The following is a 72,089-nucleotide window of genomic DNA, read 5'->3' on the forward strand; positions in this document are numbered from 1 at the left end:
GGGTAGCCTCCAACCTCATGGTATGAACATTGACTTCTCTAACTTCCATTAATGCCCCCCCCTTACCATACCCAGCAGGCCCCTAGTTCTAGCTGTTTGGCATAGGCATGACAGAGAGACAGAAAGGTGTTAACATGGGGGACCCCAGATGCTGGGGTGAGCCTTCTCAAGGACATAAACACAAATACCACCATCAACCAATACATTCTCCTTTAGTCCGAGAGAGTCCTGATACTCAGTTCCTTCAGTAACACGTTTGCAGTCTGTTCGATGTAGTTCGAAGTTTAGTGTGATGTTCCTGCCCTTCTCTCCTATCTAGGCCGGCCATGGTTTGCTTGTGTTGTTTTTCCTGCTCTCGCTTCCGGTGCCCATCCACCCATTCACGCTCCGTTTTTAGCGTCTCCCAACCTTTGGCGTTCCTTCTGCAGTACATACCTCTATCCCAATCTCACATGCAGTTTTCCTCCAACTTGCTAATAATATACTGTTCCTCTTTACATCTGCCTTTTCCTTCCATTCCCATTTCAACAATTTCCACTTCTTTCCACAGTTCTTTTTCCATATCGAATTTACTGCTTGTTCTCATGAGGTAATATCCCAGGTTCCCCCCTCCCCCCAGTGACCACATTTTGTTCCCCAATTTCTTATTCAGCTCTGCACTCAACATTCACAAATCTCTTTCCTTGTTTGGAAAACTCTCACACATACTGTGTAGGGCTGCTCCTGGCCCACTCATATCAATCGACTGCAGAGGATCCATGTTCTCTAAGTAATTTACCCAGCACGTCTGCCTCCTGCCCACTTAGTAAAATTTACCCGGTACCGCCTCCTGCCCACTCAGTAAAATTTACCCGGTACCGCCTCCTGTCCACTTAGTAAAATTTACCCGGTACCGCCTCCTGTCCACTCAGTAAAATTTACCCGGTACCGCCTCCTGTCCACTCAGTAAAATTTACCCGGTACCGCCTCCTGTCCACTCAGTAAAATTTACCCGGTACCGCCTCCTGTCCACTCAGTAAAATTTACCCGGTACCGCCTCCTGTCCACTCAGTAAAATTTACCCGGTACCGCCTCCTGCCCACTCAGTAAAATTTACCCGGTACCGCCTCCTGTCCACTCAGTAAAATTTACCCGGTACCGCCTCCTGTCCACTCAGTAAAATTTACCCGGTACCGCCTCCTGTCCACTCAGTAAAATTTACCCGGTACCGCCTCCTGTCCACTCAGTAAAATTTACCCGGTACCGCCTCCTGTCCACTCAGTAAAATTTACCCGGTACCGCCTCCTGTCCACTCAGTAAAATTTACCCGGTACCGCCTCCTGTCCACTCAGTAAAATTTACCCGGTACCGCCTCCTGTCCACTCAGTAAAATTTACCCGGTACCGCCTCCTGTCCACTCAGTAAAATTTACCCGGTACCGCCTCCTGTCCACTCAGTAAAATTTACCCGGTACCGCCTCCTGCCCACTCAGTAAAATTTACCCGGTACCGCCTCCTGCCCACTCAGTAAAATTTACCCGGTACCGCCTCCTGTCCACTCAGTAAAATTTACCCGGTACCGCCTCCTGTCCACTCAGTAAAATTTACCCGGTACCGCCTCCTGTCCACTCAGTAAAATTTACCCGGTACCGCCTCCTGTCCACTCAGTAAAATTTACCCGGTACCGCCTCCTGTCCACTCAGTAAAATTTACCCGGTACCGCCTCCTGTCCACTCAGTAAAATTTACCCGGTACCGCCTCCTGTCCACTCAGTAAAATTTACCCGGTACCGCCTCCTGCCCACTCAGTAAAATTTACCCGGTACCGCCTCCTGCCCACTCAGTAAAATTTACCCGGTACCGCCTCCTGCCCACTCAGTAAAATTTACCCGGTACCGCCTCCTGTCCACTCAGTAAAATTTACCCGGTACCGCCTCCTGTCCACTCAGTAAAATTTACCCGGTACCGCCTCCTGTCCACTCAGTAAAATTTACCCGGTACCGCCTCCTGTCCACTCAGTAAAATTTACCCGTACCGCCTCCTGTCCACTCAGTAAAATTTACCCGGTACCGCCTCCTGTCCACTCAGTAAAATTTACCCGGTACCGCCTCCTGTCCACTCAGTAAAATTTACCCGGTACCGCCTCCTGTCCACTCAGTAAAATTTACCCGGTACCGCCTCCTGTCCACTCAGTAAAATTTACCCGGTACCGCCTCCTGTCCACTCAGTAAAATTTACCCGGTACCGCCTCCTGCCCACTCAGTTAAATTTACCCGGTACCGCCTCCTGTCCACTCAGTAAAATTTACCCGGTACCGCCTCCTGCCCACTCAGTAAAATTTACCCGGTACCGCCTCCTGCCCACTCAGTTAAATTTACCCGGTACCGCCTCCTGTCCACTCAGTAAAATTTACCCGGTACCGCCTCCTGTCCACTCAGTAAAATTTACCCGGTACCGCCTCCTGTCCACTCAGTAAAATTTACCCGGTACCGCCTCCTGTCCACTCAGTAAAATTTACCCGGTACCGCCTCCTGCCCACTCAGTAAAATTTACCCGGTACCGCCTCCTGTCCACTCAGTAAAATTTACCCGGTACCGCCTCCTGCCCACTCAGTAAAATTTACCCGTACCGCCTCCTGTCCACTCAGTAAAATTTACCCGGTACCGCCTCCTGCCCACTCAGTTAAATTTACCCGGTACCGCCTCCTGTCCACTCAGTAAAATTTACCCGGTACCGCCTCCTGTCCACTCAGTAAAATTTACCCGGTACCGCCTCCTGTCCACTCAGTAAAATTTACCCGGTACCGCCTCCTGTCCACTCAGTAAAATTTACCCGGTACCGCCTCCTGCCCACTCAGTAAAATTTACCCGGTACCGCCTCCTGTCCACTCAGTAAAATTTACCCGGTACCGCCTCCTGTCCACTCAGTAAAATTTACCCGGTACCGCCTCCTGCCCACTTAGTAAAATTTACCCGGTACCGCCTCCTGTCCACTCAGTAAAATTTACCCGGTACCGCCTCCTGTCCACTCAGTAAAATTTTGCCTTCCTTATACGAGTCTCCTGACAGATTTTTTCCCAATCCCGTCAAGGTATGAGATCAGCCTTGGGCGGGGGACGGTACCTCCAAAGGAACTAACGGAGAGCGACAAAAGGTAAAATACCTATTGGACGCCCGGTTGGTCTCTGCAGTCCCCAGAGTGGTCCAGCCACTTACTCAGCCTGTCTGCTTGGCACTCCCTATATTGGGATCCTGTTCGTGACACCAAATGTTAAAGTTGAATCTGAATAAAACTTCGGACACCAGCTTCTTATTGTCTCCACAGTTTATTGCATATTCTCCTGCAGGATGTTTGAGACCCAGTTGTCAAAGGGAAGGCATGTAAGCACTGCCACCATCTGAAAAGTGGACTGACTTAGTTGTGTTACAGCCATATACTTACACATAGTAAGCCGCATACATTACTCTCGCAAGACGTTATTTGAACTGGTACGCCCACCAAGTCTGTTGGTGCAAAACTTAATTACTTAGATAAGAGAGTTTGCTAAATAAAGTTTTTAAACGAGAACTGAGTGTCCTCATAATCTAATCTAAAAAAATCTAATCTAATCTAATCTAGCTACAGACGGATGTACTGTCCAGTACTTACCAGTTATTCCCTTTGCAAGGCCCTGACTTAATTACAGACAGATGTTCATTCCTGTCCTTATCAGTGAGTCCTCCTCCCTTTACTCAAACGAGGGTACAATGTATAATGTTATCAACTAATGAGAGTACAATGTATAATGTCATCAGCACTCAGTGTGTCTCTCTGCAAGCTGCAGGGAACTAGTAATGAGCCTGTCTTAGCTAACCGCTGAAGACAGAGTTTACTTCAGTTAAAAAAATTCCTATTCAGTCCCAATTATTCTTTCAGCCAGAGGTTACATAGGTTCAAAATGATTTTTTTTATATATCCTCGATTCCTCAGGAGGATTCATGGGAAATATTTATGTACAATATAGAAACTGGTGTTATCTGTGTGTATTGTGGTGATGCAAAAGTTTCTGCAGAATTTACAAGTGGGAAGAAGTGGAGTGATATTTGGAAATCTGGCTTTTTAAAGCATAATTTAGCAAGCAAACCACATGGACAATGTGCAAAATCTCTGGTAAGAAATTCCTTCATCACCAGTAACAGGCCTGCTAACATAGGTTGTGTGAGAGTGCAGGTGAACTTGATCGAACCCAGAGGATATCAAAGTTCTTATCGACAGAGAATTGCGAGCTGTTAAAATGAATACCTCTCTATATAAAATTCACTGTGCACGTGTTGTCACTGGGTAAAAAAATGCACAGTACAAGATTTATGTGCACACTGGTCATTACAAATTAGAGAGGACATTGGTGGGAAGGTGGGGAGACCTTCAGTGTCCCTGATGCCCTCACCTACAAGATGTGCATCCAGCTGCAGCTTGTAACCCTGCACTTTAAGGAGTTGGAAATTGAAGTGGATGAATTCCGGATCATCTGGCAGTCAGAGGGGGTTATAGATATGACATGAAGAGAGGTGAGTTACACCCAACGTGCAGGACACATGATACTGGGTGAGAGTCAGGAAGGGGAATGAGTTTAAATAGCCATCGCAGAGTACTTTTGTTGCTATCCCACACAACAACAGTTGGACCACTTTAGAAGCTGTTGGGGGGATTACCTGGCAGAGGAAAGTCAGAGGCATGATAGGGGATTCGTTAGTTAGGGGAACAGAACAAGAGGGGACTAATATCCCAGTGGTAAGGCTTGCTTGTGCTCGCGTGGGGAGAGGGGGTGATGTGGTTAAAATAAGTTGTAGGAGGAATGGGAGCCAGAATGACAGAACAGATAGTGGAGAGTGTGAATTGAATTGAATTGAATTGACTTTATTCCATACATCCTTCATAGACATGAGGTGCAGAAATCTTAATGTTACGTCTCCCTTTAAATGTGCAATGTGTAATTTATAATAACTTATAATAAATAGTTTGTACATAGGACAGTCAATTGTATCAGCATGAATTAATCACTCTGATGGCCTGGTGGAAGATGTCCCGGAGCCTGTTGCTCCTTTTGCTGTGGTACCGTTTCCTGGATGGTAGCAGCAGGAACAGTTTTTGGTTGTGGTGAATTGTGTCCCCAATATCCTTTGGGGCCTTTTTACATACCTGTCTCTGTAAATGTCCTGAATAGTGGAAAGTTCACATCTACAGATGTGCTGGGCTGTCTGCACCACTCTCTGCAGGTTCCTCCGATTAAGGGAAATACAGTTCCCATACCAGGCAGTGATGCAGCCAGTCAGGATGCTCTCAATTGTGCCCCTGCAGGAAGTTCAGGATTTGGGGCCCCATCCCAAACTTCTTCAACCGTCTGAGGGGAAAGAGGTGCTTTTTTCACAACACAGCCGGTATGTACAGACAATGTGAGATCCTCGGTGATGTTTATGCCAAGGAACTTAAAGCTGTTCACCCTCTCAACCCCAGATCCCTTGATGTCAATAGGGGTTAGCCTGTCTCCATTTCTCCTGTTGTCCACAATCAGCTCCTTTGTTCTTGTGACAATGAGGGAGAGTTTGTTTTCTTGACACCAGTCAGATGTTGTTCAGACCTCAGATAGAGTCAGCAATCAAACGGTTGAGCATGGTGCGATGAATGTGTTGAGATTCTGAATTGGAGAAAGGTCGATTTTGATGGTATCAAAGGATCTGACAAGTGTGGTTTGGGACAGGATGTTTTTTGGCAAAAGAGTACTTGGTATTTGGGAGGACTTCAGAAGTGAAAGTTTGAGGGTGTAGAGTTTGTATGGGCCTGCCAAATTAAAAATTGAAAGGTAACTGGCGCAGGGAACCTTGGTTTTCAAGAGATATTGATGCCCTGGATATTTTGTTCCTCTAAATGCCTCAGACTGTTAGTCAATGCTGAAAAACATTTAAGCTGTCTAATGCAACTACCTGCACCGGGACCATCGCCCTCCATACCCCTACCATCTAGGCTCCCATCCAAACGTATCTTAAATGGTGAAACCGAGCTTATATTCACCACTTGTGCTGGCATCTCATTCCACACTCTCTTGACCATTTCAGTAAAGAGCTTTTCCAAACGTTCCCCTTAAATTTTCACCTTCCCCACTTACCAATGAACTTGGTTGTCATCTCACCCAACCTCAGTGGAAAGAGCTGCTTGCATTAACCCTATCTATACCCTCATAATTTTGTATACTGCGAACAAATCTTCAATGTATAATTTCCTTGTTTATGTTTAGAGCCTTTTTTAGGTGTATAAGATGATGAGGGGCATTGATTGTGTGGATAGCCAGAGGTTTTATTCCCAGGGCTGAAATTGCTAATACGAGGGGCATAGTTTTAAGGTGCTTGGAAATAGATACCGAGGGATGTCAGGGGTAAGTTTTTTTTACACAGAGAGTGATGGGTGCGTGGACTGCACTGCCGGCTAATTTGCATTTGATTGTTTCAGTTACTGTGGGGCCAGGCACCCATGCAGCCAGCAGGAACATGGAATAATACCAATGGAGAGAGTCAAGGTGAGCCAGGACACAGATTGGAGATGGCAGAAATGCCCCATTCTTATACAGACAGGAAGAGCATCAGAGAATTTGATGGTCATTCCAGATACCAGCTCTGTGCCCACTCAGAAGATGATTTCTCTCTCCAACTTAGGTTGAACTTCACTGTAACAGTGTGATGTCAGATCACACCTTGGCAACTCAAGTGATCTCATCTGAAATGTTGTCCAACACCCACTGATGGATTTTGTAAATCTTTTTACAGGTTAAAAGTGACAAGGAATTTGTCTACGGTAATCCAGAACACAACACACAAGTTTTGCTGTCTCTGTCCAAACATTTAAGAAGTGGACCAAGGGATTCACTCGATCATCTGACCTACTGACTTGCCCATAATTTTACAGAAGGGAGAGGCTATTCATCTGTTCAGACATTCGGAATGGATTCACTCAGTCATCTCAACTGAAGGTACATCAGCAAGTTCACACAGGGCAAGGCCATTAATCTGTTCTGTTGGTGAGAAGGGATTCAGTCGGTCTTCCCACCTGTGGACACACCAGTCAGTTCACACTGGGCAGAGGTTGGTTATCTGCTGAATTTGTGGTGAAGGATTCACTCGGTCATCTGGCCTCATGGCTCACCAGCGAGATCACACTGCAGAGAGGCCATTCACCTGCTCATACTGTGGGAAGGGATTCACTCAGTCATTTAATCTGCAGGTACATCAGAGAGTTCACACTGGAGAGAAGCCATTCACCTGCTCGGACTGTGGGAAGGGATTCTCTTGCTCATCCCAACTGAAGGTGCATCAGTCGGTTCACACTGGGGAGAGGCCGTTCACCTGCTCAGACTGTGGGAAGGGATTCACTTTGTCATCTCGATTACTGAGACACCAGTCAGTTCACACCGGAGAGTGGCCATTCACCTGCTCAGTCTGTGGGAAGGGATTCACTTTCTCACCTCACCTACTGAGACACCAGTCAGTTCACACCGGAGAGTGGCCATTCACCTGCTCAGATTGTGGGAAGGGATTCACTGAATCATCTCAACATAAGGTACATCAGCGAGTTCACACAGGGGAGAGGCCATTTACCTGCTCAGTCTGTGGGAAGGGATTCATTAGGTCATCTAATCTGAAGGTACATCAGCGAGTTCACACTGGAGAGAGGCCATTCACCTACTCAGACTGTGGAAAGGAATTCACTTTGTCATCACAACTGAAGGTACATGAGCGAGTTCACACAGGGGACAGGCCATTCACCTGCTCAGTCTGTGGGAAGGGATTCATTAGGTCATCCAATCTGGAGGTACATCAGCGAGTTCACACTGGGGAGAGGCCATTCACTTGCTCAGACTGCGGGAAGGGATTCACACGGTTCGCTATCTTACAAGCACACTGGTCAGTTCACACTGGGGAGAGGCCGTTCACCTGCTCAGACTGTGGGAAGGGATTCACTCGGTCATCTCAACTGAAGGTACATCAGCGAGTTCACACTAGGTAGAGGCCAATCTCCTGTTTAGACTCTGGGAAGAGATGCTCTCAGCCAAACCAACCAAATGTGCATCATTGTTCACACTGAGGGGAGGCTGTACACCTGCTGTGAATGTGGGAAAGGATTCATTCAGTTATCTAACCTTCAGCTGGCAGCTTAATATAGGGGGAAATAGCCGCCCAGCTCGGCCAAGCTTAAGAAATCTTGTTTGGGTGGATGCTGCATGATGTGTCCCCTGTTACAAATCAGTACTCCGAAATAACAAATGCTACACAATATGTGATTAAACGATTCAGCTTTATAATTCTTTCTTTGACTACAGGGTTAATGAAGTAAACAAAAAAAAAAGGGCCCACTCTCTCCATTCGTGTCTTCTCATCTCTCCCCGGCAAAATACCATGAAAATCTCTCTTCCAGACTCACAAGAAAGAACAACATTTCTGTCATTGGATAGTGCCGCATTCCAAAACCCTGTTATCTCTAGTCGTAACCTAAACATTGCTGCTACAGAAAAACCATTACCTCAGATGTGAAACATTACAGAGAGGCCATTACATTAGCAGTGAAACCTTCCAGGGTGTTACACTTGTGACACACTACTGGGTTCACACCGGGGAGAAAGTTCCAATAAGCTGCATGCTGGATATTTGTCCATCACCGTTGCTGAAAACAATTTTGAGAGTGACTGTCGGTGCTGAACTCTGCAATTATTGCTGCTGCTCACCACACCCAGTTCTGCACCCTGGTCACTGGGCATGGGAGGAATTTCTTCTGCTGCATGTTCACCTTTAATAGGACTGGAGTTTAATATTCTGGATCTGAGACAAATAAATCAGTTCTATTTTGAACTCTGTCTCCAGTACTTAGTGAATTTATAACACACCTAGTGTACAGTAGAGAGTCAACTCAGGCCGGCTGGACCCTGCCAGTGATTCTGTTCCATGACAGTCCTTTTAAATCCTCTCCTGTTGTTCATCTCTTGCTCCCCCTGTGCTGATGGGTTCCAAAACAGTCACCACTCTGTGGGTGAAGAGGTTTCCCTTGAATTCTCTGCAAATTGAAGAAGTCGAGCTGACTGCAGTTCTGTCTGAGATGTTCTTCGCCTCTGAAATCTCTGGGCTGAGGAAGAATGACATTGGGAGCTAACCTCCTTATTCAGGGCTCATTTCCACATTATGGGTTATTTTCCCTGCTTCTAAAGGATTGCTTGCAAACACAACTCCTGACCTCCAAAGACTGAAATCAGAACGGGAAACCATCAGTTGGATGTTTAATGAAGCAGGGGCAGAAACCAGAGGCGGGTCTGCACAGGGCAGAGTTTGGGGCTTTGGATCAATGTCAGGGTAATAATGTATGATGAGGAGAAGGGAATCAGCAGCCAGGCGTGGCAACGAATGACAGAGTAGCAACATTTAGAAGCTAATTGGCAAAGAAAATAATTTGTCTAATGACACAAACAATGCCTGTTGTGAGGTGCTGCACTGGTCGAGGAACATGTATGTGTTGGGATGATTTTATCTATTGAGGGAGTTGTTCCAGTAATAATATATCTGGATGGTTATTTTAGATTATCCTATCTGTAATAATGTATTGCTTATCATGTAAATTGTGAGATACTGTCCCTATCTGGATCAGGCCTGAATTTATAGTGCCTTAATGAAGTTACGGTGGTCATTCATGAGTTTGTATGTTAAAGCAAGATTTTGGTGAAATATATTTGCCACTTGATTGTACCTGCATAAGTAATCAGATTGAGTTAAACTGCTGCAGGATCCTGGAATGTGTTGGATAGTGTCTGGTTTCTCTTGGCATTTTCTGTATTTATTGCCTTGTTTGTTTGTATTTCATGTATTTTCGATTTTTTTTCATATTGTTGACCACCTTGTCCTATATTTCTGCAAGGAACCCCTCTGTTTCTGGGAAGAGGTCTCCAACTCTCAGTCAGGTGCTCGATGCTACCTTGTCACCATCTCGTCTGCTCAGGTCATTGGGATGTCTCCCATGGAGGGTCGTACTCGTTCCACTGGTTAATGTTTTCTTCCATAGTGATGATTCATTTCTGAGTTAGCCTCTCATTGAAGTTTTCTGGTCTGTATTTCTTACCACGATTACATATACACACATGGAGCAATGAATACTGTTCATTTTTGATGAAAATATATACTTAGAAGTTTTATCTGACTTGTGTGATTTTTTTTTCATGTGTGTTATTCCCCTTCCTCCTCCTGTCCGAGGTAGTGTTAATCTAACTGAGTCTGAGTGTAAATAGTCTTTTCTAAAGCTGTCATTTCAGTTCTGTATCTTTGTTAATTTTACTGATTGAAATGGGACAAAGATACTTTTATATAAAAAAAAAGTCAATGTCGGTATTGATAAAAGTGTTTATTGCCTTTGTTGTATTTGTTAACTATTGAGCTCTGTTTGGCAGGTTTTTTTAAGCCTTGAACTAAATTTTGACAAAGGTTCTCCCTATTTCGCACTACTTTCTATTTTCTTTGCTTGTTGATATTCCAGATACGTGGGTGTCAAGAGTCCCGATGAAGGGTCTTGGCTGGAAATGTTGATTCCCATCCATAGATGCTGCCTGACATGCTGCGATCCTTCAGCACTTTGTGTGTAGTTCTCTGGATTTCTAGCATCTGCAGGTCCACTTGTTTCCCAGATACTTACATGCTTCTTGAAAGAACAAGCTGGTGGTGGGATGTGTGGCTGTGTTTGTAAAATAGTAAATAGAATCAGTAGAAAGAGTTGGCATAGGGTTGGAATGTGTGGAATCTGTGGGTAGAATTAAGGAACAGCACATGTAAAAAAAAAAAATCCCTGATGGGAATTGTACAGAGACCTCCAAACAGTAGTAAGTATGTGATCCACAAGTTACAATGGGAGATAGAAAATGTGTGCCGAAAGGGCAATGTTACAATAGTCATGGGGGATTGTCATGCAGGTGATTAGAAAAATTAGGATGGTGTTGGTCTCAAGAGGAGGAATTCCTAGAATGCCTACAAGATGCTTTTTTAGAGCAGTTCATGGTTGAGACCACTTGGGGATCAGTTATTCTGGACTGGGTGTTGTAATGAACCGGAATTAATTAGGTCACTTAAGTTCAAAGAAACCTTAGGGGCAAGTGATCTTAATACGATCAAATTCACCCTGACATCAGAGAAGGAGAAGCTAAAGTCAGATGTGAAATAAAGAGAATTAGAGAGGCATGAAAGAAAAATTGGTCAAAATTGATTTGAAAAGAACATGGGCAAGGATGAAAACAGAGCAGCAATGGCAGTAATTTCTGGCAGCAATTCGGAAGGCACAAGATATATACAGTGGCGTGCAAAAGTTTGGGCACCCCTGGTCAAAATTTCTGTTACTGTGAATAGCTAAGTGAGTAAAAGATGACCTGATTTCCAAAAGGCATGAAGTTAAATATGACACATTTCTTTAATATCTTATGCAAGATTACTTTTTTATTTCCATCTTTTACAGTTTGAAAATAACAAAAAAGGAAAAGGGCCCGAAGCAAATGTTTGGGCACCCTGCATGGTCAGTACTTAGTAACACACCCTTTAGCAAATATCACAGCTTGTAAACGCTTTCTGTAGCCAGCTAAGAGTCTTTCAATTCTTGTTTGTGTAAATTTCTGGGTTCAGCCATTGGCAGCAAAGCAGTGACTGTGGAAATTACAAATCAGAATATTATTAGAGTCACAGAGCCCAGCTGCACTGAAACAGGCCCTTTGGCCCTTCTAGTCAATGCCGACACTGAACTTATCTCTAATGTGGGGGTGAGAGGGAGGACGGGGCAGAGAGGGAGGCAATAAGGGGAGGGGGTGGTCGAGTGCGGAGAGGGAAACAGAGCAGAGAGTTTATACTTAATATCTTTCAGAAAAGGTACTTGTTTGAATTTACTTGCTGCAAACCTACTATCCATACCCTGTAGTTCTCAACCAAATTATTGATTTAGATGACAAGTAGCAATGTTCAAAGTTCAAAACGAATTTTATTATCAGAGTACATATGTCACCACATACAACCCTGAGGTCATTTATCCAACAGGAACACTTAGCAAATCTATAGAATAGTAACAGGATCAGTGAAAGATCAAGTAGAGCATAGAATTCAACAAACTGTGTAAATGCAAATAAAATTAAATATCAATGAATAATGATAGCAATGGGGTGTAACCCTGGGGAACATCACTAGGCACGGGCCTTGAGTCCAATAAACAGCCTCCCACCATCACTCTCTGCTTCCTACCATCAAGACAACTTTGCATCCAGTTAGCCAGCTCTCCCTGGATCCCATGTGATCTAACTTTCCACAGCAACTTACCATGCTGAACCTTGTCAAAGGCCTCACTGATGCCCATGTAGGCCACGATCCTGGGACAGAGGTGTCACTGATCAGAGGGCACAGATTTAAACAGAGGACGAAGAGGTTTAGAGGGATCTGAGGAAGTGATGTTTCACTCAGAGGGTAGCTGAAATCTGGAACACACTGCCCGAGGTGGTGGTGGAGACAGGTCCCTTCACAACATTACAAAGTGTCCTCTTTCCTCCATCTCCAGGGAAGCTGCATTTCCACACAAACTCCTCACTTGAGACGACTGTCTGTACCCGTGACACAGGAAATCGCATCACTGTCACTCTCCTGATACCATCCGGGAAGCGGTACCGCAACATAAAAGCCAGGACCAACAGGCTCCGGGACAGCTTCTTCCACCAGGCCGACAGACTGATGAACTCACACTGACTTGAGTGTACTCTATATTACATTGTCTGTTTTATTTATTATAAACTATTATAAATTACTATGATTGCACGTTGCACATTTAGATGGAGACGTAATGTAAAGATTTTTACTCCTGATAGATGTAAGAAATAAAGTCAATTTAATTCAATTCCTGATTCCGTGTCTGACCTGCTCGCCTCCGGGTATCCTCCCTCAACGAGCTCCTTCCTCAGTCACCATCTGTGAGATTATAAAAAACAATTAAAACGATCTATCAGACAGCTCCTGTACCCCTCCACCCCTGAACAGGTTCCCCTGTTAAAACTCTCTGCTCAGCCCCTTCCCTATTCCCTTTCAGACTCCCGATGTGCCAGCAGATCCGAATTCACCGTGTGGACATTTCTACCCCACAGGAGGCTGTACAAACCCGTGTCCTTCTCTGATGCACAGCTCAGTGACCCCAATCCCTGTCTGCACTCGCAGCCCATGACGGTGACAGCTGTCCTAGACTCTGTAACTCACAATCTTGTAACACAGAATCTTGTTCACAGCAAGTTTAGACAGTCATTAATATGAAGAGAGAATTGTTGTTTCCTGAAAGGACAGGCGAGCGAAGCTGTCTGATCCAATTCACCAGATGGTCCGGTGTTTACAAGTTAATGTGTCCCGGGACCCACTCATAACCCCGACCCACACAGACAGACAGAGAGACAGACAGACTGTCCCTTCGCCCCAAACCCCCTGCAGAACCACAAGGAATTGATCCACGGTCTGGGCTCGGTCGCAAAGTGAAAACCGGGGCTGAGGAGAGCCCGGAGACAAACACCCCGCTGCCCACTCCACCAACAACACGGCACAGCCGGACACATCTCACAACACCGGATCCGGTCCCGATGAAACCCGAATTTAATTTTGTTGTTCCAGATCGGACCCAACAAAAGGTGTTTTAAAACTGAAGCGCTCCCCCTCACGTGACGTCACACAGCAGCCCCTCCCACGCGCCTGACGTCACCCATGGTCTCCCCGTATCTGCATCTGCTGTCACGAGCACGGTGCCTTACGTCACACACGCGCTGCTGCGCTCGAGCTTTTACGGTTTAACGGCTGAGCTACTGAGCACGAGCCACGCCCCGCCTCCCCGAACAGTCAACAGAGGAATTGAATTGATTACAGAGCTGCGCTATTCCCATTGGTGCGAAGCGATGTCAATCACTGGTTACACCCAATAGTGGAAGCGGACCAGCCGAGAGGGCGTTACCTCGTCTCTGCTGCAAATCCCAAAGTAAATGTCCGCTTTCTGATTTATTTCCATTTCCCTCCGAGGGAAGTTGGGGCGTTTGTGAAGCGTCTCCTGCGGCCGGAGTCTGATGTATCGCTGAGAGGTAGGAGGAGACCGCTCGGCCCGTCGGTTTGATGCCGGTTCCCCGGGGAGGGAGAGGATGAAGACGGTGAGAGAGGGGGCGGACAGGATGTTTGTCCCGGTGGGGACAGGAGGGGCTCATCTGTGGAAATGTCTGAGCCCACGGTGGTGGCGATTCACCACATTGGGGGGCAAACACCGGCAGACTGTTGCCCTGCGAGCGGGGCCAATGGTCCGGGCAAAGTGACAATTATTTGTGTTTTGTTGAGATTGTACCGGGAATATGGTGTAAAATCCCGCTCCCCACACTAACACGGGTTATACAGACCAAAGAACAAACTGCCGGAGGAACTCAGTGGGTCGGGCAGCATCTGTGGAGGGAAATGGACCGTCAACATTTCGGGCCGAGACCCTCCCTCTGGACTGAGAGTGGACGGGAAATAGTCCGAGAAAAGAGGTGAGGGGTGGGGATGGGGCAAGAGCTGGGGAGTGAGAGGTGGGTCCAGGTGAGGGGGAGGTGGGAAGGTGGGAATAGTGACAGGGGTGGGAGGTGAGTGGTTGACCTGGAAAACATATACTTTATACTTTATAGTCGCCAAACAATTGATACTAGAACGTACAATCATCACATCGATACTTGATTCTGCGCTTCCCACTCCCTGGATTACAAATATTAAATATTAAAAATAGTAAAAATTAGTAAATATTAAAAATTTAAATTATAAATCATAAATAGAAAATAGAAAAATGGAAAGTAAGGTAGTGCAAAAAAACCCGAGAGGCTGGTCCGGATATTTGGAGGGCATGGCCCAGATCTGGGTCAGGATCCATTCAGCAGTCTTATCACATTTGGAAAGAAGCTGTTCCCAAATTTGGCCGTTCGAGTCTTCAAGCTCTTGAGCTTTCTCCTGGAGGGAAGAGGGACAAAAAGTGTGTTGGCTGGGTGGGTCGTGTCCTTGATTATCCTGGCAGCACTGCTCCGTCAGCGTGCGGTGTAAAGTGAGTCCACGGACGGAAGATTGGCTTGTGTGATGTGCTGGGCCGTGTTCACGACCTTCTGCAGCTTCTTCCCGTCTTGGACAGGACAACTTCCATACCAGGTTGTAATGCACCCTAGGAGAATGCTTTCTACTGTCATCTATAAAAAATTACTGTGGGTTCTAGGGGACAGGCCAAATTTCTTTAGTTTCCTCAGGAAGTAAAGGTGCTGGTGGGCCTTCTTGGCAGTGAACTCTGCTTGGTTGGACCAAGTCAGGACATTTGTGATATTGACCCTGAGGAACTTAAAGCTTTTGACCTGTTCCACTTGCACACCACTGATGTAAATGGAGTCGTGCTGTCCACTACTCCTTCTGATTTAAAAACCAATTCCTTCGTCTTGCTGACGTTGAGCGATAGGTTATTGTCTTCACAACATGCCACCAGGTTCTTAATTTCCTCTCTGTACTCAAACTCATCATTACCCAAGATACGGCCTACAATTGTTGTGTCATCAGCAAACTGATATATTGAGTTCGATGGAAACTTGGCTACACAATCATGGGTGTACAGAGAGTACAGCAGCTTCTCCTTCTCACATTTCAGGATGAACTCCAATATTTTACGATCACTTGCCCCTGTGGGTTCTTTCTCCTTAAGTGCTCTAATTAATTCCTGTTCATTGCACAACACCCAATTGAGAACAGCTGATCCCCAGCTGGGCTCAACCAGGAGCTGCTCTAAAAAGCCATCTTGAGGGCATCGTAGGAAATCCCCCTCTTGGGATCCTGCACCTACCTGATTTTTCCAATATATCTGCATGACTATCTCTCATGACTATTGTAACATTGCTGTTTTGGCATGCATTTTCTTTCTCCTGTTGTAATTTGTGGATAATATACATCCTACTGTTTGGGAATCTTCAGCTAACTCCCTTCAGGGTCTTTTCACCATTGCTGTTCCTTAGTTCTACCCACAATGACTCAACATCTTCCAACCGTATGTCACCTCTTTCTAATGATTTGATTTGATTTTTTCCCAACAGAGCCACAGCACCCTCTTTCCCTGCCTGCGTGTCCTTTCGATAAACATACCAGTATCTGGGACACGAGATATTGCAGATGCTGGATGTCTGGAGCGATACGCACAAAGTGCTGGAGGAGCTCAGCAAGTCAGGCAGCATCTATGGATGAGAATCAACGTTTTGGGCCAAGACCCTTCATCAGGACTCTTGACACCCAGCTATCTGGAATACCAAAAAACAATGACAATAGAAAAATACTGCAAAAAGGAAAACTTTTAACAACATTTGCTTCAAGGCTTAAGAACATTTACCAAGCAGACATCCATGGTATAACAAATAGAACAGAGAAAATAGAAATCTACAGCACATTACAGGCTCTTTGTCCCACAATACTCTGCCTGCCATGTAACCTACTCTAGAAGCTGCCTAGAATTTTCCTACCGCAATGTCCTTTATTTTTCTAAGCTTCATGTACATGTCTAAGAGTCTCTTAAAAGATTGTATAGTATACACTACTACCCCCTTATCCTGCAGAGCATTCCATGCACCTACCATGCTCTTTGTGAAAAAATTACCTCTGACATCCCCTTTGTACCCATTTCCAAGCACCATAAAGTTATGCCCTCACGTGTTAGCCATTTCAACTCTGGGAAAAATCCTCTGGTGTCCATGTGATTAATGTCTTATCCACAGGATCAATACTTACAACAAAGGCAATAAACACTTTCGCTGTACCCATATTATCGTATTCTTTAGGTAAATATCTTGGTCCCATTCCAATCTGGAAACTTTACAAAAAAACTGAAATGACAAATTTAGAAAAGACTATTTACACTCAAACACACTTAGATTAACACTACCGAGGACAGAAGGAGGAAGAGCTACCACCCAATGATCTGATATGCTTTCTAAAGTATATATTTTCATACAATATAAACAGGATTCAGCACACCATGCAGGTATATGCAATTCGGATAAGAAATACAGACCAGAAAACTTAAATGAGAGGCCAACTCAGAAAAATTATTCATCACTATGGCAAAAAGCTAACGAGTGGAATGAGGATGACACTCCATGGGAGACATCCCAATGATCTGAGCAGACTAGACGGTGACAAGGAAGCATTGTACGTCTGACTCAGAGTTGGAGACCTCTTCCCAGAAACAGGGGTTCCTTGGGGAACTACAGGACAAGGTGGTTAACATTTTAAAAACTCAAAAATGCATAAAAGACAAATAAACCAGGCAACAAATGCAGAAAATGCCAAGGGAAACCAGACACAATGCAATATATTCTGGGATCCTGCAGCAGTTTAACTCAATCTGATTAATTACTCAGGTACAATCAAGTGACAAATACCATTCACCAAAATCTTGCTTTAAAATACAAACTTCTGAAAGCCCTCTATCACTTCATAAAGAACCAATAAATTCAAGTCAGATCCAGTTTTGGAGTCAAAATCTTACAAATTATATGATAATCAATACATTATTTCAGATAGGACAAACCATAATAACCATCCGGATATAACATTACAGGATAAACAAGCAGGAACAACTCTCTCAATAGATAAAACCATTCCCAACACACACATGTTCCTCGACCAGTGGAGCACCTCACAACAGGCATTGTTTGTGTCATCAGTCAGACAACCAAATTATTTTCTCTGTCAGTCAACTTCCAAAAGTTGTTACTCTGTCATTCGATGTCACGCCCCTCATCATACATTCCCTTCTCCTCATCATACGTTCTTACCCTGACCATCGTCCAGATCTCCAAACTCTGCCCTGTGCAGACCCGCCTCTGGTTTCTGACCCTGCACCGTTGAACATCTAACTAATGGTTTCCCATTCTGCTTTCAGTCTTTAAAGGACAGTGGTGTTTTCTAACAAGCCTTTAGAAGCAGGGAAAATGACACATAATGTGGAAATGAGCTGTCAATAAGGTTAACTACCAATGTCATTCTTCCTCAGCCGAGAGATTAGAGGGCCAAAGAACATCTCAGACAGAACCGCAGCTTGATTTTGTCAGTCTGCAGAAAATTCAAGGGAATCCTCTTCACCCACAGAGTGGTGACTGTTTGGAGCCCATCACCACAGGGAGAGCGAGAGATGAACAACAGGGGTGGATTTTAAAAGACTGTCATGGAACAGAATCACTGGCAGGGTCCAGCCGGCCTGAGTCGACTCTCTACTGTACACTAGGTATGTTATAAATTCACCAAGTACCGGAGATAAGAGTTTAAAATAGAACTGATTTATTTGTCTCAGATCCAGAATATTAAACTCCAGCCCCATTAAAGGTGAATATGCAGCAGAAGAAACTCCTCCCATGCCCAGTGACCAGGGTGCAGAACTGGGTGTGGTGAGCAGCAGCAATAATTGCAGAGTTCAGCACCGACAGTCACTCTCAAAATTGCATTCAGCAACGGTGATGGATAAATATCCAGCATGCAGCTTATTGAAACTTTCTGCCCAGTGTGAACCCGGTAGTGTGTCACAAGGTTAGATTACTGAGTGAATCCCTTCCCACATTCACAGCAGGTGAATGGCCTCTCCCCAGTGTGAACTCAATGATGCACATTTGGTTGATTTGTCTGAGAGAACCTCTTCCTAATGTCTGAGCACGTGAACCGCCACTACCCAGTGTGAATTCGCTGGTGTTTTAGTAGGCTAGCTGCCTGAGTGAATCCCTTCCCACAGTCTGGGCAGGTGAATGGCTTCTCCCCAGTGTGAATTCGCTGGTGCATCTGAAGGTTGGATGATTGAGTGAAGGTCTTCCCACAGTCTGAGCAAGTGAACGGCCTCTCTCCAGTGTGAACTCGCTGATGTACCTTCAGTTGAGATGAGCAACTGAATCCCTTCCCACAGTCTGAGCAGGTGAATGGCCTCTTCCCACTGTGAACCCGCTGGTGTGCCAGCGGATCAGATGACTGAGAGAATCTCTTCCCACGTTCTGAGCGGGTGAACAGCCTCTCCCCAGTGTGAACTCGCTGGTGTGCCAGCAGATCAGATGACCGAGTGAATCCTTTCCCACATTCTGAGCAGGTGAATGGCCTCTCCCCAATGTGAACTCGCTGGTGTTTCAGTAGGCTAGCTGCCTGAATGAATCCCTTCCCACAGATTGGGCAGGTGAACGGCTTCTCCCCAGTGTGAATTCGCTGGTGCATCTGAAGGTTGGATGATTGAGTGAAGGTCTTCCCACAGTCTGAGCAAGTGAACGGCCTCTCTCCAGTGTGAACTCGCTGATGTACCTTCAGTTGAGATGAGCAAGTGAATCCCTTCCCACATTCTGAGCAGGTGAATGGCCTCTCCCCATTGTGAACTCGCTGGTGTGCCAGCAGATCAGATGACCGAGTGAATCCCTTCCCACGTTCTGAGCGGGTGAACAGCTTCTCCCCAGTGTGAACTCGCTGGTGTCTCAGTAGGCTAGTTGTCTGAGTGAATCCCTTCCCACAGTCAGAGCAGGTGAACGGCCTCTCCCCTGTGTGAACTGACCAGTGTCGCTGTAGGTGGGATGACTGGGTGAATGTCTTTCCACAGACTGAGCAGGTGAACGGCCTCTCCCTGGTGTGAACTGACTGGTGTCTCTGCAGGTGAGATAGTAAAGTGAATCCTTTTCCACAGTCTGGGCAGGTGAACGGCTTCTCCCCTATGTGAAATTGGTGGTGTCTATGAAGGTCAGCTGGTCGATGGAATCCCTTCCCACAGACAGAGCAGGTGAATGGCCTGTCCCCAGTGTGAAATCGCTGGTGTATTAGTAGGCTGGATGATAGAGTGAATCCCTTTCCACAATCTGAGCAGGTGAACGGCCTCTCTCCGGTGTGAACTCGCTGATGTACCTTCAGTTGAGATGATTTAATGAATCCCTTCCCACAGTCCGAGCAGGTGAACTGCTGCTCCCTGGTATGAACTCGCTGGGGAGCCATTAGGCCAAATGACCGAGTGAATCCTTCCCCACAAATTCAGCAGATGACCAGCCTCTGCCTTGTGTGAACTGACTGGTGTGTCCACAGGTGGGATGATCGACTGAATCACTTCTCACACACAGAACAGATTGGCCTTGTCCAATGTGAACTACCTGATGTACCTTAAGTTGAAATGACCGAGTGAATCCACCCCTACAGTCTGAGCAGCTGAACAGCCTCTCCCCTGTGTAAAATGACAGACTTGCCAGTCGGTCAGATGATCGAGTCAATCCCTCCCACAGTCTGAGCAGGAAGGATGATCGAGTGAATCCCTTGCTCCACTTCTTAAATATCTGGACAGGGACCGCAAAACTGGCGTGTTGTTCTCGAGATTCCCGTAGACAAATTCCTTGTCATTTTTAACCTGTAAAAACATTTACAAGATCTATCAGTGGGTGTAGGACAACATTTCTGGTGAGATCACTTGAGTTGTCAAGGTGTGAACTGACATCACACTGTTACAGTGAGGTTCAACACAAGTTGGAGAGAGAAATCTTCTAAATGGGCACAGTGCTGGTATCTGGAATGACCATCAAATTCTCTGACCCCCTTCCTGTCTCTATGAGAATGGGGTATTTCTGCCATCTCCAATCTGTGACCTGGCTCAGTTTGACTCTCTCCATTGGTATTATTCCCTGTTCCCACTGAGCTGCATGGGTTCCTGGCCCCACAGTAACTGAAACACTCTCACACAAATAGCTGGCAGTGTATTCCACGCACCCACCACTCTCTGTGTAAAAAACTTACCCCTGACATCCCCTCGGTATCTATTTCCAAGCACCTTAAAACTACACTACCTTGTCTTCGCCATTTCAGCCCTGGGAAAAAAAAACCTCTGGCTATCCACACGATCAATGCCCCTCATCATCTTATACACCTAACAAAAAGCTCTAAACATATACAATGAAATTATACATTGCTTTGAGGATTTGTTAGAAGTACTGTATACAAAATTATGAGGGTACACATGGGGTAGATGCAAGCAGCTTTTTCCACTGCGGTTGGGTGGGATTACAACCAGAGGTCATGGGTAAATGGGGAAGGTGAAAATTTAACAGGAATATTTGGAAAAGCTCATTACTGAAATTGGCGTGAGAGTGTGGAATGAGATGCCAGCAGAGGTGGTGAACATGAGCTCGGTTTCACCATTTAAAAAAAAGTTTGGATGGGAGCCTGGATGGTAGGGGTATGGAGGGCAATGGTCCCAGTGCAGGTAGTTACATTAGACAGCCTAAATGTTTTTTCGGCATTGACTAGATGGGCCAAATAGCCTGTCTCTGTACTGAACTTCTCCATGTTTCTATGACAAAGAAGCTGGCCAAACTTGTTTGGAAGGGATACAGTAGGAGTGACAACGAAGCAGCAATGGCTGCAGTTTCTGGGAGCAATTTGGAAGCTGAGTGATCGATACATCCCAAAGAAGTGGAAGCATTGGAAAGGTAGGAGGACACAACCGTGTCTGAAATGAGAAGCCAAAGCCAAAGAGAGGGCAAATAATAGAGCAAAAACTACTGGAAAGCTTTTAGAAACCAATAGAAGATGACTAAAAAAAAAGTCAGATGATCTCAGAGCATGGAATCATGATATTGTAGTCATTAATGAATCTTGGTCGCACCCAACAGACTGAGGCATTTAGAGGAACAAAATATCCCGGGCCTCAATGTCTCTTGAAAACCCAGGTTCCCTGTACCAGTTACCTTCCAACTTTTATTTTGGCAGGCAGATAAAAAGGTGTCAGATCCTTTCTGATACCATTAATATTAATCTTTCTCCAATTTAGAATCTCAACCCATGATCCAGACCTCTCGTTTTCCGTATTTACTTTGAATCTCATGGCATAATAGAACATAGAATAGTACAGCACAGTACAGGCCCTTCGGCCCACAGTGTTGTGCCGACCCTCAAACCCTGCCTCCCATAAAAGCCCCCACCTTAGATTCCTCCATATACCTGTCTGGTAGTCTCTTAAACTTCACTAGTGTATCTGCCTCCACCACTGACTCAGGTATTGAGTTCCACTCACCAACCACTCTGTGAATAAAAAAACCTTCCTCTAATATCCCCTTTGAACTTCCCACCCCTTACTTTAAAGCCATGTCCTCTTATATTGAGCAGTGGTGCCCTGGGGAAGAGACACTGGCTGTCCAATCTATCTATTCCTCTTAATGTCTTGTATACCTCTATCATGTCTCCTCTCATTCTCCTTCTCTCCAGAGAGTAAAGCCCCAGCTCCCTTAATCTCTGATCATAATGCATACTCTCTAAACCAGGCAGCATCCTGGTAAATCTCCTCTGTACCTTTTCCAATGCTTCCACATCCTTCCTATAGTGAGGTGACCAGAACTGGACACAGTACTCCAAGTATGGCCTCACCAGAGTTTTATAGAGCCGCATCATTACACCATGACTCTTAAACTCTATCCATCGACTTATGAAAGCTAATACTCCATAAGCTTTCTTAACTACCCTATCTACCTGTGAAGCAACTTTCAGGGATCTGTGTAATTTCTGTCACCAGCCCTGGATCATTTTCCAACAGCTTATTGCCCACTTCTACATCAGGAATTCTATGTTCTGATTAAGGGCACATTTGATAAACTCTACCCCATCTAGTCCTTTTAAAGTATGTGAGTCCCAGTCAATGTATGGAAAGTTAAAATCACTTACTGAATCAAACTTTGTTTCTTGGCATGGTCTGCAATCTCTCTACAAATTTGTTCCTCCAAATCCCTCAGACAGTTGGGTGCAACCAAGTTACAATAATGGCTACAATAACATAATTCCTTGTCCTGACCACAGTACAGCTTTCCTACAATGCTTCTTGCATTGCGATATACACAGCTCAGCACATTCATCGCACCATGCTCAACCTTTTGATTGCTGGCCCTACCTGAGGTCTGAACATCTGACTGGTGTCATGAAAACAAACTCTCCCTCATTGTCACAAAAACAAAGGAGCTGATTGTGGACGACAGGAGGAATGGAGACAGGCTAACCCCTATTGACATCAATGGATCTGGGGTTGAGAGGGTGAACAGCTTTAAGTTCCTTGGCATAAACATCACCGAGGATTTCACATGGTCTGTAAGCACCGGCTGTGTTGTGAAAAGAGCACAACAGCTCCTCTTTCACCTCAGATGGTTGAAGAAGTTTGGGATGGTGTCCCAAATCCTAAAAACTTTCTACAGGGACACAACTGAGAGCATCCTGACTGGCTGCATCGCTGCCTGGTATGGGAACTGTACTTCCCACAATCACAGGAACCTGCAGAGAGCGGTGCAGACAGCCCAACGCATCTGTAGATGTGAACTTCCCACTATTCAGGACATGTGCAGTGACAGGAGTGTAGAAAAGGCCCAAAGGATATTAGGGACCTGAATCACCTCAATCACAAACTGTTCCTGCTGCTACCAGCCAAGAAACAGTACCACAGCAAAAGGACCAACAGGCTCCGGGACATCATCTTCCACCAGGCCATCAGACTGATTAATTCATGCTGATACAATTGCACTTCTCTGTTATATTGACTGTTCTATGTACAAACTATTTATAATAAATTACACATTGCACATTTAGACAGAGACGTAACGTAAAGATTTCTACTCCTCATGTATATGAAGGATGTATGTGATAAAGTCAATTCAATTCAATTCACTATCCACTATCTGTTCTGTCATTCTGGCTCCCATTCCCCCTACAACTTATTTTAACCACATCAACCACCCCCCACCCACACCAGCTCCAGCAAGCCTTACCACTAGGATATTAGTCCCCTCTTGTTCTGTTCCCCTAACGAACGAATCCCCTATCACCCCCTTGACTTTCCTCTGCCAGGTAATCTTCATCACCCCCCCCCCACCAAGAGTTTCTAAAGTGGTCCACCTCTTGTTGTGTGAGATAGCAACAAGAGTACTCTGCAATGGCTATTTAACCTCATTTCCCTTCCTGACTCTCACCCAGTTTCCTGTGTCCTGCACCTTTGGTGTAACTCACCTCTCTTCATGTCATATCTATCACCCCCTCCAACTCCTGGATGATCCGGAATTCTCCATTTCAAGTTCCAACTCCTTAAAGTGCAGGGTTACAAGCTGCAGCTGGATGCATATCTTGTAGGTGAGGGCATCAGGGACACTGGATGTCTCCCCACCAATGTCCCCTCCAATTTGTAATAACCAGTGTGAACATAAAACTTGTATTGTGCATTTTTTTACCCAGTGACAAAAAGTGCATAGTGAATTTTATATAGGGAGGTATTCATATTAACAGCTAGCAAATAACTGTAGATAGGAACTTTAATCTCCTCTGGGTATGATCGAGTTCATCTGCACTCTCACACAACCTATGTAGCAGGCCGTAACGGGTAATGAAGGATTTTCTCACCAGAGATTTTGCACATTGTCCAGATGTGGTTTGCTTGCTGAATTACACTTTAAAAAGTCAGATTTCAAAATATCACTGCAAAAACTGCAAATTCTCCAGCAACTTTTGCATCACCACAATACAACCAGTTTCTGTATTGTGCATAAATATTTCCCCTGAACCCTCCCCCAAATGACTGATGGTGGTAAACTCGTTGATGGTAATGCCAATGAATATAAAGGGAAGCGCAGTATTCTGTCTCATTGGAGTCTGGCACATTTGTGATGTGAAAGCTATTTCTTGCCCAGGGCAAAGGTGTTTGATATCATTATGTATACAGAGTGAATGGGTCAATACATGTCCTCACGGGTAGAAAGGTCCAGAACAAGAGGAGGTAGAACAAGCAACACACACAAAATGCTGGAAGAACTCAGCAGGCCAGGCAGCATCTATGGAAAAGTGTACTAATGCTGAATTCCGGCATTTTGTGTGTGTTGCTTGGATTTCCAGCATCTGCAGAATGTCCCTTGTTTGTGATTGGAGGTAGAACAAAGGTGATTTTCTCAACTGGTGATGCAAAAGATTTTGTTCCCTTTCTCCGAGTTCCTAATCATTGCATTTAGACAGCTGGAGCTCAGCTCTGTCTGAGAGATCCATCGGTTTCCATTCCCTCATCAGCCGGAATCTCCCCGGGATCCGTGCAGGGATCGTGGGGCTGAGAGAAGGGGAAGAGAACAGGACTGTCCCGGGATCGCGGAGCATAGTTTCCGGGAGTCACAGCAATTGCCCCTCAGTCGGTAGTGAAAACGGGCGCACGGAGAAACACTTACCGGCAGCGACATCCGAGGCCTTTTATGGACTACGCATGCGTGATATTCGGGACTTTCCGAAACCCTGACGCCTGCGCATTCGATCAGTGCTTCAGAGACGGCGAGAATTGTTACGCAGAGCTTTCTGGGTAATCACGGTGCCATTGAAAGTTTCCGCAAGCACCGGTTCAAGTACATACCTCAGTGTTTGTGTGTAGAAAACTGAGCACCTCTTTTAACGCAGAAAGCAGCTCTAATAAAACAATACACTTAATATCAGCAAACTTTCCTCGTGTTTAATGCCAAAGTAGAACGTTCTTACAAATGCAGATATAAAACACAAGAGATTCTGCTGTTGCTGGAAATGCAGACATATACACATAAAATGCTGGAGGAACTCTGCAGTTCAGGCAGCAACTAAGCAGAGGAGTACACAGCCAATGCATGCTGAAGGGGCTCGGCCTGAACGCTGTCCATTTATTCTTCTCCACATTGACTGCCTGATCTGTTGATTTCCACCAGTATTTCGCAGAAATTAAACACTTTTTTTTCGATCAATCAGTTTCCAAATGTTTCTGATCTTTCATTTTTAGCCGCATCCTGCTGTTCTGATTCCTCTTCTTCCTCCTTCTTGTAAATTCTAGTTCCCATCTCTTTCTGGAACCCCAAAGTCCTGACTCAGGCTGGTAACTCTTTGATTTCTGACTCCCCTCCATCGAAGATTCACTCGTTCGTCTGCTGTATGACTTTAGAGGCGCGTTGCAACAACCCAACTGTCTGAGGCACAGTCCTTTGAAATTAGTGAAAATGACACCAAAAGTTGAAAAGAGCAGGGAAGGAGGAGTTTAACCGCCTTAGTCCGGAGCCCTGAAGAACGTGAAAACCACAGTGAGCACATTGTCTTATTCCGTCTGGAGAGAATCATGCAGGAAATTGATACAGGTGTATAAGATAATGAGAGGCATTGGTTGTGTGGATAGCCAGAGGCTTTTCCCAGGACTGATTTTCCTTCCTGGTGAGAAGTTGCTGGTGCTACAGCAGCTGGGATGGTTTAGTAAAACTCTTTGCTCACTCCGGACAGAAATGTGGCCTCTACGCGTCTACTTATTGTGAACTCACTGGAGCATCACAAGGTGGGTTAACTGAATGAGTCTCTTCGCACACACGGAGCAGGTGAACGGCCGCTTCCCAGCGCGAAGCTGTTGGTGTATCTGCGATGGCCGACTGAAGCCCTTCCAAAATGAGAGCCAGTGAATGACGTCACACTGCCAGTAACGTCATGGCAATGTATCCAATCAGATCACGGACATGGACACGTGATCGGGCTCTCTTTGTAGCGAGTGGGGTGCTGTCTTCTCCAGCATCTCCGCCTCTACAGTCAAGGATCGGCGGCATTCAAGCGCTGGTGAACTGACAGATACAGCGGAACTAACGTGCTGTTGTATTTGTGACTACCATACACAAATCCTTTGACTTTTCTACACTGTTAAAAGTTTACAAAGCACGTCAGTGGGTGAAGTACAACATTTCAACTTAGAAAATTTCAGCCTCCATGGTTTCTTCTGATAAAAACAATTTCACAGCTCAAAACAATTTGGAGGAACCAGAAACACACACAAAAAATGCTGGTGGAACGCAGCAGGCCAGGCAGCATCTATAGGAAGAGGTACAGTCGACGTTTCGGGCCGAGACCCTTCGTCAGGACTAACTGAAAGAAGAGATAGTAAGATATTTAAAAGTGGGAGGGGGAGGGGGAGGGGGAGATCCGAAATGACAGGAGAAGACAGGAGGGGAGGGGTGGATCAAAGATCTGGAAAGTTGATTGGCAAAAGGGATACGAGGCTGGAAAAGGGAGAGGATCATGGGAGGGGAAGCCTGGGGAGAGAGAAGGCGGGAGGGGAGCCCAGAGGGTGGAGAACGGGCAAGGAGTCATAGTGAGAGGGACAGAGGGAGAAAAAAGAGAGAGAAAAAATGGGGAAAATAACAAATATATTTTTAAAAATAAATAAGAGGTGGGGTGTGAAGGGGAAGAGGAGCATGAACGGAAGTTAAAGTGGTCAATATACATGCCATAGTGTTGGAGGCTCCCTAGACGGAATATAAAGTGTTGTTCCTGCAACCTGAGTATGGCTTCATCTTGACAGTAGAGGAGGGATAGACCATATCAGAATGGGAATGGGACGTGGAATTAAAATGTGTGGCCACTGGAATAACAAGACTCTTCCCGGGCCTGCAGGATGTCTCAGTCGGTGTTGTAGGGACCGGTGCTTGGAGCCCAGTTGTTCCCAAACTGTGTCAACAGTTTGGCTGAGGGACTAAATCAATATTCCTCAGTCTGCTATTGACAAAAAAAAAGTAGATTTATATCCTGAAAATGCCACCAGCTATATATTAGATCCCGAGAGTTTCGGGAGTTTGGAAAAAATAAATAAGGGTGTCTGTGGGTTTTTGTTTCCCGGGGTTTGTTTCCACGCCCTGATATCGATGGAGTGAAGCCGGAGTTCAGAGCCGACACAAGCGGGGTCCGATACAGGTCAGACGGGGTAGGTTACGGGCGACACTCCGCTCTGGGACCATCAGCACCGAAGCATTCAGAGTAACGCCGCAGTAATTTGGAGCAGGTCTGGGAGAATATTAAATAAAACCAACATGGGAACTTTCTGATCCGATCCCCTGATAGAGTGTGAAGGAGCCGCGGCGAAGAATAGTTGCGGAATTTAAAATAAGCAAGCCGAGCCGGGCCAGTGTGGGCGGAAGCCGAGGAGGAGATCGATGCCTGCGAACGGGGGAAGTAAATCTGCAACGAGCTTTGGAAACTGTCCGTGGACAAAGTCGGAGACAGCGGGGCTGAGCGGTACCGGACAGTGTGAACAGATGTGACCAGATCGCGGGAATCACTGCCGCTGAGAAAGTTGCCGAGGCTTTCTCGGCTTTGCATATCAGTCAGAAACCTGATGGACAGAGATTTACACTGATTTTCCAAAGCGCTCCCGGCCTCCTTCCCAAACCCTGCTCTCCGTGCAGCGCCCCGGACCGGAACGTTTCTCCCGGCATCGGCACCTTTGAGGCGCCGGCGATCCCCGCCTTCCGCGTTTTAAACCGCCGGGAATCAGCTGCTCTCTATTTCCATCATCTCCCTGCCCCGGGACCCACGGAGCGGACAGACAGTAACTCGCTCGCTCTCTCTGTTGTTTCCCAGTGAATTTAGTGGCGATGGTGATCCTGTCCCGGGGAAAGTGCGGCCTCTCCACCCGCACCACTCGCTACCTGGTGGCCACGGCAGCGGCGGATCGACTGACCATCGTGTTTGTGGTGATATTGTGGCGGGTCGGTTATTATTACTTCCCCGGGACTTTCCTGGACATCACCCCGTGTGCAGTGTGATCTCTGTCCTGGGAGAGTCAGCAACAGAAAGTTTTGTCTGGTTCACCGGCACTTCTACATTTGATCGGTTTGTTGCCATTTGTTGCCAGAAGTGGAAAATAAAATATTGCACCGGGAAAACTGCGGCTGTGGTTGTGATAACAACCGGCGTTCTGCTCTGATTTAATAATGTGCCCGAATTCTTTATATATCGTCCTGTGAGAGTGGTTGACAATACACCCTGGGACTGTATTGAAATACCGGGCTACTATACGGATCCCGGGTGGGTGGGATATAATCGGCTTTCTACCGTCCTAACGCCATTACTCCCGTTCGTGTTAATACTCCTGTTCAACGCTCTGACAGTCAAACACATTTTAGTGACCAGTCGCGTCCGTAAGGGGCTGAGGGGTCAGAGCAAAGCGGAGAACCGCAGTGACCCGGAGATGGGGAGTAGGAGGAGGTCTGTGATCTTACTTCTCACCATCTCCGGAAGCTTCATCATCCTGTGGTCGGTGAGTGTTGCTGAATTCCTTTATAACACCATCGCCGGACTGGATCAAAATAATTACAACGATTCTGAATACATGTTTCAACACACCGGAGACATGCTGATGATATTAAGTTGCTGCACACACGCGTTTATTTATGGGGTAACTCAGTCCAAGTTCAAAGAGCAGTTCATCAGCGCAGCGAAATATCCGCTCACTTCAGTTATTCAACGAATTAACAAACAAAATATCTGAGCTCTTCTCGGCGGCGGTCGCAATGTTTTCGATCTTGACTCTGCAGAATCAATGATCATCGGAGAACGTGGCAGCGGGGAGAGTAAATCTGGTTTAGAGCCCGAGAGAAACACAGCACAGGAACAGACTCTCCGACACCCGCACCCCGCGGCTCCACTCCTACCAATTATTAAGCTCATCCTACCTTTTATTTTCAGCTTTCCACCATATTCCCGCACTCGTCACCGCCAGACCCTTTTCGGTCTGAGAAAGCCAGACAGGTTCTGGGGACATTCAAGACCAAATCGGCAAAAATGCCGCTCATTTCCTACTTTAGTCTTTTGCATAAAAATTAAATTGGAAAAAAAAAGTTAACACAAACTTACAGTAAAGCTTGTACTCGTCTGTCGCATTAGACAAAAATGTTTGGAGGAAAGTTTAACACCACAGCACTCATTCCCAATTGCGCAAGTTGTTACGGAAACCTCCAATGTCTGCTCTGCTTCAAGGAAAATAATGACATCTCACTTCCTAATTTCTAATAAACGCCCGTCCGATCAAATTGCGTGTTGACTCTCTTCTACATTCACTCCAGTAGAATCACATGTTTATTTTTATTTTTTTTTTATCTCAGCTAAAACTGATAAAAAATTCTGTTCTAGACGCCGACAAGCACACAATTGTTTGGAAAAGGCAATAAGCTGAAAAGTAGGAATCTGACAGCATGGGAGAGTGGATCATGGGAGAAAGAGCAGGAGAGGAGGCACCAGAGAGAAATATGAGGCAGTGGAGGAGAAGCGAGAAGGGAGGACAGAATGGGAGAGGGAAAAGAGAAGGTTGAAGTGGAAGTTAAAGAAATCGATGCTCATGACGTCAAGTTGGAGGTGACTCAGATGCAATATAAGGTGTTGATCCTCCAACCAGAGAGTGGCCTCATCTTGTTAGTAGAACAATGAACCGGCATGTCACATTGGGATGAAGAGTGGATTATAAATGGTTGGTCATCGGGGAATACATTTCATTGCGGACGGAACGAATGTGCTTGATAAAACCGTTTCCCAATCTACATCGGGTCTTGGCCCAAAACGTCGAGTGTATTTCTTCCTGGCCTACTGCATTCCACCAGCATTTTGTGTGTGTTGACTGCAGTCAGCTCGACTTCTTCAGTCTGCAGGAAATTTAAGGGAAACCTCTTCACCCACAGAGTGGTAACTGTTTGGAACCCATCACCACAGGGAGAGCGAGAGGGGAACGACAGGGGAGGATTGAAAAGGACTGTCATGGAACTGAATCACTGGCAGGGTCCAGCCGGCCTGAGCTGACTCTCTACTGTACACTAGTTGTGTTATAAATTCAGTAAGTACCAAAGACAGAATTTAAAATAGAACTGATTTATTTATCTCAGATCCAGAATATTAAACTCCAGTCACATTGAAGGTGAATATACAGCAGAAGAAACTCCTCCCATGCCCAGTGACCAGGGTGCAGAACTGGGTGTAGTGAGCAGCAGCAATAATTACAGAGTTCAGCACCGACAGTCACTCTCAAAATTGCATCAGCAATGGAGATGGACAAATATCCGGCAAGCAGCTTATTGAAACTTTCTCCCCAGTGTGAACCCGGCAGTGTGTCAAAAATGTAACATGCTGTAAAATTTCAGTGCTCATTAATGTTTCACTGCTGTGGTAATGGTTTCTCTGTAGGCTACGACTAGAGATAACAGGGTTTTGGAATGTGGGGATATCCACTGAGAGAAATGTTATTCTTTCTTGTGAGTCTGCAAGAGAGATTTTCACAGCCTTTTGCTGGGGAGAGATGAGAAAACATGAATGGAGAGAGTAGGCCCCTTTTCTCTTTTTTGTATTCTTTACTTAACCCTATTGTCGAAGTAAGAATTATAAGGCTCAATCGTTTAATTACATATTGTGTACTGTTTGTTATTTCGGGGTACTGATTTGTAACAGGAAACACATTGCGCAGTATCCACCCAAACAGGATTTCTTAAGTTTGGCCCGGCTGTGGGGGGGGGGGGGGGGGGTTATCACCCCCTATATTAGGCTGCTAGCCAAAGCGAGAGTTACATAAGGTTAGATGACTGAGTGAATCACTTCCCACATTCACAGCAGGTGAACAGTCTCTCCCCAGTGTGAACTCAATGATGCACATTTGACTGAGAACTGACTGGTGCGCTTGTAAGCTAACTAACTGTGTGGATCACTTCCAACAGTCTGAGCAGCTGCATATCCTCTCCCCAGTGTGAACTCTGATGTACCTTCAGCTGAGATGACAAAGTGCATCCCTTCCCACTGTCTGAACAGGTGAACGGCCTCTCCCCAGTGTGAACTCACTGATGTACCTTCAGTTCATATGAGCCAGTGAATCCCTTCCCACAGTCCGAGCAGGTGAACGGCCTCTCCCCGCTGTGAAATCTCTGATGTGCCTTCAGTTTAAATGAGCAGGTGAATGCCTTCCCACAGTCTGAGCAGGTGAACGGCCTCTCCCCAGTGTGAACTCTCTGATGTGCTCAAGGTCAGATGACCGAGTGTATCCTTCCCACAAATTCAGCAGATGACCAGCCTCTGCCCAGTGTGAACTCAATGGTGTGTCCACAGATGGGAAGATCAACTGAATCCCTTCTCACCAACAGAACAGGTGAATGGCCTCGTCCCAGAATGAACTTGCTGACGGAATCTATTCCCAATGTCTGAACAGATGAATGGCTTCCCCCCTGTGTAAAGTGACGGGTGTGCCAGTCAGTCAGATGACCGAGTGAATCCCTCCCCACAGTCTGAGCAGGAAGAAGGATCAAGTGAATCCCTTCCTCCACTTCTTAAATATCTGGACAGAGACAGGAAAACTAGTGTGTTGTGTTCAGGATTCTCATAGACAAATTCTTTGTCACTTTTAAGCTGCAAAAAGATTTAGAAAATCCATCAGTGGGTGTCGGACAACATTTCAGATGAGATCACTTGAGTTGTCAAGGTGTGATCTGACATCACACTGTTACAGTGAACTTCAACCCAAGTTGGAGAGAGATATCATCTTCTAACTGGGCACAGTGCTGGTATCTGAAATGACCATCAAATTCTCTGATGCTCTTCCTGTCTCTATAAGAATGGGGCATTTCTGCCATCTCCAATCTGTGACCTTGCTCAGTCTTACTCTCTCTATTGCTATTATTCCCTGTTCCCACTGAGCTGCATGGGTGCCTGGCCCCACAGTAACTGAAACACTCTCACACAAATAGCTGGCAGTGTATTCCATGTATCCACCACTCTCTGGGTAAAAAACTTACCCCTGACACCCCCTCGGTATCTGTTTCCAAACACCTTAAAACTGTGCCCCCTTGTGTTAGCCATTTCAGCCCTGGGAAAAAACCTCTGACTATCCACACGATCAATGCCCCTCATCATCATATGCACCTAAAAAAGGGAATTAACACATTACTTTGAGGATTTGTTAGAAGTATACAAAATTATGAGGGTATAGATAGGGTAAATGAAAGCAGCTTTTTCCACTGAGGTTGGGTGGGACGACAACCAGAGGTCATGGGTAAGTGGGGAAGGTGAAAATTTAATGGGAACATTTGGGAAAACTCTTTACTGGAATGGTCGTGAGAGTGTGGAATGAGATGTCAGCACAAGTGGAGAATATGAGCCAGATTTCAACATTTAAAAGAAGTTTGGACAGGAGCCTGGATGGTAGGGGTACGGAGGGTGATGGTCCCGAGGCAGGTAGTTGATTTAGACAGCTTAAATGTTTTTTCAGCATTGACTAGTTGGGCCAAGTGGCCTGTTTCCATACTGAACTTCTTTATGTTTCTATGACAGAGAAGCTGGCCAAACTTGTTTGGAAGGGAAAGGGTAGGAGTAAGAACGAAGCAACAATGGCTGGAGTTTCTGGGAGTAATTCGGGAGGTGAGTGATTGATACATCCCAAAGAAGTGGAAGCATTGGAAAGGCAGGAGGACACAACCGTGGCTGAAATGAGAAGCCAAAGCCAACATAAAAGCCAAAGAGAGGACAAACAAAACAGCAAAAACTATTGGGAATCTTTTAGAAACCAATAGAAGATGACTGAAAAAAAAGTAAGATGAGCTCAGGGCATGGAATTATGACATTGTAGTCACTAATGAGTCTTGGTAGCACTCAACGGTCTGAGGCATTTAGAGGAACAAAATAGCCAGGGCCTCAATATCTCTTGAAAACAAAGGTTCCCTGCACCAGCTGCATTTCAACTTTTACTTTGGCAGGCACATACAACTCTACATATTCAATTTTTCACTTCTGAAGGCCTCCCACTTACCAGGTTCTCCTTTGCCAGAAGACCACCTGTCCCAAACTACATTTCTCAAATGCTTTCTGATATCATCAAAATTGACCTTTCTCCAATTTAGAATCTCAAACCATGGTCCAGACCTCTCTTTTTCCATATTTACTTTGAAACTCATGGCATTATGATCACTAATTTCTGTCACCAGCCCTGGATCATTTCCTAGCAAATTATTGGACACTTTTACGTCAGGACTTCTACGTACTGTTTAAGGGCACATTTGACAAACTCTACCCCATCTAGTCCTTTTACAGTATGGAGTCCCAGTCAATATATGGAAAGTCAAAATCAGTTACTGAATCAGCTTTGCTTCTTGGCATGGTCTGCAATCTCTCTACAAATTTGTTCCTCGAAATCCATCAGACTGTTGGGTGCAACAAACTCCTAGTAATGGCCAAAATTTCATAATTCCCTGTCCTGAGCTCATCTGGCTTTCCTACGATGCTTCTTGCATTGTGATATACACAGCTCAGCACATTCATCGCACCATGCTCAGCCATTTGATTGCTGACTCTGTCTGAGATCTGAACAACATCTGACTGGTGTCAAGAAAACAAACTCTCCCTCATTGTCAGAGAAACAAAGGAGCTGCTTGTGGACGACAGGAGGACTGGAGACAGGCTAACCCCTATTGACATCAATGGATCTGGGGTTGAGACGGTGAACAGCTTTAAATTCCTCGGCATAAACATCACCGAGGATCTCACATGGCTGTGTTTTGACCGAGGATCTCACATGGCTCTTTCACATCAGATGGTTGAAAAAGTCTGGGATGGGGCCCCAAATCCTAAGAATTTTCTACAGGGACACAGTTGAGAGCATCCTGACTGGCTGCATCACCACCTGGTATGGGAACTGTACTTCCTATAATCGTAGGAACCTGCAAAGAGTGGAGCGGACAGCCCAGCGCATCTGTAGATGTGAACTTCCCACTATTCAAGACATTTACAGAGACAGGTGTGCAGAAAGGGCCCGAAGGACCATTGGTGATCCAAATCACCACAACCACAATCTGTTCCTGCTGCTACCATCCAGGAAATGATACCACAGCAGAAGGACCAACAGTCTCCGGGACATCATCTTCTACCAGGCCATCAGAGTGATTAATTGATTTCTATGTTATATTGACTGTCCTATGTACAAACTATCTATTATATATTACTATAAATTACACATTGCACATTTAGACGGAGATGTAACGTAAAGATTTCTACTCCTCATGTATATGAAGGATGTATGTAATAAAGTCAATTCAATTCAATTCACCCTCTCCACTATCTGTTCTGTCATTCGGGCTCCCATCCCCCCTACAACTTATTTTAGCCACATCACCCCCTCCCCCCACGCGAGCACTAGCAAGCCTTACCACGAGGGTATTAGTCCACTCTCGTTCTGTTCTCCGAACTAACGAATCTGCTGTCATCCCTTTGAATATTTTTCTGCTAGGTAATATCCCCAACAGCTTCAAAAGTGTGTGGGATAGCAGCAAGAGTACTCTGTGATGGCTGTTTAACCTCATTCCCCTTCGTGATTCTCACCCAGTTTCCTGTGTCCTGCACTTTGGGTGCAATTCACCTCTCTTCATGTCATATTTATCACCCCCTCCAACTCCTGGATGATCTGGAATTCATCCATTTCAAGTTCCAACTCCTTAACATACAGGGTTACAAGCTGCAGCTGGATACACTACTTGTAAGTGAGGGCATCAGGGACACTGGAGGTCTCCCCACCTTCCCACCAATGTCCCCTATAATTTGTAATGACTAGTGTGCACATAAATCTTGTACTGTGCAGTTTTTAACCCAGTGACAAAATGTGCACAGTGAATTTTATATATAGAGATATTCATTTTAACAGCTAGCAAATCACTGTCGTTAAGAACTTTGATCTCCTCTGGGTTCGATCGAGTTCATCTGCACTCTGACATAAACTATGTAGCAGGACTGTAATGGGTAACGAAGTATTTTCTCACCACAGCTTTTGCACATTGTCCATATGTGGTTTGCTTGCTACATTACGCTTTAAAAAGTCAGATTTCCAAATATCATTCCACTTCTTCCCACTTGTGAATTCTCCAGCGACTTCTGTATCACCACAAACACACAGGTAACACTAGTTTCTGTATTGGACATAAATATTTTCCCTGAATCCTCCTGAGGAATTGAGGATATATTAAAAAATCATTTCGAACCTATGTAACCTCTGGCTAAAAGAATAATTGGGACTGAACAGGAATTTTTGAACTGAAGTAAACTCTGTCTTCAGTGGTTAGCTAAGACAGACTCATTACCAGTTCTCTGCGGCTTGCAGAGAGACACACTGAGAGCTGAAAGCATTATACATTGTACTCTCATTAGTTGATAACATAATACATTGTACTGTCGTTTGAGTAAAGGGAGGAGGACTCACTGATAAGGACAGGAATGAACATCTGTCTGTAATTAAGTCAGGGCCTTGCAAAGGGAACAACTGACAAGGACTGGATAGTACATCCATCTGTAACTAAAACCTTGATTTAGTGCACTCTCTTATCTAATTAATTAAGTTTTGCACCAACAGACATGGTGGCTGTATCAGTTCTAATAACATCTACCAATAGTAATGTATGGGGCTTACTATGTATAAATATAAGGCTGTAACCTGACTAAGGTATTTACTTGTCAGTTGGTGGCAGTGCTTACGTGCCTTTCCTTTGACAACATGGGTGTCAAACTCCTGCAGGAGAATGCACAATAAACTGTGGTGACGATAAGAAGCTGGTCTCCTGAGTTTTATTCAGATTCAACTTTAACATTTGGCATCACAAACAGGATCCCAATATCGGGAGTGCCAAGCAGACTCTGGTGGGATATTACCTCATGAGAAAAAGCAGTAAATTTAATATGGAAAAAGAACTGTGGGAACAAGTGAAAATTGTTGAAAAGGGAATGGAAGGAAAAGGCAGATGTAAAGTGGAACAGTATATTATTAGCAAGTTGGAGGAATAATGCATGTGAAAAAGGGATAGAGGTATGCACTACAGAAGGAACGCCAAAGGTTGGGAGACGCTAAAACTGGAGTGTAAATGGTGGATGGGCGCTGAAAACAAGAGCAGGAAAAACAACGTAAGCAAACCAAGGCTGGCCTAAATAGGAGAGAAGGGCAGGAACATTGGTCTAAAGTTCGAACTGATAGGGAAACAAGGATCCCGAACCCATATCTGGCAGACCGACCCTGTTTGAGGACAGTGACCGCGATGAGGAGTGGGCACCCACCGTAACTCCTCCCCCACCTTACCAGGGGCCAAGTGCACCCAGTGCTTCTGAATCCCAATCCTCCCAGTACTCAGATACGGTGGCCGCTCAGGTAAAACAGCGGCATCAGGGAAGGGGAGACTCTCTGTGCCCTAAGATCCAGAAAGGGAATATCGTGCATTATTCTGAGACAGGGAGGGAAGAATCCAATAAAACCCCAGAGTTAATGGCTCCACAAAGACAATTGCCCACCCAAATGCTGCCCAATCCACAAGCAGGAGGAGGGACCTCAGTGATTCCTGTGTCTGCACCCTGGAAGCCTCAGGAAATGATAATGATCATGAATCAGGCCCCAGATAGAAAAGAAAAACCAGCGCAGTTTGCTCAGTATGTCCGCAGTACTACACAAATGTTTAAAGTGACACCGCAAGATTTATTCAGTCTCTGCTGCATGATTCTGTCAGCCGATGAGGGGTGGAAATGGAAGGCAGAATTGAGATACCAAACCTATCAGGAGTTTCAGGCAGGAAACCAAAATGAGAATGAACAGACAGACCAGATAATTCAAGCCTTGGAAAGGGCTCTCCAGCAACTCGTAAACATCACTAAAGTACAAGAAGTCAAACCTCCACCTGGGGAAATTGGGACCAGATTATTGGGAGCAATTTGTGGCCTGCTAAGGCACCTTCACAGGACACCAAGCCTTTAATGGTGGTAATCCATCCCTACAGTTTGATGTCTTACTGCTCCAATGCTTACCAATTAAGTTAGCCAATATGATTAAAACCAATAATATCGATTGGCCTACATGATCGAAATCAAATGCAACAAGCTTTGACATATTATTGGGACCCAGCTTTCGAATCCCGATCAACCCCGAAGGGAACTAATATTAAAGGTGAATATGTTTAGCGGGAAGCAGGACGCGAGCGGACTATATCTGGGGAACAGAAATGGGAACAAAAACCTACCAAGGGACAGGTGGGGACAACAACGTGTTCAGAAATTGACAAGCAAGGAAGCTTCCTAACATGAGTCCCACCCCTCGGGAAAAGCCCAATGTAATATTGCAAGTTGCTGGAATTCCAATTCCGTTTATGATTGATATGGGGGCAACCACAACCATTCTCAATCAGGAAGTAGTATCAGAAAAGAGATTCCAGCTATCAGATTCTACAATCACTCTGTCTGGGTCTGAAGGCACGGAACGTACGTATTCACATACACAGCCACTGAAGGTGGAATTCCAGGGAGACCCAGTGTGTGGTTTCATTTACAGTCACCACCAGTCAGGGGTGTAATCTAGCAGGGAGAGACTTGCTCTGTCCGTTGGAAGTTGAGATTCTATGCATGGACAAGGGTATCACCCTGGTACTAGCGAACAATCGACTGCTTCCCCAGTTTCCGCCCCCCCAGTGGTGGGAACTTAATCTGAACTCCACTGCATTTGAACCCCTTCTGCCAGCGGCCAACTCTCATGTGACTCTGTGCTATGACCCTACGGGGTGCTCAACTGAGGAAAGCCAATATTATGCACCCCTCGAGGGACAGACATTCCCAGTCACGGTGATTGGAGAGGTTAAAGGAAGGGAGGGCAGTGCATTACTTGCCGAAGTTCCGGATTTCCTTTTGGCCACAGACAGGTCTGGTGGTTCCCCATACCACCATTAGGGTTTGCCCTGGGTTCAAGCCAAAGAACTTAGGGTTCCTTGCCAACACCTTGACGAAACAATGACGGCGATAACGTTTTCAATCGAAAGTGGTGAAAGGGGACCCTGTAAGGCTGCAATTACGCGGCATCACGTTAGCATAGCTATTTTCGAGAGGTTGCCAGGTGCAGGCAAAAACCAAGGGGAAACATAACTGCAACACACATCAAAGTTGCTGGTGAACGCAGCAGGCCAGGCAGCTTCTCTAGGAAGAGGTACAGTCGACGTTTCAGGCCGAGACCCTTCGACAGTGGCCTGCTGCGTTCACCAGCAACTTTGATGCGTGTTGCTTGAATTTCCAGCATCTGCAGAATTCCTGTTGTTTGCGGAAGCATAACTGACTGTATTTCCCGTTTCTGACTGCATTAATGGTAAGACTCTTGGGAGTGCGTAGGATCAGAGGGGCTTGGGGTCCGAGTAGACAGGACAGTCATAGCTGCTGTGCAGGTTGACTCTGTGGTCCAGAAGGCATACGGTGTATTGGACTTCATCGATCGTGGGATTGAGTTTAAAAGCCGAGAGGTAATGTTGCAGCTTTCTAAGACCCTGGTCAGACCCCACTTGGAGTACTGTGCTCAATTCTCGTCGCGTCACTACAGCAAGGATGTGGAAAACATAGAACGGGTGCAGAGGAGATTTACAAGTATGTTGCCTGGATTGGGGAGCATGACGTACGAGAATAGGTTGAGTGAACCCGGCCTTTTCTCCTTGGAGCTACGGAAGATGAGAGGTGACCTCATAGAGGTGTATAAGATATTAAAAGGCAGTGTTCGTGTGAATAGTCAGAGTCTTTTTCCAAGGGCTGAAATGGCTAGAACGAGACGGCATAGTTTTAATGTGCTTGGAAGTAGATACAGAGGAGATGTCAGGGGTATGTTTTTTTAGGCAGAGAGTGGTAAGTGCGTGGAATGGGCTGCCGGCGATGGTGGTAGAGGCGGATACAATTGCGTATTTTAAGAGACTCCTGGACAAGTACACGGAGCTCAGAAAAATAGAGGGCTATGTGTTACACTGGGTAATTTCTAAGGTAAGGAGATGTTCGGCACAGCTTTCTGGGCCGAACGGCCTGTATTGTGCTGTAGGATTTGTATGTGTCTATGTATTTCCCGTTTCCCTGACAGATGTGAATCGTCTGCTGGAATAGTCTTGCAGGACAACTCTGCGCTGCCTTGCAGATGCTTAACGACGTTTATTATCTACAGCAGCTTATTCTGACATGTCAAACTCTGATGCATTTACATTGCACTGCCCGATATACTAAGACATCTCAGTCGAGCAATCACCAAAAAGTTCTTTCCGTGCGTAACAGAGCAGAAAGTCTTTCTATAAACGGTAGCATCTATTATGGTCCAGAGGGCATGGTGTCAGAAGTGTTTTTGAGTGAGCAACAGAATGAACAGTTTAAGTTGCCAAACTGAACCCGTCATGTCACTATAGTCATCAACCCCCCCGCAGCGCTTGAACCACTCGAACCCGTGCTGAAGACTTTACACGAGTTAAACCGCACACAGTGTATAACTCTGCCTAATACTAACGCTTCTCTATAACTTCGCTCCTCTCAGGCTGGATGTATAATATTTCCTTCTTCATCGTTAAAACAAGGTTTGACCTATTTGTTCCCCCTGCTTTGCCTGAATATGTCGTACCCTTGTTGCTTTCGCAGGTTCCTCCCTCCCTGTGGACGATACACAAAAGTCACGTGGGACTTGTACATTCCGCCCCACCACACGAAGACTAGAGGGTATTTCTACCCTCTATATGATACGGCAATATGATTTGTCACTGGGGGCAATAGAAGGCATGGAACCTGTCATAAAAGCACTTTTCGATGTGGAAGGCTTTGTATCAACCTGTAGTCCCTGTAATTCTCTTACATTACCAGTTCCGAAACCAGGTCGTGATAATGAGTGACCTTTTCTTTCAATATTTGAGGGCGATTAGCACGATAACATCTCAAGGGTTTAGTAACGCCAATTTAACTGAACGACATGGGGCGGCAGACAACCCATTGCATAGTGTTCTGCACAATTACCAGCAGTTGTAATAGGATGCCTGGTTGTCTAACACCTGTCGCCGATCCTACAAATAGAAAATATAGAACATATAAACCTACAGCACATTACCGGCCCTCGGGCCCATAATGTTGTACCCAGCATGTAACCTACTGTAGAAACTGCCTTGTATTTACCTAGCGCATAGACCTCTAGCTTTCCATGTTCCATGTACCATATCTAAGAGGTTCTTAAAAGATCATATTGCATTCGCTTCTATCACCGCCGCCGGCAGTGTATTCCACGCACCCAGAACTCTCTGTGTGAAAACTTAACTCTGGCATTCCCTCGGTACCCATTTCCAAGCACCTTAAAAGTATACCCCACGTGTTAGCTATTTCGTCCCAGTGAAAGAAGCCTCTGGTTATCCACGTGATCAATGACCCTCATCATCTTATACATATAATTATGGTAGAAACGTTCAATCCTGTGAAATTGGATCTAGGACCAGATCTATCCTTGTCCATGATCAAGTTGAAACTAATGGTGTTATGATCACTGGAACCAAAGTGCTCCCCTACACAGACTTCCGCCACTTGTCCTAACTCGTTTCCTAACAGGAGATCCAATATTGCATCCCTTCTAGTTGGTCCCTCTATATATTGAAATAGAAAACTTTCCTGAACATTTATTACAAACTCTAAACCATCTAGACCCCTAACAGTATTGGAGTCCCGATCAATATATGGGAGATTATAATCCCCTACCACCACAACTTTATGTTTCCTGCAGTTGCCTGTTATCTCTCTTGCAGAATTGCTCTTCCAATTCTCGTTGACTATTGGGTGGTCTGTAATACAATCCCACTAATGTGGCCATACCTTTCCTGTTTCTCAGCTCCACCCATAAAGACTCAGTAGACAAACCCTCTAATCTGTCCTGCCTGAGCACTGCTGTAATATTTTCCCTAACAAGCAATGCTACTCCCCCACCTTTCATTCCTCTGCCTCGATCACATCTGACACATCGGAACCCTGGATTATTAATCTGCCAGTCCTGCCCCTCCTGTAGCCAAGTTTCACTAATTGCTATAATGTCATAATTCCACGTGTCAATCCACGCCCTCAACTCATCCTCCTTCCCCGCAATACTCCTAGCATTGAAATATATGCACCTCAGAAGATTTTTACCACCACTCACAACCTTTCTATCATGGGATTTGCTTGAACTTTTAACATCATTTATTTTCACCCCAGACACATCATCAGCTCTGGCACTCTGGTTTCCATCCCCCTGCAAATCTAGTTTAAAGCCTCCCCAATATCACTAACAAACTTCCCTGAAAGGATATTGATCCCTCTGTAGTTCAAGTGTAACCCGTCTCTCTTGTACAGGTCCCACCCGCCCCAGAATTGGTCCCAATTATCCTGAAATCTGAAACCCTGCCCGCTACACCAGTTCCTCAGCCACTTGTTTGAGGACAGTCTCAGTGCATCTGAAGTGGATAGGATGGAAATGGTTTGATTGTTTGCCTGGAGAGTTGTTGAAAGAAAGTGAAATTTCATTCTGGCAAGTATGAGATGTTGCAATTGGAAAAAGACCTTGAACAGCACAGATGTACAAAGTGATCAGCGGATCAAAGTTGTAACGTAGTTAGACAGAGCGGTAAAGGGCATCTATGGGAAGTTTTTCTTCATCGTTTAGGACACAAAGTATTAAGAGTCAAGAAATCAAACTTATGTAAAAGTGAAAGAGAAAGCATACAACAAAGCAACAATTAGTGCGAAGAAAGAAGATTAGGAAGCAGAGGGCAGATGAAAGAATCGTCGTGGCTATCCCTCGAGGTCGAGGCTGATGGTCTTCGTTCTGCTGATCTACTTACCTGCTCTCAAGTGGCTGATGACTCCAATCTTGGATTTGAAAGTTCTTCCGCATTCAGGACAGGTAGTTGCAGATGGCTTCGGTTGCGCTGCCTCTCTTTCCATTTTCTTTTCTTCTAATTCTGCACATCTGTTGGCTTCGAAAGTTGCTGTTCCTTCACGGATGATGGGTTGCCAGAGTTTCCTGTCCTTGGTATTGGTTTCCCAATTGTTGATGTCGATGTTACATTTCTTCATGTTGGCTTTTAAGACGTCATTGAATCTTTTCTGTTGTCCACCTCTTTTACGTTTGCCTTCTTTAAGCTGGGAGAAGAGGATTTGTTTCGGCAGACGTTCGTCTTTCATCCGAATAACATGACCGCTCCATCTTAGTTGGTTCTTGATGACGTAGGCTACAATGCTTGTTTATTTCTTGTTTGTTTTTTTTGCTTGAATTTAGCACACTGACATTGGTTCTTCTATCTTCGCAGCTGAAATTTAAGATGTTTCGAAGAAAGCGTTGATGGAACTTTTCAGGTGCCTTCAGATGTTGTCGGTATGTTGTCCAGGTTTCTGATGCATACAGGCGCGTTGGGATCACCACTGCTTTGTACACTAACATTTTGGTGCCTGTTCGGATGTCACCATCATGAGAGACCCTTGTCCGGAGACGTCCAAAAGCTGTTCCAGCGCATTTAAGACGATGTTGGCTCTCGTCATTAAGGTCGACATTGGAAGAGAGGTGACTTCCAAGACACGGAAAGCGGTCCACGTTTCCCAGGGTTGTTTCGCCAAATTGAAACGATGGTTCTATCCGATTTGTCTCAATAGGTGACGGTTGATAGATGATCTGCGTCTTCCTGGAATTGATGGTAAGTCCAAGTTTCGTGTATGCACGGTTGAAGGCAGTCAGAATCTTTTGTAGGTGGTTTTCTGAAAGAGCTGCAATACTGTTGTTATCTGCGTATTGGAACGCGATGAGGGAACTCGTGGATGTCTTCGTTTTGAATTTGAGACGGGCAAGATTGAAAAGTCTGCCATCTGTTCTGTAGACAATTTCGATTTTTGGGGGTAGGTCGCCCTTCATAATGTGGATGATTGTCCCAATGAAGATGGTAAACAAAGTTGGGGCAATCACGCATCCCTATTTAAATCCTGATCTGACTTGAAAAGGTTCACAGTTACTGTTGCCGACCATGAACGTGACAAGCATGCCATTATGGAGAAGTCTCAGGATTGCCTAGCAGCCTCATGAACCCTGCAGAGGGCAGCTGGAAGAATAATGAGTGGGAAAAGATGAAACACAGCCATTTAGAACCGCAAGAAGTTTTTAAAAAGAAGACAGATTTATAGAGCGGGTGTCAGAGCAGCGGGCGACAAAGCAGATGTAGACAGAGTAGGAGGGGTTTGACTTAACGGGGCTTAGGCGATAACAGTCGTGAAAGGTTAGTTACTTGTGAAAAATACGAACAGGAACTATGGAAGTGAGGCCGATGTTCTGTACTGGGTGTCAGATGTGGGAAATCCGGGAGACTCCCATCCTCCCAGACGACCTCATCTGCGCCAGGTGCGTCAAGTTGCAGCTCCTTAGGGATCGGGTTAGGGAACTGGCGATGCAGCTCGATGATCTTCTTCTGGTCAAGGAGAGTGAGGAGGTGATAGAAAGGAGCTATAGGAGGTAGTCATACACGGGCCTTGGGAGATAGATAAGTGAGTAACAGTCAGGATAGGGAAGGACAAGAGTCGAATACCAACGAGTACCCCTGTGGCTGTCCCCCATAACAATAAGTACTCCTATTTGAGTACTGCCGGGGGAAGGCCCAGCTGAGGGAACCAACGGAGTCTGGCCCTGTGGCTCAGAAGGGTAGGGGAAGGATGGCAGCAGTGACAGGGGACTCTATAGTTAGGGGGTCAGACAGGCGATTCTCTGGACGCCAGAAAGAAACACGAATGGTAGCTTGCCTCCCAGGTGCCAGGGTCCGGGATGTTTCTGATCGTGTCCACGATATCTTCAGGTGGGAAGGAGGACAGCAAGAGATCATGGAACATATTGATACCGAAGACATAGGTAGGAAAAGGGAGGGTATCCTGAAAACAGATTACAGGGGGTTAGGAAGGAAGTTGAGTAACTTCGGGATTACTGCCTGTACCACGTGATTATAGGAATAAGATGAGGTGGAAGATGAAGACGTGGCTGAGGGGTTGTAGCAGGGAGCAGGGCTTCAGATTTCTGGATCATTGGTACCACTTTTGGGGCAGGCATGACCTGTATAAAAAAGAAGTGTTGTACTGGGTCCGAGTGGGACCAATATCCTGGCAGGCAGTTTTGCAAAGGCTATTGTGGTGCGGGAACTGAACTGAAGAGACGGAGGAAGGGGCAGTTGGCTCACAAAAGCTTGTAGATAGTGCAAAACGGAAGATAGGCAGGTGATCGAGAAGGGATGCGGTCAGACAGATCGTTTGAGTTGCGTCTTTTTTAATGCAAGGAGTATTATGGAGAAAGCAGATCAGCTCAGAGATTGGATCAGTATTTGTAATAATGATGTTGTGGCCATTACAAAGACTTGGATAGCTCAGAGGAGGGAATGGTTACATAGAGTACCACGCTTTCTGCGACTGAATGCATTGAGAATGTGAAATACTGAACGAGAATTGGACATTTGTGAGTTCACTTGAAAAATAAAGAGAGGTAATTCTTGCGTGAATGAACGGAAGGCAGTCGTCTATTTGAGAGATTTGTATTGACAGGATATTTGAATTAATCGTATCTTTTACAACAGGATATGACGGTTGATAATGTCTGTTTCGTTCAGTGAAATAAATTTTCTGGAACTGATGTGACATTCAGGGGTTGGGTTTCTTTCAGAAAGTACATGATGTGTTAGTGCATGTGGGCCGCAAGCACCGGCCTCGTCCTCCCGTCTGTTCTTCAGGATATTTGATTAGGAATTTCACTCTAGCAATTAACTGTTTATTCTCTATACGCCAATAACCTGCAACGGTTTTGAACGCAGAAAAGTGTAAACTTGGATTTTTGTTTTGCCTTACCTGCGTATTTCAATTTTGTTCTTTTATTTGTCTGTTTTGGTATTGAGTTCAGAAGTAGACGCGGATTTCACAGATGCCCAGGTAAATCATGGTAAATGTATCGCGATATGAGCGTATCTATTCCAGGTACGATAAACCCGCTGTCCAACGGTAATTTGGCATTAGGAGTTTGATATTCTCATTTTGGAAGGCTGGTTCATTTGGAGAGCACCAACAGATGCTGCTGAAGACTTTGAAATGTTGACTTTGAGAGTACCATTGGAAAATATTGTTTCGATGTTATTGTAGCATCTGCCCCGTAATATGTCAATGGGAGTTCAGATTGTATAGCGTGCAATTCCATTCTGAAATTTCGCATTTTGCGTACATCGTCTGCCCGAATTCAATAAATTACCCGAGCTGCAGGGTAGTCAAATTAAAGTTTGTCTCTCAGAACACTGTAATAGCAGAGCGGAGACATACTTGTAAACTGTACTAAAGTTTATACCTTCCTTGCGGAACATCACTGGCCTCTGACCTCCAGGGAGAAATCCCTCCATCTACTACCTGATCTGCCTTCTGTTAGTTAGCTAGTTCTGAGTCCACTCAACCCGGCTTCCCTAGATGCAATGACGTCTAACCCTCTGAACGTGCCACCATGTACAACCCGATCAAACTCTTCACAAAATTAATATCGACTGCTCTGACATCATCTGTATATTATTTCTGATTTTTTGTAAATAATTCATTCAGGCTCATAGGGACGATCTGACGACTATCCCGAACCAGAGTACGCATCTCCAGATACGCATGAATTCAATCTCTCAGCGTGCTCTACAATAGCTTGCCCACCACTGCCGGAAGATTCACTGGCCTGTAGCTCTCAGGACTATCCCCAGTACATTAATTGAACAAAGTGAAAACATTTACCATCCTCCGATCCCTTCGTACTACTCCTGCGGCCAGTGAAGACGCAAATATCATGTTCAAAACCGCAGTAATATCCACGCCCGCTTTCACTAAGTACGTTGAGTGCATCCGTTCTAGCACCGGGAAAAGATCTATTTTAAAGTTTTACAAGTTTCCAGCGCATAATTCGTAACGTCGGCATGTCCCAGCACATATGCGTCTTTACGCTGTATCCACATTCATCAAGGTCTCGCGCACTGTTGAGTACGAAGCAAGATATAATTAGCCACCTTCACTGCCTCCTTGCACTCCAGACCCATGCTTCCCCTTTCATCTCTGATCCGTCCCACCCTCTCTCTCGTCATCCTCCTGTTCTTCCCGTACATTAATGGAACTCTCCAAGGCTGTCTCATGTCCCGTTCTAACTCTTCCAATTACATTGTTCATTTATCTCCTGGCTACATTGTGAATTTCCATAGCCTTGTCTCATCTTTTCTTCTTGAGCCTTAAGTATTTTTCTTTCTTTTTCTTGTCGAGCTGTTTCATATCTCTTGGCAACGAGGGTTACTTTACACTAACCTCTGTTCCCCGCCTCGATGAGACAACTCTTTTCCGGCCCCCAATCAAGTATTCAATTCACAATCACTTGTTGCGCATTTCAAGGCGAGCACCAATTCCAAAATTCCTAACTATTAACACCAATTAGATACATTCCATAATGTCTGCTGCTATTCCAGTGTAATGTTATGGTAAACGTCGAATAGTTGACTTGCGACGAGATCTAAAAGGTACTAATGTCCTGGCGGGATTGTTTAATATAGGTATTAGGGAGGGTTTAAACTAACTTGGCAAGGGGAAGGAAACCAAGGTGTTAGGGTCGAAGAAGAGGAAAATAGAAATAAGTCAAAAATACTGTGCAGCAAAGATGGCAAGAAGGACAGGCCGGTGAATATACAGGATAATTTGCTGCAAAATAGAAATATGGCAAAATCGGCAACAGATACTGATCTAAATGTGCTGTACTTAAATGCAGACAGCATTAGAAATAAAGTGGATGACCTTGCTGCACAGTTGCAGGTCAAAACATATGACATTCTGGCCATCACCGAGTCATGCCTAAATGATGGATGTGATTGGGAGCTGAGTACCCAAGGATACACAGTGTATAGGAAAGATAGGAAGGTAGGCAAAGTGGGTGGCGTGTCCCTGATGTTTAGTAACGATATCAAATCAATAGAAAGAAGGGACATAGGATCAGAGGAGGTAGAATCCTTATGGGTAGAATTAAGAAATGGCAAGGGTAAAAAGACACTAATAGCAGTTATATACAGGCCTCCAAACAGCAGCTGGGATGTGGACTACAAGTTGCAGCTGGGAATAGAAAAAGCGTGCAGAAGAAACATGTCAAGATAATTATGATGGATTTTAATATGAAAGTGGATTGGGAAAGTCAGGAAGGTAACGGATTTCAGGAGAGGGAGTATGTAGAATGCCTACAGGATGGCTTTTTGGAGCAGCTTGTCCAGAAGCCCACCAGGGGACCGGCTGTTTTGGATTGGGTGCTGTGTAACGAACCTGAGGCGATTAGGGAGCTGGAGGTAAAGGAACCCCTTGGAAGTAGTGATCATAATATGATTGAGTTCAGTTTCAAATTTGAAAAGGAGAAGCTGGTAATAGGGGTAACGATATTTCAGTGGAACAGGGGAAATTACAGTGGCATGAGAGAGGAACTGACCCAAGTCAGTTGGAAAAATAAGCTAAATAGAGGGACTGCAGAGCAGAATTGTATGAAATTCCTACAAGAAATAAGGAAAATGCAGGAAAAATATACTCCAAGAATAAATAATATCGTGAATGGAAAAAAATGGCACAAATGTGGCTTACGAGAGCAAAAATAAAAGCAAAGGAAACGGCGTACAAGGAAGCAAAAATTAGTGGGAAAAATGAGGACTGGAAGACCTTTAAAAACTTAAAGAAGGAAACTAAGAAAGTCATTAGGATAGAAAAGATGAATTATGAAAGCAAGTGAAAAATTAACATAAAAAAGGGTACTAAGAGTTTCTTAAATATACGAAGAGTAAAGGAGTAACAAGGGTAGATATGGGACCGATTAATAACAAAGGGATGGCGGAGGAACTGAATGAGTATTTTGCGTCAGTCTTCACAGTGGAAGACATGATCAATATACCTGAGAGCCAGAGGTATCAGGGAATAGAATTAGGTACAGTCAAGATAACTAGAAAGTGCTTGGGAAGCTAAGTGGACTAAGAATAGATAAGTCATAATGGATGAGGTGCACCCAAGGGTTCTGAAGGAGGTGGAAGGAGGACTGGAAGGTCGCAAATGTAGTTCCGCTATTTAAGAAAGGAAGGAGGCAGCAAAATGGAAATTACAGACCTATTAGTCTGAAACCTGTAGTTGGAAAGATATTGGAGTCAATCCTCAAGGACGAGGTTATGAAATACCTCGAGGTGCATGACAAGATAGGCTGAAGCCAGCATGGTTTCACGAAGGGAAGATCCTGCCTCACCAACCTATTGGAATTTTTTGAGGTAACCTCGAATAAGTTTGACAAAGGAGAGGCTGTGGATGTTGTGTATTTGGATTTTCAAAAGGCCTTCGATAAGGTGCCGCATATGAGGCTGCTTAATAAGATGAGAGCCCATGGAATTATAGGAAAGATATTGAAATGGGTGGAGCATTGGCTGATAGGCAGAAAGCAAAGGGTGGGAATAAAGGGATCCTATTCTGATTGGTTGCCGGTTAATAGTGGTGTTCCGCAGGGGTCGGTGTTGGGGCCGCTTCTTTTTACGATGTATATCGATGATTTGGATTATGAATTAAATGGTTTTGTGGCTAACTTTGCGGATGATACCAAGATAGGTGGAGGAGCAGGAAATGGTGAAGAAACGGAAAGGCTGCAGAAAGACTTAATCAGTTTAGTTGAGTGGGCAAAGAAATGGCAGATGAGATACAACGTTGACAAATGTACAGTTGTACATTTTGGAAGAAAAAATAATCGGACAGATTATTATTTAGATGGGGAGAAAATTCAAAAATCGGAAGTGCAAAGGAACTTCGGGGTCCTTGTGCAGGATACCCTAAAGGTTAACCACCAGGTTGGATTGGCGGTAAGGAAAGCGAATGCTATGTTGGCATTCATTTCAAGAGGAATAGTGTATAAGAGTAAGGAGGTGTTGATGAGGCTCTATCGCGGATTAGTGAGACCTCATTTGGAATACTGTGTGCAGCTTTCGGCCCCCTATCTTAGAAAGGATGTACTGATGTTGGAGAGAGTTCAGAGAAGCTTTACGAGGATGATTCCTGGAATGCAGGGGCTAACAAATGAGGAGCGTTTGTCAGCTCTTGGACTGTATTCATTCGCGTATAGAAGAATGAGAGGGGATCTCATAGAAACATTTCCAATGTTCAAAAGGTTGGACGGAGTAGATGTGGAAAGGTTGTTTCCCTTGGTGTGTGAGTCCAGGACAAGAGGCCATAGTCTTGGAATTAGAGGGTACCCAGTTAAAACAGAGATAAGGAGGAATTTTTTTTTTTTTTTTTTTAGCCAGAAGGTCGTGGACTTGTGGAATTCGTTGCCACATACAGCTGTGGAGGCCCGATCATTGAGGGTGTTTAAGGAGGAGATTGACAGGTATCTAATTAGTCAGAGTATCAAGGGATATGGGGATAAAGCAGGAAGTTGGAACTAGATGGGTGAATAGTTTAGCTCATGGGGGAGCTGCGGAGCAGACTCGATCCGCCGAACGACCTACTTCTGCTCCTTTGTCTTGAGATCTTGTGAAATCTGCCATCGGATCTGTTTCATTTTCTGGTACTAGATCCTGGATGTACCGTTCTCCAGTTCATTGCCCGCTTCTTGTGCCAGAACACTGTCATATTTTAACCTGAAGAAGTGCCAATGAATATTAAGGAGATTAAGTTGCCTGTGATAACAACCATGTTAATATGGCAGATGTCCAAAATCTATCTCACGAACAGTTCTTTTTTTCGTTTTCTTTTTCTGTGATAGGGTGGGGTGGGGTAGGGGGTTTGGGTGTGCTGTCTCTATAGAATACTCCCAAACGAGTGATTGATCCCTTTCTGCTCCTGAAATCTACTCACAGTCTATCCATAGAATACCAAAGAACCATAGAAACTACAGCACAGAAACAGGCGTTTTGGCCCTTCTTGGCTGTGCCGAACCATTTTCTGCCTAGTCCCACTGACCTGCACACGAACCATATCCCTCCATACACCTCCCATCCATGTATTTGTCCAATTTATTCTTAAATGTTAAAAAAGAACCCGCATTTACCACCTCGTCTGGCAGCTCATTCCATACTCCCACCACTCTCTGTGTGAAGAAGCCCCCCCCCCACAATGTTCCCTTTAAACGTTTCTCCCCTCACTGTTAACCCATGTCCTCTGTTTTTTTTTCTCCCCTTGCCTCATTAGAAAAAGTCTGCTTACATTCACGCTATCAATACCCATCATAATTTTATATACCTCTATCAAATCTCCCCTCATTCTTCTACGCTCCAGGGAATAAAGTCCTAATCTATTCAACTTTTCTCCGTAACTGTGCCTCTCAAGTCCCGGCAACATCCTTGTAAACCTTCTCTGCACTCTTTCAACCTTATTTATATCCTTCCTGTAATTTGGTGACCAAAACTGAACACAATACTCCAGATTCGGCCTCACCAATGCCTTATACAACCTCATCATAACATTCCAGCTCTTCTACTCAATGCTTTGATTAATAAAGGCCAATGTACCAAAAGCTATCTTTACGACCCTATCTACCTGTGACGCCACTTTTAGGGAATTTTGTATCTGTATTCCCAGATCCCTCTGTTCCACTGCGCTCCGCAGTGCCTTACCATTAACCCTGTATGTTCTACCTTGGTTTGTCCTTCCAACGTGCAATACCTCACACTTGTCTGTATTAAACTCCATCTGCCATTTTTCAGCCCATTTTTCCAGCTGGTCCAAGTCCCTCTGCAGGCTCTGAAAACCTTCCGCACTGTCTACTACACCTCCAATCTTTGTATCATCAGCAAATGTGCTGATCAAATTTGCCATTATCATCCAGATCATTGATATAGATAACAAATAACAATGGACCCAGCACTGATCCCTGTGGCACACCACCAGTCACAGGCCTCCACTCGGAGAAACAATTCTCTACCACCACTCTTTGGCTTCTTCCATTGAGCCAATGTCTAATCCAATTTACCACCTCTCCATGTATACCTAGCGACTGAATTTTCCTAACTAACCTCTCATGCGGGACCTTGTCAAAGGCCTCACTGAAATCCATGATGACAATATCCACTGCCTTCCCTTCATCCACTTTCCTGGTAACCTCCTCGAAAAACTCCAATAGGTTGGTCAAACATGACTTACCACGCACAAAGCCATGTTGACTCTCCCTAATAAGTCCCTGTCTATCCAAATGTTTGCAGATTCTGTCTCTTAGCACTCCCTCCAATAACTTACCTACTACCTACGTTAAACTTGCTGGCCTATAATTTCCCGGATTACTTTTCAATCCTTTTTTAAACAACGGAACAACATGAGCCACTCTCCAATCCTCCGGCACCTCACCTGTAGACAGCGACATTTTAAATACTTCTGCCAGGGCCCCTGCAATTTCAGCACTAGTCTCCTTCAAGTTCCGAGGGAGCACCCTGTCATGTCCCGGGGATTTATCCACTTTAATTTTCCTCAAGACAGCAAGGACCTCCTCCTTTTCGATCTGTACTGTTTCCATGATCTCACTACTTGTTTCCCATAAATCAATAGACTTCATGCCAGTTTCTTTGGTAAATGCAGACACAAAAAGTCTATTCAAAATCTCCCCCATTTCCCTTGGTTCCGCACATAGCCGACAACTCTGATCATAGAGAGGACCAATTTTATCCCTTACAATCCTTTTGCTCTTAATATACCTGTAAAAGCTCTTCGGATTATCCTTCGCTTTGACTGCCAAGGCAACCTCATGTCTTCTTTTAGTCCCTCTGATCTCTTTCTTCAGTATTTTCTTGCACTTCTTATACTCCTCAAGCACCTCATTTACTCCCTGCTTCCTATACGTGTCATACAACTCCCTCTTCTTCTTTATCAGAGTTGCAATATCCCTTGAGAACCAAGGTTCCTTATTCCTATTCACTTTGCCTTTAATCCTGACAGGAACATACAAATTCTGCACTCTCAAAATTTCTCCTTTGAAGGCTTCCCACCTACCGATCACATCCTTGCCAGAGAACAACCTCTCCCAATCCACGCTTTTCAGATCCTTTCTCATTTCTTCAAATTTGGCCTTCTTGCAGTTAAGAACCTCAACCCTAGGACCAGATCTATCCTTGTCTATGATCAAGTTTAAACTAATGGTGTTGTAATCACTGGAACCAAAGTGCTCCCCTACACAGACTTCTGTAACTTGCCCTAACTAGCTTCCTAACAGGAGATCCAATATTGCATCCCCTCTAGTTGGTCCCTTTATATATTGATTTAGAAAACATTCCTGAACACATTGTACAAACTCTAAACCATCTAGACCCCTAACAGTATGGGAGACCCAATCAATATATGGAAAATTAAAATCCCCTACCACCACAACTTTATGCTTCCTGCAGTTGCCTGCTATCTCTCTGCAGATTTGCTCTTCCATTTCCCGTTGACTGTTGGGTGGTCTGTAATACAATCCCACTAATGTGGCCATACCTTTCCTATTTCTCAGCTCCACCCATAAGTACTCAGTAGACAAGCCCTCGAATCATCCGGCCTGAGCACTGCTGTAATATTTTCCCCAACAAACAATGCTACTCCCCCACCTTTCATTCCTCTGCCTCGATCACATCTGAAACATCGGAACCTTGGAATATTAAGCTGCCAGTCCTGCCCCTCCTGTAGCCAAGTTTCACTAATTGCTCTAACGTCATAATTCCACGTGTCAATGCATGCCCTCAACTCATCCGCCTTCCCCGCAATACTCCTAGCATTGAAATATATACACCTCAGAAGATTTTTACCACCACTCACAACCTTTCTATTAGCGGATTTGCTTGAACTTTTAACATCATTTATTTTCACCCCAGCCACACTGTCAGCTCTGGCACTCTGGTTCCCATCCCCCTGCAAATCTAGTTTAAAGCCTCCCCAATAGCACTAACAAACCTCCCTGAAAGGATATTGGTCCCCCTATAGTTCAAGTGTAAACCGTCTCTCTTGTACAGGTCCCACCTGCGCCAGAAGAGGTCGCAATTATCCTGAAATCTGAAACCCTGCTCCCTACACCAGTCCCTCAGCCACTTGTTCATCCTCCAGAGCATCCTATTCCTACCCTCACTGGCATGTAGCACAGGTAGCAATCCTGAGATTGCCATCCTCGAGGTCCTGCTTTTCAACTTCTTACCAAGCTCTCTATACTCACTGTCCAGGACCTCCTCACTCTTCCTTGCTATGTCATTGGTACCGATGTGCACCACGACATCTGGCTGATAACCCTCCCACTTCAGAACGTCATGCAATTGATCAGAGACATCCTTGACCCTGGCACCCGGGAGGCAACAAACCATCCTGGATTCTCTGTCCAGAGACAATCTCTCCACGGTTTCTTCCCTCGCTGCTGTTGTGTAACTATCAATCACTCCCCGTTTTTCAACGGAACTCTCGCAATCCGACTCTCTCCATTTTGAAACTTCTGAACCCGGGTATGTCTGGAAGCCAATTCCGTCCTTGTGTTTGTCAATTTTCTGTGATAGATTGGAGTGTACTTCAATCGATGTAACAATCACGCCAGCCCATTGAAAGTTTACCCAGTTTCCATGAAGAATGCAATTTCAGGATGACCAGGTAAATGATTGTTTGAATTTATGACAAATCTACTCATGCTTAAAACTGTTTATTCGTTGACTCCGCTGAATTGCATTTGGAGGTGGACGTTATCTACAAAGAGGGCCATTTAATGTAAACACATACCTCAGTCCATTCTTTAGCTCTTTTCTGAATTTCCTCTGTGTTAGTGTATAGATACACGCATTAGTGCACATACTCAGAATCTGCAACATGAACCCAAATTGCTGTAGTATATATATCGGGGAACTCAAGTACCTGTCCTCATAATGATTGTTTTCCGCTTTCCATTTCAGGGTATGAACTACATAGGGCATCCAAAATAATATGAAATTAGCTGAAATTGCAAACAACAAGATCATCGATTTTCTGCGGTTTTCCGCCTCAGTATCTTTCTGATTATCACTGCTGTTCCGAAGCCCTCTGCGGACTCTATTTGCCGCAATGATATATCTTATTGTTAACCCATTGAACACTAACGTTAAGCCGACTGGTAGCAACGGTGTTAAAATGCTATCCATTAATTCGAATCCTTTCCACAGGGGTGAAGTAGCGTATTCATGTGTGAAGGCGCAATGCCAGGGGGTGTTGTCAATGATGACTTCGGGTTCAACGGCAAAGTAAAATGGGAGACATTTCCCGCAGCTCACTATAACCGTGGTCACCATAACCGTCATTGCTGTTCTGTCAGTGCAGTATCGTTCCCGCAGCTTTCGACAACATATTGCAATGAAACGATCGAAGGTAAAACTGACCGTAAACCAAACAGAACAGTCTCTCGTCACCACTATAAATACAAGTGTCAGAGCGCATACAGGAGTGATAAACAAGAACCTAGAATAAATGTAGATATCGTTGGTCACTTTCACTAAACAGAATAATATAACCACCATCAGATCCGCTGTTGCCATTCCAACCAGGTAACGGGTGATGCATTTGGAAAGTCCGCATTTCCCCCGAGATAAGATCACAATCGCCGTTAAATTAACTACAAGAAATTTGGAGGAAAAAAAAGCACAGAATTATGGTTAGCTGCAAATGTCTGAATGTCCACCATTCTTTCGATGTTATGCACGGTATAGTTGTGTTTTTTTTTTGAGAAGTGAACAGAAGCGGCAGAGTGTTGGCGACTTTCTGACCATTTGAAGCCGGGAATATGATTTCCACTATTCACATACCGGTGAAAGGTCGATCGCTCCATAAACAACACCATTTCCATTATTTGAGGTGAAATAGCTGAAGGGATTATTTGTAGTGAAATCATGAGATTTAATGAATAAGTTATGATTTATTGGCTTATGGAAAAACAGACCAGAGTGTCGATATTCGACTGGCCGGTCAGTTGAAAAAGTTTCCGCTCTCGCAAAGCGAGCATTAACAACAGAAAAAAAAGCATAACATCGAAAAAATATGGAAAGTGAATAACAAAACTATCAGTTTCTCGAGCCCTCCATTCTGGAAATACCTTTCATCTGTGCTCAGTAGAAGTCCAAACAGCGCAGCAGAGCAAAAAGCAAACAAGACATGGCACCATACATATGGTGACCAGCTCCAGTGTCTTGCCAAACAGAACAGTCCCTCGTCACAACAAATATTACAAGTGTCAGAGCGCATACAGGAGTGATGAGCAGGGATCTGGAATAAATGTAGACATTGTTGGTCTGATCCACTAACGCGTAAACTATAACCGCCATCAGATCCGCTGTTGCCATTCCAACCAGATAACAAGTGACTCATTTGGTGAGTCCGCATTTTCACCGTGATAGGATCACAATGGCCGTTAAATTAACTATAAGAAATTTGGAGAGAAAAAGTAAGTCAACACAGAATTATCGTAGCTGAAAATGTCGGAATGCCCACTATTTTTCCAATGCTATGCAGGATATGATTTTTTTTTAGAAGTTAAAAGCATAAATTCAATTTGTGCGGACTCTGTCCGTGCTCTCCGGGTGGACAATACTGGACAGAAGTAGCAGTGGGTTGGCGACTTTCTGACAGATCAGAGCCGGGCATCTGATTTCCATGTCTCGTCCCGGTGAAGGTCGATGGCTCCATAAACAACACCATTTCCACTGTTTGAGGTGAAATAGCTGAAGGGATTATTTGTGGTGAAATCATGAGATTTAACGCATAAATTATAATTTAGTGGTATATGGATATTCGGCTGGCCGGTCAATTGGAATAGCTTTGGATCTGGAAAAGCGACCACTGTCGGTTCAGAAAGCCAAACAAGGTGAAACTATGGAACTATGGCAATATCGGCAACAACGCAATTGACAAAAGAAATAAAAGGTATCACATAGAAAAGATATGGAAGCTGAATAAAGAAACTATCAGATGCTTGAATCCTCAGTTCTGGAAACAGATTTCAGACGAAGGTAGCATCTGTGCTCAGTAAAAGTCCGAACAGTGCAACCGAACAAAAGCAAGGTGACGACGGCACCATACATTGAGTGACCAGCTCCAGTGCCTTACCAGGGATACCGATCGCTACAATTGCAGGATAGAAAATGCTCACGATGTAGTAAATCGCTGGATATCCCATAATCCGGCAGAGGCAGCGTTCAGTTGTACGGGAACGTTCCAACTGCCCATATGGACTGGTGGCAGGTTTTACAGAGTTATATACAGTTCAGAGTCATTCCACTGAGGCAATTAGCGTGGTTAGGACATCTGTCACATTAGTGACAACAAGCTACACAATACATGCATTAAACTGTTTTCTCACTCTGTCACTATGACATGACGTCGTCTCCCCAAGGTATGTTATAAGTTAATAACTTTCAAACAAATGATAATATGAAAATTGGCAATATAATTTCCAAGATACTTGGCTTCATTTGCTGGAATAGCACATCTTCTGGTCAGTGTTGTTTCTAACATAGTCAATCATCCTGAACAATCAACATAGATAACTAACTTCAAATTGATTTATTTTTTCAAATTCGGCCGAGCGAATTCGCTTCTGACACTGAGGGCGAGACATCAGCTCGGCAGGTGAAATGGAGCACACTTTATTGAAGGGGAAGTTAGGATCATTTTTTTCCTTTCGTTCGTTCTGGTCATTTCGAGTCATTTGAATGACGCAAATCACAGTAACCGCTGATGACATCTTTCACAATAAAACACGCTGTACGAATTTTCTTCTCCACATACAAAAGAGATCGAAATCAATATTGCAGAGACATTTCATGATAAGAAGTTCGGCGCCCACACGATTTTAGCTGCGGCTTGTGGACGGATTGATGAGCGTTCGTTTCTGGATTAGCAGAGAGCGGATGGCTGATTCTTTCACTCTAACAAGTTTTTCTTGCAGGATTGGTGTTAGATCCTTTGTTATTATCATGTATTTTAATAATTTAGATGTCGATGTGGAAAACTGAATCAGAAGAATTGTGGACGTATCCTAGGCTGCGAGCGTTGTGTATAGCCAGGAACTCTATCCATGCTTGTAGCTTGATTTTCACTGGCTGGAAAATTGCTTGAAAAATGGCGGATGGAATTTAATATAGACAAGTGTGAGGTGTTCTGCGTATGAGGAAAGATACAACAAAATGAGCATATATTGAATAGACGGACTTTAGAGAGCAGGATTTAAAAAGAGACCTGGGAATTCAGATCGTTAATTCCAGGAAGGCGGCGTCACTGGCAGATCGGCTCGTATTGAGCCCTAATTACATTGGCCTTCAGAAACAGTTCTCTGAGTACAGGAGTTGGGCTGAAGCTGTACAACACGATGGTGAGGCCGTGGATGGAATATCGTGGTCAGTTGTGACCACCTAGCTACAGTTTTGAATTGTCAATGTGCTGCGATAATTTGAAAGGAAGGGCTCAGGAGCTGAGGACAAGAGTTAGAAGGAACTGTTGCATCAGAATTTATTTCCTTGACAGCATGAAAATGAATGTAGATCTCACAGAATCATACAAAATTGTGCGAGCTGCAGACAGGATAAGTGCCTTCAGGTTCTCCCCATCCTCTGAGTGAAACTACAACTACTTGATAGGTTTTGGTTGAAACGTGAAATATGCAAGAGGGGTATGTGGTAAAGCATATTCGCTAAGAGGGTCAAGCAAGTGTGGAAAGAACTGTCACTGTAAGTGATAGATGCGGATTCAGAATCAGAATCAAAATCTGGTTTATTATCAACGACATGTGACGTGAAATTTGTTAACTACCTGTATCATTTCAGTAAAGGTTGTCTAGGTAAGGGCATGACAGACGGACCGATGGTGCAGATAAATGGGACGAGGCGAAGGATCACAGAGGGATGTCCCAGCTGGGCGGGAGAGCCTACTTCTCTGTAGTAATAATCTCTGACTCCATGACTATCTCTGTCCCATTTCTCCATTCAGTGTCTTCTGATTTTACTCTTCGTCACCATTCTCAGTCTGTGCAGAACTGTGGATGTGTTCAAATTCACATTTCATAGAAACATAGAAACATAGAAAATAGGTGCAGGAGTAGGCCATTCGGCCCTTCGAGCCTGCATCGCCATTTATTATGATCATGGCTGCACATCCAACTCAGAACCCTGAACCAGCCTTCCCTCCATACCCCCTGATCCCCGTAGCCACAAGGGCCATATCTAACTCCCTCACTTCAACCACACTTGCTTCTGCTCTCGCAGTTCATCACTCTGTGCCTATTGAGGAGCTCGTAACGATGAGCAGCTCTCGGCTTAGGGACAGAAATTCTCATCACTCTGTATCCATTGTGGAGCTGGCATCACTGTGCGGCCCTCTGATCACTCTGGGATGACTCACCTCTGTATCCAGTGTGGAACTGGTATCGCTGTGCGAGCCTCTGATCACTCTGGGATGACTCACCTGTCTGTATCCATTGTGGAGCTGGCATCGCTGTGCGAGCCTCTGATCACTCTGGGATGACTCACCTGTCTGTATCCATTGTGGAGCTGGCATCGCTGTGCGAGCCTCTGAACACTCTGGGATGACTCACCTCTCTGTATCCATTGTGGAGCTGGCATCGCTGTGCGGCCCTCTGATCACTCTGGGATGACTCACCTCTCTGTATCCACTGTGGAGCTGGCATCGCTGTGCGGCCTTCTGATCACTCTGGGGTGACTCACTTCTCTGTATCCACTGTGGAGCTGGCATCGCTGTGCGAGCCTCTGATCACTCTGGGGTGACTCACCTCTCTGTATCCATTGTGGAGCTGGCATCGCTGTGCGAGCCTCTGATCACTCTGGGATGACTCACCTCTCTGTATCCATTGTGGAGCTGGCATCGCTGTGCGAGCCTCTGATCACTCTGGGATGACTCACCTCTCTGTATCCATTGTGGAGCTGGCATCGCTGTGCGGGCCTCTGATCACTCTGGGGTGACTCACTTCTCTGTATCCACTGTGGTGCTGGTATCGATGAGCGGCCGTCGGCCACCCTGCATCCATTGTGGAGCTCAGACTGATGGGTGGCCCTCGGCGCATTTGAGAATATCTCAGCGCTGATAAACGCTTTCCGTTCTTACACTTCGAATACCATTTGTGAGGCTGACTGCGCCAGTCTCATCGTTTTACTCACCTTTTCTTGTGAATTATTTTCATCCCTCACTCGTGAAGAGCTGCTCTTTTTTTGCGACAGCTGTTCACTCAATTTCTACTCCGATTTTTTTTTTTAATTGTCAACAGCGCCTTTAGTCCATACATCTGATTAATTGATTAATACATCCACGCCAACACTGGTTGTCTTGACTTCTGCGATATATATGTTGTTACCAAGGCATCGTTTATTATCTGTCTCCAATTGCTCCTTCTGTGTGGACAAAAAGAGTCGAATTACAGAACAAGTCTCCACTGAATCTGTGCCTCCTGTTGCAAGACAGTCTGAACGTCAATTTACCAACCAGTCTGGGAATCACTGGATTCAATGCTTATAGACCGGCTGCAAATCCATTTGGATAGGAATACTGCGAATTATTTACACGTCCATTCGCTAATGCAAAGGCCGGGGATTGTAGAGGGTGACAGCAAACGATGGTGTTGCACAATGCCGCACCCTATCTACATTGGGTCTCACCACTGTGAGGGTTGCCATATCGGCAGAACCCGATATAACTGTCTGACCTGGAAGGACAGATTTCCCTGAATGGTGGCTGGTGAGGGAGGAGGTGTAGATGCTGGTGTGGCACTTGTCATAATTTCAGGGATAAGTGCCAGGATGGAGATCAGTAGGAAGGGATTCTGGGCAAGGGATTGATGTACAAAGCGATACCTACAGATAGCGGACTAGGCGGTGGAGGTGGGATAAGGGATGTGAATCAACGTAAGATCCTGTTGGAGACAGAAGGAATTACTGAGGACGAGATGCTTGTGATGTGGTAGGTGACAGTTGGAAGAACCTTTTCCCAGTTGTGACGCGGGGGGGGGGGGTGGTACAACGGCATTTTTTTTTAAAAGGTGAGACATAGATATCAATAAATTCTCAACGAGTTCTGAGTGCTAATATCGTTCAACCAAGCCAAGGTCAGGCAAATTTTGGGGTGACATCCAAAACACTGGATCCTGCAAAATAATGGTGATTACTATCTGAGCAAAATGAGATTACGAAAAGTCCGGTCCTTAAATGGATTTCCGAGGGATTTGGGCCGGACGGTAAATTTATCTGCGAGAAAGTATTATTCACTCAACTCTGCAAAAATTCCAGGTGGTGTGTCTGAGTTAAATGCACTTACTGTCAATATTGGCGTGAATGTGATGATCTCCTATTGGTCCAACAAATATCGTAAACATTTATTATGCTGAATATCATCAACTGCAACCTGGATAAAATATAAATGGCTCGGGGAAACGTGGGTTTCCACCTTCAGGAACAGATATAATTCATTTCCCTGAAAATAAATTCCCTTTGTTTATCAAAGAAAATTGGGAGCTGGCGAATTTTCATTCAGAACTGACACGTACATGAATCTAATTGTTCATGTTATAAAATTATTAATTATTAGTTAAGAAATAAACAGCTGAATTTTCGTGCCAAAATAATATCTCCAAGGCCTTCATTGAAAATGTTTCAAACAATTATAAAATAACAAAGTTTGTGATATTTTAAGGGACAAAATCCGTTGCTAATTGATCCAGTGAATAAAATTAATAATCATCATCATCATCATCATTATCATCATAAAATCTCTCGTGTTTCTCAGTGTACTGTAACTGATGGGCCAGAGGACCAGGTCACACTAATTGAGACCGCTGCCGTTGCCTCTGTGTATAGAAGCCCGTCAAACAAATCAATGTCGTCCGTTGGAAGATATTGAAAATTAGTCGCTACTTCGTATGGAATCTATGATAGGCATGGATTTACTGCATGGGAAATATCTCCTACACGCTATTTGTAGCCGTCTGTAAGCAGGATGCAATTTGCATGCTTTCCCTTTCTTGCTATCCGCTGCATCCCAGAAAAGTCGCCTTGAACCCAGCACAAATGTTTCTGATTATACTTTCCAGCACTGTTCCGAATTCAAAACATCAGCTTTTGTTTTTTATTGTATCATTGATTTTGTTTTTGTTCAGTTGCTTTGTTGAGTGCATTAATTAATTCAATATAGTCTGTCCTCGCTCACGGCTTTCCCCGTTTTCCAAAGATAAGAAGATAGGTAAATTCTAGCCCCGCCGTAGTTTTATTGTTCACCAGCGTGTTACAGAACCCAGGGAACTGAATAAAAAGGCAGCACTTCTCGGCGTCCGCACGAAATATAGATTCATTAGAGCTCCTTCGACTTCTAACTAAGTGCTCATAGCGACAAAAGTTAATTTACCAATGATCTGAAAATGGACGACCTGATGCTGAACAATCCGGTAATAAGTAATCAACAATAGATGTGAACCTACAATTAAGCAGTGACGTCCAGTAATTTAAAATAAAATAACAAACATACCAGGAAGGACATAACAGAGAGCTAACATCAATATTCTTCCGGAGTTTTACCGTGCACCATTTTCACAAACATTGCAAATATGCATTTGTTTACTAGTTATGACTCTGCAAACGTTCCAAAGAAAACATCACCACGACTATTCCAAAGAAAGAGGTTTTCAGTTTATCACCAATGTAAGCGTGTAAATAAATAGATTGTTCGACATATAGATAGATGCTTAGACAGATAGATAGACAGAAAAATCGATAGGTAGATAGATAGTTAGATAGATAGATAGATAGATCTAAATGTCTAAACGTCTCTTCATTCGCCCGAAAACATCTCCGTCACCCGTTTTCTCAAGCATCTTGTTAAATATGTCACACCAAATTCAACATTCTGTCTGTTTTCACTTCATTAGAGTTATCAGTGTTGATATGAGCATGTCAATGGAAAAGAACATTTTAAGTCTGGAGTCAGAGCCAATTGACCCCTTATTGATAATTATGCCGTGGACGTGAGATGGGGGCGAGCCCGTGGAAAATGCTGGCGTGATACTAGCGCAACAGCCACTCAGATCCACCGTTGAACTCTAACATGCAGACTGTGGAACAGTACCAGGCCACAAAACTCTGCGGAACTCTAAATATGCTCCAAGATCAACCCAACACACCCCTCTGTTTCCTTTCTTTTCATTAATGCGCCTACTACAGAGTCGCTGAAATGTAACTAATGCATCAGACTCGAACAGCACTCCGGACAGCGAGTTCCACGCCCACAGCATTCTGCTACCTTCTCCACATAATTTTTGACGCCCCGACTAATCAAGAGCCTATCAAGTTCCGCTTTAAATACTATGTTGAGTAACTTGTTTCCGCTGCCGCCTGTGGCAATGAATACCAGAGGTTCACTACCGTCTGGTCAAACAAGCCCCTCCTCATCTCTGTACGAAATGGACGGCCCCAGTTTGGGACTCTATTATAATGAGGGCACCAGAAATGAACTCAATACTGCAAGTGTGGTCTAAACACAATTAATAGTTCTCGTCATTAATTCTCCACTGTTGAACGCAGTCTCCCGAATAATAAATGGCAACACATCATACGCATTCTGAACAACACTATCAATGTGCGCGTTATCTCTGAATTATGCTCGTGGTCAGCAAAATGGTATGTTCCTCCTCACTGATAAGAATCCTGCCAATAACCCCATAGTCTTCTTTTAATTTCAGCCACAACAGGGTGTGACTTCACACTTGTATGAAGTGAACTTCGACTTCCACTTCTCAGCTCAGTCCCTCGTCTTACTAATGTCTCATTTTAAGTTAAGTCAACCATATACACTAGATAAACATGACCAACCTTACTGTCACCTATAAATGTACAAACCAAATTTTCCACTTTCTCATACATCGTTTATTTAATAAAATTAACGAGCAGTATACCCGGACCATATCCCCGCGAAACACCATGCAAAATATTTTCCATCTGCTACCACTCTCTTCCTTCTGTGGTCAAAACTGTTCTGAATCGACGCAGGTATCTTCTCGACTATTGCTCATCTTATTCGTGATGTGCAGTAAGTTTTTCTTGCTTTTCTACACAACTGGGTGGAAACAACGAAGCAGACGCATACATTGCAATGTATTCGAAAGAAAACGTTGTTTCAATTTGTTAAATGTCTGTTTAGAAAGAGACAGGATATATTGAAGAATACTTTTAAAGCATTCTTTACGACACGAAGCAGCAGACAGGTTCAGCTCTGCAGTATAAATTTCTACACACCATTGAACAGCTAGTGATTCAGTAACAATATTTCTGAATTCATAATTTGGGACCAGCCTCTGAATACAAGTGGCGCATGTCTATGCAACTTCTGTTTCTGTTTTCACTGATGTGCACAAGTGTGTAGATTTAAATCTAAACGGATAAGTCACAGAACTGTATGTTGGAAGACATCAGTATAAGTGCACCGCATTCCACTTAGTCTTGCAAATGAAAATATGTGTCTGGAAGCTTGGAAGTGACAGATGGAAAAAGAAGAGATGGACAATAAGGATATCTCCTCTACATGGATTAGGAAAGGCCAGGTGATGCAAATTTCAAAGTTTTCACAATACCCTGACTCCTCAAACTTTGTTCCATCAATCAACAGCCATGGGACCCTCTAGGTTGCTGCCTAGCACTCTGAAAATTTAAATAACTGATTCCCACAAAACAGGAGAAGGCTATAAGCAGATAGCAAAGCGTTTGCAGGAAGCCGTTTGCTCAGTTCGTGATGTTATTAAGAAATGGCAGTGAACTGGAACGGTGAAGGTCAAGTTGAGGTCTGGAAGACCAAGAAAACTTTCAGAGAGAACTGCTCGTAGGGTTGCTCGAAAGGCAAATCAAAACCCCCGTTTGACTGCAAAAGACTGTCAGGAATGTTTAGCAGACTCTGGAGTGGTGGTGCACTGTTCTACTGTGCAGCGACACCTGCACAAATATGACCTTCATGGAAGAGTCATAAGAAGAAAACCTTTCTTGCGTCATCATCACAAAATTCAGCGTCAGGTGTTTGCAAAGGAACATCTAAACAAGAACTATTTGGCCGCAATGACAAAGGCATCTTTGGAGAAAAAAATGGTGCAGAATTTCATGAAAGGATCCCTTCTCCAACTGGTAAACACGGGGGTGGATCGATCATGATTTCGGCTTGTTTTGCAGAAAGTGGACCATTTAACTAGTAGAGTGAAGAATGAATTCAATTAAATACCAACAATTTCTGGAAGCAAACATCACACCGTCTGTAAAAAAGAGCTGGAGATGAAAAGAGGATGGCTTCTACAACTGGATAATGATCCAAAACACACCTCAAAATCCACAATGGACTACCTCAAGAGGCGCAGTCTGAAGGTTTTGCCAACCGAAGCACCATCGAAAATCCGTGGATAGACTTCAAAAGAGCAGTGCGTGCATGATGGCCCAAGAATCTCACAGAACTAAAAGCCTTTTGCAAGGAAGAATGGACGAAAATCCTTCAAACAAGAATTCAAAGACTCTTAGCTGGCTACAGAAAGTGTTTACAATCTGTGATCCTTGCTAAAGGGGGTGTTACTACGTACTGTCCATGCTGGGTGCCCAAACTTTTGTTTCGGATCCTTTCCCTTTCTTGTTATTTTCAAACTGTAAAAGATGGAACTAAAAAAAGTAATCTTGCTTGAAATATTATAGAAATATGTCATCTTTAACTTTATGCCTTTTGGAAATCAGGTCATCTTTTACTCGCTTAGTTGTTTACAGTAACAGACATTTTGACCAGGGGTACTCAAGCATTTGCATGCCAGTGTACCTACGTATATATTGCAAAGGAATAAAAAAAAACAGTGCGAGCGTTGATATATTAATCAATAGACCGATGTATTGATTAATGGCGCTGTTGACAATAAAGTGGCCGAACAGGAATTGAAATGAACTGCTATCGCAACAAAGGGCAGCTGTTTATGAAATAGGAATAAAAGTAATTCAGAAGAAAAGGTGAGTTAAATGATGAGACTGACGTAGTCAGCCTCACACCTGGCATTCAAAGTGTCAGAAAGTGAAGCATGTTATCAGTGCTGAGATATTCTCAAATGAACCGAGGGTACTCATCAGTGCGAGTTCCACAATGGATACAGAGTAGTGAGTCAACCTCCAGTGAGCCGTCTCCTGCAAATCGAAACCAGTTCCACAATGGACACAAAGAAGTGACTTATTCTACAGTGAGCTGGGGCCGCTCATCGATACCAGATCCACAATGAAGTAGAATGGTTAGATTTTATTTTTCCAATAAACCGAGAGCCACTCATCGGTGCGAGTTCCACAATAGGCACGGAGTGCTGTACTGCAACAGCAGAAGGAATTGTCATGGAAAGGTGAGCTTGAACACATTCACAGCTCTGCACAAACTTAGATTGGTGACGAAGTGGAAAATGAGAAGACACTGAATGGGGAAATTGGGCAGAGATCGTCATGTGGTCATATATTATTACTACAGAGAAATAGGCTCTTCAGACCTTCCCGATCAATCCGCTGTGATCTTCTGCCAACTCACATTTCTCTGCACTCTCCGTCCGCCTGTTTATCCACGTACCCACACAAACCCCTCGGAAATGTTACAATTGCATCGGGATCTACCACTTACGTGGACGGTTACTTCCAAACTTGCTCGACTATCTGAGAAAATAAGAATTCCCACATACCCTCTTGCATATTTCATCTTTCTTCACAAACCTATGAACTCAAGATGAAGATTCTAGCTGTAGGGTATGGGGTGAAAGCAGGGGAGGGGTGTGACTGGAAGAATTAGATCAATCCATGATTGAATGGCAGAGCAGACTCAATGGGCAGAAAAGCCTACTTCAGCTCCTGTATCTTATGGGCTTATGGTCTTATTTGTCCAGTAGACGGGGAAAATCTGCGGGCATTCACCCGGTCTGTAACTGTCACAATTTTGTATACTTCTGTAAGTTCTACACTCGTTTTCCGGCTCTCCAGGGAATAAATTGCTAACTTATTCAACCTTTCCCTCTAAATCTTGCCCTTAATTCCTGAAAACTTCTTCGTAAAGGATCACATTTTGTATCTTTTATTTTTTTTAAACTGTAGGTAGGAGAACAGAACAGCACGCGATGTTCTACTTCCTCACCAAGATGTTGTACAGCTTCAACATAAGGTCCCAACTCCTGAACTCACTGAACGGATTGTGAACGCTCATGTGATTGGAGGTAGTAATGAAGCCCGATCTGCCTCTGATATCGCTCTCCTGGAATTATGGATCTGTTCTCTCAGGGATCTCTTCTTTTTTTAAAAAAATACTGCACAGCAACGTCTCACCATTCAATCTGCGCGTTTTACTCTGCTGTACCTTTTTTTTTCCACCCAGAGCAGACCACCTCACTCTTCCCTGCCTTCAATTCCATCAGTCACTTTTCAAACTATTTCCCAGCCGATCGAGATCACGCTATAAGCTGGGATGACCTTCCTATCTCTACACAACGCTCCCAAACTTGAAGTCGTCCGCATTTTCTCTGATCCATTTTTTTTTTAAATTGACATTTAAATAATTAATATAGATGATAAATAACAACGGACCTAACACCAATCCTTGCAGCATACTAGTCACAGTCAAAGAACCAACCATCCACTCTCTGGCTTCTTCCGCAACACCAGCGTTTGATCCATGTTGTTTTAGTCTGATGTGTCTGAATGAAACGTGGAAGTCACATGATGTAAAATATGTAATGACTCAGCAGTGACTCCCGGGTCATAAGGAGCACTTCGGATTTACAGCACACAAATTCAATAATGCAAATATAACGTATAAACATTTGATGGCAACTTATTTTGGCGATTACCTCAAAGTGAATCAAGAAAAAAAACATTAAAAAAATGTTTGTGGCAAATAATAGAATAACCTAGGAACAGAATTGCTACTTTTGTTCAAACAGAGAATGGGTTGAGAAATAACGTTGAAATTGTGGTACTTTGATTATTTTCTTTATTGTTAAATAGTTTGCACCGAATGTCAAAGATATGGAGTGGTTAAGTCATTCACTGGGAAAGGTCAGGGTCTTCGCGACGAACGGCCATATGAGTGTGGGAAAGCATTGTTCTACAAACTGCCCACAACCCTCGCTAATATCGTGAAGGCGCGGACCCCTTTTTTAATGACAAATCCTTGGAATATCACTGTGGTTCTTTATTAAATGATTGGAGGAATGTAAGTACAATATATTTTATTGTGATATATGCCACCAGCTGTTACTGCGACTTCTATCACACAAACCACCCCAAATGACGAGAGGGAACGAAAGAAAAGATCGAACGAATGTTCCCCTTTAACAAAGAAATGTTCTCCATTTCATATGTGAGGCTCAGCACGTTCCCTCAAAAGCGAATGTGCTACGCCAAATGATACAAAATACATTCATTTCAAGATGGCTGCCTATGTAAGAAACAAAATCCTATATAAAAATGTCCTATTTAATTAGCTGAAGCCGGGTGTTATGCGATTTAAACTGACAAGATTCACATTATAGTTTGTTTTAGAGTACAGAGATTGAAATATCCCTGAGCAGTGAAATTCACGGTACGGTGACAGAGTGAGCAAAAACAGTTCAATATAGCGTTTGTGCAGTTGGTTGCACTAAAGATACTGATGAGATAACCGCACTAACTGACCCAGAGGAATTGTTCTCACTTGCATATAACTCTGTAAAACTGATGACAAGTCCAGACGAGAAGCTGGAACGTTCCGTTCAACAGAACGCTGTGTCTGACCGAGTATGGGATATCCAGCGATTTACTACATCGCGGCCATTTTCAATCCTGCCCTGGGAGCAATTGGTGTCCCAGGTAATTGAGCTGATCAATCTATGTGTGGTGCCTTCGTCTTGATTTTGTTCCGAGTTTTACTCAGTACAAATTCTACCCTCGTCTTAAACGTGTTTCCCGAATGGAGTATTCCAGCATCGGATAGTTTTATTTCCATTTTCCGTATTTTAAGCGATGCGATTTTTTTTAACCAGTTAAGTTGGTGACGATATTGTCATTGTTTCATAATTGCACCTTGCTCGGGTTTCTGAAGCGATTCTGACATGTGTTTTCTAGGTGGGAATTTCTATCAATACAGACACCTTACATCAACAACATAGCAGCTTATTCAAATGACTGGGCAGTTTATTTTCCACACATATGTCTGTTCTTCCATAAATCAATAAATCAAAACCTGTGTTTTATGTCTTCCTCATTTCACCTTGTTACCACTAACAAATATCCCTTCAGCTGTTTCGCCATTCGTAATGGAAATGCAGTCAATCTTGCGGTCACCGGTAAGTGAATCGGCGATATTAGATGCTCCCAACAAGTTGACGGAAAATTGCCAACCCAATATCATTCCAGTCCGTTATTCTGCCCAGCACAAATGCAGCGACGCAGCTCGCACTGACTGAACTTTGTTTTGCGCTTCCAAACAAACCGTACACTACCTAAGATTGGAAGAATGCGGCATTCGGACTGGAGCTGCTAACGGTATTTTTTTTTCAAATTCCTTGCAGTTAATTTAACGGCGATTGTGATCCTATCTCGGGGAAAATGCGGTCTCTCCAAATGCATCACCCGTTACCTGGTCGGAATGGCAACAGCGGATCTGATGGTGGTTATTGTCGTTGCTTTAGTGGAACAGACCAACAATATCTACATTTATTCCAGATCCCTGCTCATCACTCCTGTATGCGCTCTGACAATTGTATTTGTGGTTGTAACGATAGAATGCTCTGTCTGGTTTACGGTCAGTTTTACCTTCGATCGTTTCATCGCAATATGTTGTGGAAAACTGCGGGAAAGATACTGCACTGAGAGAACAGCAATGATGGTCATGGTGACGGTGGTTGTAGTGAGCTGCGGGAAAAGTGTCCCATATTACTTTGCCGTTGAACCTTACGTCATCATTGAGAACATACCGTGGCGTTGCGCCTTCACACATGAATATGCCACCTTACCCGTGTGGAACGTATTTGAATTACTCGATAGCATTTTAACACCGTTGCTACCAATCGGGTTAATTCTAGCGTTCAATGGGTTAACAGGAAGGCATATCATTGCGGCAAATAGAGTCCGCAGAGGGCTTCGGAACAGCAGTGATAATCAGAAGGATGCCGAGATGGAAAACCGCAGAAAATCGATGATTTTGTTGTTTGCTATATCAGCTAATTTCATATTATTTTGGATGCCCTATGTGGTCCATTCCCTGAAATGGCAAATGCAAAACTATTTTTATCAGGATAGATATTTGAGTTCCCCGGTATATATACTACAGCAATGTGGGTTCATGTTGCAGGTGCTCAGTGTGTGCACCAATACTTGTATCTATACACTGACACAGAGGAAATTCAGACGAGAGCTGAAGAATGGACTGAAGTATGTGTTTACATTAAATGGCCATCTGTGTAGATAACGCCCAATGTCAAATTGCAATTCAGCGGGGTTTTCGAGTAAACTGTTTGAAAAACGAGTACGTTTGTCATAAATTCAAACAATCATGTACCTGGTCGTCCTGAAATTGTAAAATCCACTGAAGATTGCACACCGTGCAGTTAAGGTTGGAAACTGGGTAAGCATTCATGGGCTGGCGTGATTATTACATTGGTTGAAGTGCACTGCAAACTATCACAGAGAATTCACAATCACAAGGGCAAGAATGACTTCTGGACTTCCCCGGGTTCAGATGTTTCAAAATGGACAGAGTTGGGTAAAAAAGAGTAATTGAAACACAGGGAGTATGTGATAGTAGCACAGCTGCAGAAAGGGAAGAGACGGTGGAGAGATTACCCATTGATAGACGGTGAGCGGATCTCAGAAGTAGAAGTAGAACAATCACTCATTTGGGAGTATTCTGTAGAGACCACACTCCGTATATATATACACGGAGCAGCGAGGAGGAACTTTCGGGAGATAGATTTTCATTAGGTGCCAAATTAACACGGCTGTTGTCACAGGCAAATTAATCTTCCCCAGTATACATTGGCACTTCCTGAGGTTAAAAAGTTTACAGTTTATCAGTTGCGTCTAGGAAGGAGTCCTGGCACAATAATTCGACAAGCGAACTAGAGAACAGTGCAGCCTGGATCTAGTACCAGAAAATGAAATGGATGAGGTGACAGATCTTTTTACGGGTCACCTATTCGACATTTACTGCAACCTTACACTGGGACAAGAGCTGACAGTAGGGAATGCATTTAATCGGTGCTATTAGGTTGGAACTTTAGAGCCGAATTGGGAAATGGTGTCCTCCTTGAAACGCGCAGCAGATGATTCTTAATGAAGCACTTGCATTGGGGTTCAGTATAGAATTGACTCAATGAGGGGAGGAACAGAAGCTGGTGTGAAGTATCCCAGGTTGACAAGAGATATGGAACACCTCGTCAAGAAGAAGAAAGAAAGATACTTAAGGTTCTGGAAGAAAATATCAGGCAGGGCGATGGAAAGTCATAATGTAATCAGGAAGGAAATTAACAATGGATTTAGAAGAGTTAGAACTGGGCTTGAGAAGGCCTCAGAGAATCGTATTAAGGTGCATGAAGAGCAGAATGATGACAAGAGATAGAGTGAGACCGATCAGCAATACAAGAGGAAGCATGTGTCTGGAGTGCAAGGAGGCAGTGAAGGTCCTTAATGATGCTTTACTTCGGTTTTCACCATTAATGAATGTGGATACAGCGCAAAAAGGCACATGTAATGGGACATGACATTGTTAAGAATTATGTGTTGGAAACTTATAAAATATTAAAAGAAATCATTCCTCTGTGCAAGAACGGATATACACCAGGTAATTAGAGAAAGCGGGCGAAGATAAAACTGCGCTTTTAGACATGATATTTCCATCCTCACTGGCCACAGGAGTAGCACCAGGGGATTGGAGGATGGAAAATATTAATTCTTGGTTCAAAAAATGTAAGTTAGTCTTGAGAATTACAGGTATGTGAGTCTTCCGTCAATAGTGGCCAAGCTATTGGAGAGGATGCTTTGCTAGGAAAATTATGAGTATCTGGAGAAACATATTCTGGATGGGGACAGTCAGCACGGTTTTGCGTGGGCAGGTCGTCCCTTATGAGCCTAATTGAATTACTTGAAAAAAGATAGATAATATAGAAATGTAGTCAGAAAAGTCGATGCGGAGTTTATTAATTTTGTAAGGTATTTGACCGGGTTATGCATAGTAGGCACAACAAGAAGAGAGACGGCTTTGAATCGACGGAAACCCAGTTGCGTGGAGTCAGAATTGGCTTATTAACAGAAGGCAGATTAGGTAGTAGATGGAGGGAGTTCTGTGTGTAGGACAGTGGCCAGTGATGTTCCGCAAGGGAATTATAAATTTAGTACAGTTTACTACTATGTCTCCACTCTGATATTACAGAGAGACCGACTTTAATTTGACCATACTGCAGCACATGGATATTTTAATTTAATTAC

The 72,089-nt window shown here is 44.4% G+C and overlaps 1 protein-coding gene and 1 long non-coding RNA gene across 3 annotated transcripts; one reads left to right on the plus strand and one right to left on the minus strand.

Annotated features, from left to right (window-relative positions):
- The first annotated feature begins 6,944 nt into the window (after positions 1–6,944).
- LOC140206923 (uncharacterized) lies at positions 6,945–12,834 on the plus strand. Its single transcript, XR_011888429.1, has 4 exons — positions 6,945–6,977; positions 9,905–10,090; positions 11,483–11,539; positions 12,563–12,834. It is a non-coding gene; the product is annotated as an uncharacterized lncRNA (long non-coding RNA).
- Positions 12,835–18,493: 5,659 nt separating this feature from the next.
- On the minus strand, positions 18,494–29,717 carry LOC140207672 (uncharacterized). Of its 2 annotated transcripts, none has more exons than XM_072276233.1 (2): positions 29,698–29,717; positions 18,494–20,419 (listed from the first exon to the last, which is right to left on the minus strand). In XM_072276233.1, the coding sequence occupies exon 2, from the start codon at positions 20,014–20,016 to the stop codon at positions 18,727–18,729; it is 1,290 nt and encodes a 429-aa protein (XP_072132334.1). In that variant the 5' UTR covers positions 20,017–20,419; positions 29,698–29,717; the 3' UTR covers positions 18,494–18,726. The 2 variants fall into 2 exon arrangements, with proteins under 2 accessions (XP_072132334.1, XP_072132333.1); XM_072276232.1 differs by lacking the exon at positions 29,698–29,717 and adding an exon at positions 25,245–25,270.
- Positions 29,718–72,089: the final 42,372 nt, after the last annotated feature.

The sequence above is a fragment of the Mobula birostris genome, chromosome 13, assembly GCF_030028105.1.
Source record: "Mobula birostris isolate sMobBir1 chromosome 13, sMobBir1.hap1, whole genome shotgun sequence".
Taxonomy (NCBI): Eukaryota; Metazoa; Chordata; class Chondrichthyes; order Myliobatiformes; family Myliobatidae; genus Mobula; species Mobula birostris.

Coding starts and splice junctions, on each gene's coding strand:
- LOC140207672 (XM_072276233.1), bottom strand. CDS start 20,016: ATGGCTCCCCAGCGAGTTCATACCAGGGAGCAGCAGTTCACCTGCTCG.